Source organism: Amblyomma mixtum, chromosome 2 (assembly GCF_055824585.1).
Source record: "Amblyomma mixtum isolate Tamu chromosome 2, ASM5582458v1, whole genome shotgun sequence".
NCBI lineage: Eukaryota > Metazoa > Arthropoda > Arachnida > Ixodida > Ixodidae > Amblyomma > Amblyomma mixtum.
Window position 1 is genome coordinate 183,905,315 of NC_143013.1, and position 72,089 is coordinate 183,977,403.

Here is a 72,089-nt window from a genome sequence, read left to right on the forward strand (position 1 = left end):
CCAAAACATGGTTCCAGAACCACTAAGCTTCCTTTACCACCTGGTAGGCTTTTCGTCGAGAACTGCTAGCGACGTTTACCACCAGCAAAAGAAAAAAAAGGTGAAATCGTCCTGCAGTCGAGGTCAGAGCAGTCAAACGAGAGCGTCGCGATGTTCATCGACGGTATTACGCGACTGTTCAGTCGGGCCGACCCAGCTATGCCAGAGGCGAAGAGGGTGCGCCACTTAATGCGCGCCTAAAAGAACAGATATTTGCCGGACTGGTCCGTGAACCGCAAAGAGCAGTGGCCGACTTCACAAGGGAGGCAACGAGTATCGAGCGCTCTCTGCAGGAACGGGGCGCGCACTACGGACGTGAAGCTACTGTAGCAGCCGCTTCCCATTACACGCCTACGTCGCTGCCCGCCGAGGAGCTTCTGGAGCTTGTAAGAAGCGTTGTGCGCGAGGAATCGGCGAAACTTCGTTTTGAAGCTCCACAGGCCAGTGTCGCTGCCGTAACGGACGCGGTCCGTGACGAAATCCGACGAGCTGTACAGCCGCCCCCCGCTCCACACCCGGCGCCCTCTGTTATGACGTACAGCAGGGCACTACGAAGTCCTGGGCCAGCGATGCAAGCCTTTTCCCCCGTCGTTCCTATGCCAGTGCCATCTCTGCAGTACCCAAGCGCAGCAGTACCATCTGTGCCGCAGGAGTACAGGCCCCCCATGAGCAAAGCACACGTGTGGCGTACGCCAAACAATCGGCCACTCCGTTACCACTGCGAGGAGCCCGGCCACATCCTCCGTCACTGCCCCTACCGGAGAATGGGTTTAAGGGGCTTTTCACCTGACGCACCTCGAACGCGCTACGGGGAAAGACCACGGGATATCCAGCTGTACCTGGCTGATAACGTGCAGTTCTCGACTCCCCAGCGGCGCCAGTCCCGATCGCCATCCCGAAGGCGGTTCTCTTCTCCCGGCCGCCCGTCGTCCTCAGGCCAGTTCCGAGGTGCGTCCCCACATCAGGAAAACTGAAGACGGCGTCCACCGGGGGTAGGGCTGCCGCTACTGAACCTTGTCAAGAGAACCTCCATCCGAAGATTCGCCGCGACGCTCCGACCGACGATGACCTGACCCGACGACCTCAACGACGCGCTGCGACCGACTGGTTTCTGCCGAAATTATGGTATCCGCCGACAACCACGACGTTACCGCTCTAGTGGATACCAGCGCCGATTTTTCTGTAATGAGCAGTCGGTTAGCCACGGCCCTGAGGAAGGTTCTGACCCCTTGGTCTAGGCCGCACATCCGCACAGCTGGTGGCCACGTCGTAACTGCGATCGGTGTCTGCACTTCGCGAATCCAGATCCGCGGAGTTACTTTAACTGGTTGCTGTGCAGTGTTACCCGAGTGCTCCAAGGACCTCATACTCGGTTTAGATTTTCTTTAGGAGTACGATGCCGTTATCAATCTGCAGGAGCTAATCGGGTCGTTTTCCACCCAAGGCCCTGTCGACGACGATACCGAGCCCGCAGGGCTAAGCTATGCGTCTGTGACGACCAGGTACTAATCCCGTCAAGAGCCAGCATGTTTGTTACCGTAGAGTGCGATAACAGCCCCAACACTCGTGGCATCACTGAAACGAACATCTCCCTGCTCCTTGCTCAGCAAGTCTGTGTAGCTCGCGGAATTATTGAATTGAACAGTTGGCGAACCGAACTTCTGGTGACCAATTCTGGTGCTGAACCTCAGTGTTTGCCTGGCAAAACAGCTATTGCGTATTTCGAAGAACTTAGTGAATTATCAGGCCAGCACGCGTTGTCCGAAATTCCGGCATCAGTGGAGGCACCGACCACTCCCATAAAAACCGACGTGAACCCGAACCTCCCGTCTAATAAAAAACGCTGCCTGGAGAGCATTATCGAATCTTTCCGCGACTGCTTCGTCTCGACCTCCAAAGTTAGGCAGACTCCACTCACAAAGCATCGCATTATAGTTGGCGCAAACCAGCCGCCGTTATGCCAGCCGCCTTATCGCATCTCTTCGAGGGGCGTGATGTCCTTCGCCGACAAGTTCAAGAAATGCTCCAGGACGACGTGATACAGCCGTCGACGAGCCCATGGGCATCACCTGTTGTTCTAGTGGCGAAGAAGGATGGAACCCTAAGGTTTGTGTTGATTACAGGCGTCTAAACAAAGTCAGCAAAAAAGACGTTTATGCTCTGCCGCGCATTGATGACTCCCTGGACCGGCTACGCCACGCCACGTACTTCTCGTCACTAGATTTACGAAGTGGCGATTGGCAAATCGAGGTGGACGAACGCGACCGGGAAAAGACCGCCTTCATTACACCGGATGGTCTGTACGAATTCCGGGTGCTCCCTTTCGGCCTGTGCTCGGCTCCTGCCACCTTCCAGCGGATATTGGACACAGTGCTTGCCGATCGAAAATGGCAGTCCTGCCTCGTCTCTCTGGATGACGTTGTCATCTGCTCCGCCACATTCGTAGAGCACCTGAGGCGCCTGCGGGCTGTGTTCGCCGCAATTCGATCGGCCGGTCTTTCCCTCAAGCCCGAAAAGTGTCGCTTCGCCTTCCAGGAGCTGAGGTTTCTAGGTCACATCGTGAGCGCTAAGGGAGTTAGCCCTGACCCCGATAAGACAGCCGCTGTCGCTGCTTTTCCCGCGCCAACCGATAAGCGAAGTGTGCGGCGCTCTCTGGGTCCCTGCGCCTATTATCCGCGTTTTGTGCGGAACTTCTCCCAGATTGCTGAGCCCCTCATCCGCCTCACGAAAGATGCCGAACCGTTCTTCTGGGGCCAGGAGCAACAACAGGCCTTCGAAGACCTCCGAACTCGTCTCCAACGGTCGCCCATCCTTGGCCACTTCGACGAGTCAGCCGACACTGAACCGCACACAGACTCCAGCAACATCGGCCTCGGCGCGTTCCTTGTGCAGTGGCAGGATGGTATCGAACGCGTAATCGCATACCGAAGCCGCACCTTGTCATGTTCGGAGGCGAACTATTCCACCACGGAAAAAGAATGCCTGGCAATTGTGTGGGCAGTGACAAAATTTCGCCCATATTTATAGGGCCGCCCCTTTCCGGAGTCCTCGCTGGGTAACCGCTGCACTGTGGTCGCCACCGACTACCTCAGCCGGTACTGTGAAACTAAAGCTCTCCCTCGTAGCACCGCTGAAGAAATTGAGAACTTTTTCGTTCAAAACATTGTGCTTCGTCATGGTGCCCCCATCGTCGTTGTAACTGACAGGGGAACGACGTTCACCTCGTCCCTCATACAGGAGGTTATGCGCCTTAGCGGCACGAGTCACCGAAAAACAACCGCTTACCACCCTGAAACGAACGGACTCACTGAACGGCTCAACAAGACGATCACCGACATGATATTTATGTACGTTGACGCACACCACCGGAACTGGGATGCCATACTGCCTTACGTCAACTTCGCCTATAACACTGCACTACAAGAAAAGACACGTTTCACTCCATTTCGTTTAGTGCATGGTCGCGAAACCACCACCATGCTGGACGCATGGTGGTGGTATATATATATATATATATATATATATATATATATATATATATATATATATATATATATATATATATATATTCGAGTGTGTGTGTGGGTGTGAGTAGCAAAATGTACGCTTCCTGAAGGGGACATTTATTTCACTCGTCGTTTTGATCGGAGAATCCGATCCAAGCGACGAGTCAAATAAATATTTCCTTTAAGAGGATCCAATCGGAACGTCGAGTGAAATAAATGTGTTTTCTAGCGTATACATCGGTATATAATATTCCTTTCTTGGCCACCTTCTATCGGGGACGGCTGTGCTTCAAAAGTACGGCGTTGCCTTGAGCAAAATAGTCTCAAACAGGACGAAAAAGGGGGAGTCGGTGGTCACTTGTCTAGCACTCATGTGGAGAAACCTGTTCGATATGTATTTGGTGGATAGGTTAACAAAAGAGCTCTAGTACACTTCAATCTTGTTAAGGATGGCAGGAGCGGCCATCTTTCTGTACCCTGTCGGACTTGCAAATATAAACCAATGTTCAACAGGGCGCAGTTTCTGGCTTACGCAAAGAAAAATGTTCAGCGTGAAAATATCGAAGCATTCTTTTTTAAGAAATCTGGTGACCATTGCGCCGGCACGCCTATACTCTCATTGCTTGAGAATGTAATTGCTTTTTTGAGGAATTTAGGTGTTATGACACGAGAACTGAATGTATGTATTTAACGTAGCTACTAGTTCGCATACCGTGCCATAGTTCTTCCTTACGAATCAGGAGAAAATTTTTTTGGAAGGAATTCGGCGTGGAAATCAGCTGTAAGCTGTTGTTTAAAATTTTGTTAGCGTAATTGGGGGGGGGGGGGCACACAAAACTGGAAAATGAAATTTAGCGTGAACACGAAGACCCTTAGTATTTTTGATGAATATTAATTATTGACCATTTAAATAGACCGTTTAGAACTGATCTCAGAAAATAGAGTGCACAGGTATTTTAGAATTACACCCTGAAGTGCAGGCTGCCGGCTCATGTTCTAAGAAATTGTTAGTGATCAACACAAAGCATAATTGTGCTATAAGTGAATAATAACGTTTGATCAATTCGCTATCTCAGACAGAATATAGTGAGAGGTTATATGATTCATACTAAATCCGATAGAAGAGAAACGATACGCGTAAGTACCGCAGGTAAGGTTAAAAGGACAGATAATAGGTTGAGGTAAAGGAAAAACCTCAACTGTGGCACTAATACATCGCTCGTATAGAGTCAGATTTAAAATAAAATAAAAAGGTAGCACCATAAACACAAAAAGTGAACGTCATCACGGGATTGCTCACAAGATACCAGTCACGGGATAGACGCGACAGGTCAGCAGCCGCCACGTCCGGCGAGATAGTTTCTCACGGCGGTGACCGACCTAACAAGCAAAATATCATGCTTGAACATATGGCGTACTCTGTTTAACCCACCGATGAAGTTTTTAGGTGAAGTTCCACGTGGGCCATTTGAGTCTCAGTAAACGTAACGCGCGGCAAACACACGGACTTAAGCCAAAATTCCATCCTTCGACGAATTTTAATCCACGACTTCGCTCTATAGTTTGGTGTTGTCGCATCATTTTCTGCACTGGTTCCACAGGGAAAGTGGAGAGAAGAGCAGAGCCGCAGCGACGTTGATTCCTCCCAGCATACGGTAGTAGTTGTCATAGGAGCCTTGTCCATCACGAAAATGCCCTGAAAGCGGGTGAGAAAGCCAGGAAGAGACAGATGCTGAGTCGGAGCAGGTAAATATTGCGAATATCTCAATAAGCTACTGAAAGTGCAAATATTAAGCCGGATTGAAAGTGCGATAAATCAAAATGGATGTCCTCTGCGTAGCCATCCCCCAGCCACAGCGACCGTTACTAAATAATAATTTATTGCTGGACTGGGCTTACGGCCTCCTGCGAGTGGATGGGACACATAGCGGTTTTATGCTGTCATTCGAGAGACAACCCTGTTTTCACCTGCTGCGAAATAAACCGGTGCTCTAGAGCTCGCGATGTACAGGACAGACGCTAGAATGGGTAGGTCACCCTACTAACAGAGTTTCTACATTGGAGCGCATTCAACAAGCTTAATCCCTAAAATTTCCTGTATACGAAATGGCGATGTGACTTCACTATTACTGACAGAAGTTAGTAAACTATCGTGTTTCTCTTTTCTTGGTCATTTCCACACAATCAAGCAAGTCGCTTAATCTCATTTTTCTTCCTCTTTAAGCTATGCTGCTGCAAACGAACATATGCCGAAACTTGACAAATATTAAAACCTTAGGTGTATTACTTGCATAGAACGTTGCTTCTCTTATGAAATCTCAATCATTCTTTCATTGACCTAAATTTTTCTCAACAAAGCTGTTTGAGTCGTAGTGGAATTTAGAATACAGGACAAATGCGTTACTTGGTACGTGTGGTGAAAACTCAACCATGTGACATCGAACTTCAAATCCAATTTCTCACGACGTGTTGGTTTTGTTATGACACTCTGCAAATGATATTTGTTTTTCGTGCAGAATCGCAATGTCCGCGATGCAGTCGAATCTTCTGCCTTTTTTGGTGAACACTGGCGACCCTTCCTGAACGTGCACAACGCACAAAACTGAACACCAACAACGAAAGTTTGCGTAGAAGTGACTAAGATTTACAGTCACTTCAGCCTACGATAGTCGGCTCAAACTTTTACCCAAAATCATTTTTAATTGACAGCGCCACAAAATTGCTGTCCTAGATATTCGACCCCAGGCACAAATGCAAAGGTTCGAATTACTCATTTCTTTCAGCCATTTTTCTACTACTCTAGCCGTTGTGAATTAACCTTTGAAAGTACTTTCACTTAACAAAGGTGAACCAGGCCAGTTATTTTAGCCATCAATGAAGCTATCCACTGCCTAACTTTCCCAGTCTTGCAGACGACGACAATGGAGCTTTTGAAGTAAGCCATCATCATTTTTGCACGAAGAACCCGAATGTGCCTCCATTTGCAAACGTGACCGATTTACTAACTTTTTGAAATTCATGTGCACATTTTAGCGGCCCTTCTTTTCTGTTCATTTGAATGTTGTCTACCAAGAAACGGAATCCAGAAAGTTCAAAGAACTAATCTTTAACCATATTGCATTCTGTGTTTTTTTTTTTTCGTGGTATTCAACAGTGATATAATAGTGATAAGGTCTCTCGAAACGCTTATCATGAGTCAGAAAAGGAAAAGCGATGGCGTGGTATTTATGGTAGCATGTTATTCTGCCGATAGATTATCGCTTGTTTGCAGCTTTAATTTATTTTATATACTAACTTTCTCCCCTTTATTTGTTCTTTTACACAAAAAGATGTAGAGACAAAAGGCCGAAAAACCTAGCGGAGCCTCGGAACACAAGTATAGGTTGACAGTACTGTCAAATCAGGTATTTTAACTGAATATATGACGGTTAGCTATACAGGAGCAATTTTCTTCTTCTATCACGCAGAAAAGAAGAAACACGTCTCTTTTCTCAGTGTGTCGTGATAGTTACTTTTTCAAAATAAAGTGATCTGAAAGCGTTATCAGATAATGTTTTTGTGAAAGAACTATGCGCTTTAAATCTCTGTCATGAACACAGCAAGAAATGCTTTACCATGTGCCCTTTTTTTATTGCGCCTTTCATGCCACAGTTTGGAATAGGCTGCTAGATCTATGTTCTTTCCTCGCACTTCTCCATCAGTTCTCAAAATAAAATAGTTACTTTTCGGCTCGTAAGTTATAATACTTCGTTAAAAATGACCCCGTAGCTGAATCTATGTTGAGGACGCAAGGGCCTCAGAAGCGAGGCTAACTTATTCGTCAAGAGTATGTGAGGGGCACACTAGAGGTCTTCAGGTGCCGCTTCTTTTCTTCTGCAAAATTAACTCCATCTTCTGTTAACAGCTTTCACTTCACTCACTCCTGATCAGGGCAAGTTTGTTAAGAAAAGGGCGTTTCTTGACAACTTTTTAATATATACAATCATTAAGGAGACTTCGAGCACTGCTTATTTCTAGTTGTTCCCAATTATTTGAGAATATCAATGGTGATATTTCGCGAAACAGCGCTTTCTGAATTATTGATTGTTCGGTCCCTTCGCTATAGGGCAGGCACACTGGAGCCAGCAACAGACACTTTGGTCAATATATGGCCAGATACCTGTGACCAATACACGTATCTGCAAACAGAAAAATGGATGTACAACTTGAGCAATAATAAACAAAGCAAAGGCTCTTGGAATTTACACGACCTGTATACTTTTCGCTCACCAGTGATCAGGGGACTAACCAGGCTGACCGGAATCAGGATAGCGCCCTCTATGCCGGCGCAGAATGAGGTCCGTTCAACGCCAACAAATTCCGCAACGATCACATACTTGATGCACAGTATGTACCCTTGTGCGATCCCCACAAGGACAGCAAGGGCCACGACAAATGGGAAAGTGGAAGCGTGAGGGAGAGCTGTCAGGCAGGCGAACATTACTAGGAAACTTAGCGCATAGAAGGGTCCGCGGAGCGTTGGTATGACGTCCACCAAGAAAGGCACCACGACACGGCCTACAAGCTGTCCCACAAAGGAGTAGGTCATCAGCTGCGTGGCTTTGTCGAGTTCCAAACCCTTGTCGATTCCATAATCTACGATGGTCTTCGTAAATTCGACGTATGTGTAGTCTGCGGTACTGGTGGTCACCATAAGGATGTAGAAGGCTGGCAGGGTAAGAAGCGCCATTGCGTGTCTCATGAAACCGATCTCAGGAGGTGTGAGGCTTCTCTCTTCGGCACTTTCCGGGAGTCCATCTTTCCTTTGCAAAAAAAAAATAGACATTGAAAAAGTAAATTTTCTTTCCGGCAAAACATGTGATCCAAGTCATGAATTGTCGACAATACTACCAGCAGGAAATGAAACGAACGCGAAAAACTATATATGAATGCCAACGCAAAAGCACATGCCTACTAGGTCCTGAAGAAGTAATAATAGCGAGGATGATTAACCCCTCTCAGGCACACTCTTGTTGGCTTTGAAATACATTTAATATGCTCTATAATTGAGCATTGCCTGGGTAAGGTCTTCGCATTTTGGTGTTCGCGTTTAGATCGCGCAGTTCGGGTTTATTCCTTCTAATAGTAAATTGTATTATATTTTCCCACAGGTTCGCGTTGTTATTTCCTCAAATAGTTGTGGTATATTGTCATCATTGCTATTAATATTTCACGTTTAAGCTGCGTGCATGGTGGCGCGAAAAGTGGGGAGAGTTTTGGGATTAATTTTTTCTTCACTAGCTGTCGCTCTAAAGGGTGTCTGCAAGGTAAAATTCAAACCCAAAGACCAGGGTATTGCCCTGGTCGTTTGGTCGCATTTGGAAGTTTACCAAGACAGCAATGTGCAGTGCACAGGACGAGAGTGTGTTCTAGCTTAGCACGAGGCATGATCGGCTGCGGCGATAGCGTAGTGTCCTTGTGCAGAGGCCAGCGAAGTTTATCTATTTGTTCCACCGCTGGTTCGAACCCTCTCACTGGAACAATTAATTTATTTGTGCATAGCCTCTGGCTGAGCTAGGTTTTTCCAAGGGCACCTTCAGGTTCAGACTGCACACCAACTTGGTGAGCCGCTTAGACCTTGTGAGTTAGAGATTTCGCACCAAAAATTTCGGCTTGCTCTGAAATGCAATAGAGAAAATAGCTTCGTAAAGTTTTTTAAGCAACACGAGTGTGGTGAATAGCTCTCAGGACAAAGTACCAGCTATCTCAATTTCCGGCTTTTTCAAAGAAGAAGCGCTCATAAATGCAACCAGGACTGTTCCACAGAGTGAGAGGATTTACTGAGAATGCGATATTTTTCTGCTAAGTAAAAAAACTTCTGGCAATAAAATTATGAACTGCTGCAGTATTCATTCTGATATATGGGACTTATTCGCTGCATAAGGCGGCTGTGCTGATTACCAGTCAAAGAACTGACATATTGTATGGTCTTGACCTGAGGAGGGTTCACTGTCTTTGGTCAAGATATAAATACTTGCAGACTGACATCTTTTCACAGTGAATATACCGGCAACGCATCCGTTCAGAAGGTTATAAATAAATTCTACAGGAGGTTAGAGGGAAATGTTTTCAAAGTTCCTTACACCCGCACTGTGTTTGCGTATTTCTGGGGGCACCGAAATATTTTAATATTTCTCGTTCAACACAGCAGCATTTTGTGCTAATCGATCAGCTACGGCTATTTTTTTACAGCGCATAGTGCCTCATATTCCTTGTTTAGTACTTGTAGTATTTTAAATGGATTTGTGAACTCATGCGTCTTGAGAGCCGAATTCAGAGCATCGATGTAGCATGTCTTAGCGAATCAAGCTCAGCTAACTGGCGGGACGGTTGGTACACTATACAAGCGCGAGCTAATGAGTACCCAGCAGAGCAGTTCCCCTTTTTTTTCTAGCTGCTAGAAGGCGTAGAGGCTGCTCCCGAACAAAATGTGCCACATGCCTAACGGACAACGAGAAGCCAGTGGACGTGAAATACATTCAGACATTGACATTCCCTGAAAAACAGCGTTCACATATCTCTTACGATGATGGTAGAAACATGTCGAAGCAAAGAAACTATCTCTGGTTTTTTAGCACGAACAGGAAATATTTTCCGTATGGAATGCGCTCGGCTGACAACAACTGACCACCTCTTATTTGGAATTAGCACTTGCGCACTTCTTGTGGAGCAGACACTCAGCTCACTGAGCACTGGTTGTCATATGAATTCTGCTGTTTGCTTAACCAGCAGTGAGAACACGTCGCCTAAGTAGCCACCACCTTAGCTTTCGGTTACTTCTTTGTGTTAGAGGAGTTTTACACCAGTGAGATTACGTTCATTCGAGGGTTTCTTGATCCTCGTGGAGATTTGAGCACTCAAGAGTGCGCGGTGAAAAGGTGCGTGGTACCTTCCCTGGAACATTGATATTTTCATGCCCCGAATTTCACTGTCGACGGATCATAAGAGCACGCCGATCAGAACAGTGCGCTGTTCGGGAAGGCTTTTCGCGCACAAACGGAAAGTTCTCGACAACGGCGCAATGATAAATGTCCGAAACTGTGCTGCACTGAAGCAACAAGCCATTGAGCCTATATTATCTATTTAACTTGTGAAATCAGGCTCAGGGCTGGTTTTTTTAGTTTAAAATGTTTCTAGAGATGCATCGAGGAAGGTATCGCAACGCTGTGCCTTTCAATAAGTTGCTGCTCATTCAGTATACATTGCACAGATGCAGTGTACAGATGCATTGTGAGATCACTTGATCTAGGTTCTCATTAGACTAGGGGTATCAAATTTTTTGCGATCAGTTGTTCCTCCTTCTAACTGCAGACGAAGAAAGAGATAACAAAGCTATGTTTCTTATTTCAGCGATGGTGCTTGTCTCCTCTACCTGCTGTGTCCTTTTGCACAGCACGTATTCGAATACAGGACCTGTATTCTGTTACCTTATATAGCAAATGGCGAAGCTCCTCGGCAGTTCCTTGATCTACGTGGTTTACGCAGAGCTTCGTCATTATAGAAATACAATCTTGTTACCAGTCAAAGGTACAGTCACTTCGATATATATTGTGCTTCTAGCGTAGCATTTTCTGTGTATCCGAACTGTGTTCCGCCAATGTCAGCCGCTTCAAAACAAAACGAGCCCTCCTATTCTGACGCTGTGCCACCTAGTCAATAATTTCTGCAAAATTTTTAGAGAGCACATGCATAGTAAGTTACTGCTCGCTCAAGGGTATGAGAAACCACCCCCGTCGGTAGCTGCTTATATTTATCATCGTCATCAGCCCGACTCCGCTCACTACGACTACGACTACGTCTCCCATATCTTGCCAGCTAACCCGGTCCTCTGCAAACTTAACAAAATCATCACATCCGCCCCCTTAAATTTCTGCCGCCCTCAACTGCGCTTTTATTCTTTCTCTTGAATCCGGTCTGTCACCCTCAGCGACCATAGACCGCAGCTGCTGCCGCCATCACAATTGCTTTCAAGATTACAGTATTGGAGTAGGAATACTCTTTGCCTACCTTTCGTTTTCCAGTCATCTTTGTTATGCATTGAAAGCAGTTCATTACAGCCAGCACCTAGTAGTTCAAATGCGCGTATTCACGCGGTACCCCCCCCCCCCTCCCCATCGAATCAATGCCAAGTCGCAGTGATTTCATATCATCTAAGACCGACTTTTTAAAGAAACACTTCCCAGCTGTTGATGTCTGGCTAATATTGCAACTCTTCTTCATCCGAAATCGTTATTCATGCGATCTCAGCCCAACTTCTACCGCAGGTGAGTAGGTATTATCGTAATTTGCATAAATATTTCGGCGAGCCGCCTGCAATATTGACGGAATCATATATGTGCTACCGAAATTTTGAAGCATCAAGTTTGTTCAATTATCCAATATGGTAGTCTACGTGAAGCCTGTGCTAGCCAGTATGTTGCCGGTTGATTTTCAGTGTCTACATTAGTGATCTTCTCTAGTCAGGCCGTTTGTGCTGCTAGTTTATAAAGAGCGTAGCGTGGTATCCATGCAATAACAATGTGCGAAACCGAGCCCAACGGAAGCTATTATTTTGCTGACTCCTTGCAGGCATCTTGAATTTCTCATACGAAACAAGCAAGGCGCCAGTATTACAGAAATAACTTGCACGTCTGGTTGCAATTACTTAGAGTATGTGTGTTGAAACTATTTCCCTGATAAAAATTCTCAACGGACAGTCGCACTTGTTCTAAACAGCTATGAAAATTGACAACCGCGATAGTTTGTTTTCTCATTGTCCTTGAGAGCGAAGAGCTTAACGGGATGCCAAACTTGCCTATTGTTCGTTGTGTGCAGAAAGGATACGAAGAAATTCTCTAGGGACGTGACGAGACTAGCTGAGATAAGTCAATATTCAAGAACAATAGGAGCTTCACTCGCACTTTGCAGCTTAAGGAGCTGTTTAATCGCACAAAATTCAGTGGGGGCTCCGTCAAGGAGTCATCTATATGACTATAATCTTCGTACATTAGGAAAAACTGTCACCTGTGTGGAGCACCGTTCGAAGTAGTTTCAGGAGAATGGGAGGCCGTGGTCGAATTTGTTGAAGATGATTGTTCGCTCCTCCTTGAGCTGCTTGAAAGAAAATATGGATGCCTGGCTAGCATAACGATGGGTGTAGCGTGCATCAATATTCCTCCCAAAATGAGCAACGCTCCTTCCAAAGCGTGCGTGTCCGCCAGGCGAGTGAACACGAACTGTCCGACGATGCCCGAAATTGCCCAGGAAGCGTAGATAAATGAAGAAGCGATGGCCCGGTACTTTTGAAAATACAGCATGGTGTAGAGGATTGAAGACAATGTGAACACGCCAAATCCGCACCCTGGAAGAGGAGAGACGGATTGCTTGAAGTAATTCTCTTTACTTCCTTAACCAGCACTAGAGACAGTGCTAAAATGGTGGGCTCCCGATCAGTTTTGGCACTCTGTTGTTCCTTAACGTTCAGCATATTTCTACTACATATTTTTCCGTAATGGAAGCATTGATTCGTTACCTCATCAAGATTGCGTGATGAATCCGACGTCGCAAAAGCGCTCGCTCACAGATCACGCGGACGCTGTCTCGCCGAGCTGGAGACCAGTGGCTGCGCCGCTGCCGTACCGAACAGTTAAGCACGCGTTGTGTCAAATAGGAGGGGAGGGCGGGGGGGGGGGGGCACGCAAAGCGCTACCACCCACACAAGAGGAGCTCCTTGAAAGAAGTGCCGATCTGCAGCCGATCTGCACCATTGGGGTATGCCGACGCGAAGCAACACCGCCTACAACAGATTCGGCGAGCCATCTGACCACAGCGCGCCTGCGAAACCGTAGACGAATTTGAGGGGAGGCTTGAAAACATACGAAAATTAGACGTCGTCGTCTGCCTGAACAACTCCCTACTGCAGCGGCCAATAAGTACTTTAGTAAGCATATAATGTAAAAGGAGTTTCCAGTGTCTTGCAGCGGGCGCATTAGGCTATGGTATACACGTCTGACCTCACGCGCGTAGAACACCGACACCAGGAGCGTAGCCAGGGAGGGCTTTCAGGGCTTTAGCCCCCCCCCTTCCCCCCCCCCCCACCCAGAATTCTTCAGAACGGTCACCAACCGCAGTAGGGCCCTAGTACATAGCGCGACATCTGTTATCATGGTTTTCTTCTTGCCTGGATCGTGTGTCTTTCCGTGTGTAAAGTTTACTATCTGTGATTGCGCAAGATGTTTGTTTTCCTTGTTTGACGCCTTATATAGAGTGACTTTTGCTTACATACGCATATTTAATGGATACATACTTGCATTTAAATATCTTCATGCGAGGTTTTGTGTATAAACACAGTGACTTCGTTTGTAATAGTTGTATCTCAGCAGTTCTAATACTCGCTTTTATCTTCGCACTTCTAATATGTATTTTGCAGAACTCTTGCTTTATACATGTGCCGCTGTTGCGACTAAAATTTCGGTGCAATTACTCGGCAATACATGACCGGTGAAAGCTGCTGCTGCGCAGTACACTGGAATGAAGGACAGCGTCATTGAGATTTTTCCCTGCCCGTAACATATATACAAACGTGTAAAGGTTCTTGAACGACAAAGATTCATTAAAATATTTGTCCTCTACTTGCTTATTTCATGGCCTTTTTGCTTTTCCAAAACGAAAGACATTGGCCATGCCAAAACGAAAGACATCAAAGAGCGCATTGATTAGGCAATGTTCTACTGATTCACTATGCTACACTGCAGGTGGTGGAACTGTCTTCTGCCAACCATGAGGAAGGAAGGTGAGCACATGTAACATACGTGGTTTATGGATTCATTTATTGTAATCATCCGAAATTAGTGAAGCGTTCCCCTGCAGCCCTTCGACATGTTCACTTTTCTGCGTGCTGCGAACTATAGGAGACAGCCCGTTTTATTTTATGAAATTTGCGTATTGCCCGCGTATTATACCCGAAACGCATAGGTCGTCACGCCCTAGTTATCAATATGTTGTGTATCCTTTGTAGCAGATATCCATGTTTTTCCTCGCAGATTCCTTTCGTATAAAGGTATCATCTGAACCAGGATGCAAAACTTCAGCACAACAGGCCAGCGTCCAACGCCTGAAGCCCCCAACCTAAAGGCAATCATTCTTGACAGAAGCGTTTAAGGGCAACAAGAAGAATTCTTTCTAGACTGATTTATGCGATGCCTTAGTGGCTGCAAACACTCAATATAAAAAAGACGAAAATCCGGTATTCAAACAGTTAACACCTACAGAAGTACTGCAATCAACGTGTCATCTGAATCTACACTGCGAAAAAACTATCTTCGACCTCTGTATGAAGATAAACTTTGAAAGATTCGAAATGAGATTGGTGACTCCTGAATTTGGGTTTCCGTAGATGAAACACCAGATGTGAGGGGGCGGTTTTTTGGTCACTTCCAGCAGGGAAGCTTAAATGGGACGAGGTGTCAAGGTCATTCCTTGTGTGTTCTAAGCCTTTGGAGAGGACTAATGGGGCCTACTTTCTTAACCAATCCTTAACACTTCTCTACACAAATAGCGTGGGAGACTGCAAGGATTTGCATCTTTACGCGGATGCAGGAACCTATGGAAATGTGGCTGCAAGTCACTGAATGCTACAACTGCCACCTTTCTGACCTAAACACCGCCATAAACAGTCTCTCAGGCGACGAGAGGGCTTCAGACAGGAGGGCTCAAGCTGCTCTCTTTCGGGACAACCTCCAAAGGGACCTCGCGCATTTGTCCGCTAACTTCGCTTTTCTTGCGAGCACTAGAGAAAAAATGGAATATGCGGTTGCAATGCTCACTACCAGCATTGGTATGATATCGAATGAGCAGCAACGAATCGCTCCTCTTCCTCGCGGACAAGTTGCCGCGAAAATCCGCGCCAAGTTGCGGTCCGTCTTGCCAACTTGAGGAGTGCTTCCTGGTAAATATTATATAATACCGAAGAGTGTAAAGCCATCAAGTGTTTCTAAATACAAGGAGGCTCCTGTAACATCCGTTGACGTTGTGCGTTCCTTCTCAGCTGATAACTGCTAGCCCTCGGACCCAGAGATGGTATCTGTGTGCTACTGCTTTCCTAGCTTTAACAGTGATTTCTAAATCGACAGTGTTTATTTATCATGGATTCCCAGCGGATGTATGCCGGCCCGTGTATAATTTTATAAGTGTTTTAGGCATATTCAGCGTCAAGAGCACAAAGGGGCTACATTTTTAACATTTGGTATTTATGGGTTCCAGGCTTTTTCTGTGCTTGTAAATGCGGCCTCTAGTGAAGAGGACCACGAAAGGCATCATGAAATGGAAGGTTACGACACAAAAGAAGCATCTTCCTCGCCTCTAAGGTGCCGCGGCGCAGCTTCAGTCATCGCTAAAACTGCCCACTCGTGGACCTCATTCTTGCATGCTGCTCCGGTCGGGTTTCTCGCACCCACTGCACCCGCGGGGAGATGGACGATACAGGCGCTAGGCACGAGAAACGGGAAGCGCGGGAAGCACGCGAACAAGGTCAATAAAAGTGCCCAGGCGGCGTCCTGTTCGATAAACGATTGCGCCGCTACGGGATCTGCGGCATTTGGAAAGGTTGGTTATGGCAGAACCCGCCCCAGGGGCTCAACGGCTGGTCAACATGAGACGGCTGAAGAAATACCGGCCACTGCGGTCGTATTGAAATGTAGGAGGAACCCAAAAGATGCTCGTGTGTTGTGCAGTGTCGTCACGTTGAAGAATCTCAGGTGGTTGAAACTGATCCGGAGCACAGCACTGCAGTGCCTTTATATTTCTACATTCTTTCACTGCCTCCTTCTTTTCTTCCCTCTCAACGCAGCCGAAGCGCCGTCCAAATGTTACGAGTACAGCTAGTTACTTATTCCCTTTCCCCATAGCGATATTGCCAGAAATAAATCAAAGCATGCTCCGAGGTTAACATTCAACTGCAAAAAATGTGAAAAACCGCAAGATTTGACTTTTCCTCCTAGTATAAAGTAATAGTGTCACTTACTACTACAAAAACTAATTCATCACTCGAATGTTACAAAATACACGAACACCAAATATAAAAGCACTAAGCTGAAATGACATGAACAACTACTCAAAGACATCGGACTTTTGTCCGTACACACAAGCTTGATATTTCAATTTTATTACTCACCATGAATTACTCCGAGAGTTATCGTCATCCAGATAATATTTGGGCTGAACGCTGAGACCACCACTCCCAGAAATGCGACAATGGTGCTCAGTAGAATAATGTTAGAGGCTTTCACGTAGCCTTGCACAACATAGACCACAAATCCTGAAAATGATTTTAAAGCATGCATGAATGGTGTATAATAAGCGGTTAAAGACCCCTAAACAGCATTTTTCTTCACCTTTCAAAACACCGCCACTCAACAACCCGGTTTTAGTCTGGCGAAAATTTGTGTACATAATTTCGGGCAAGAAAACAGCGAAGAGTGAAGACACGGCATTTAACTGCATGAAAAAAACATGGGGGACCACTTAAAACTCTGCCTTCAAGGACATGACGCGACAGCGGTTCATCTTTCCCACGCAGACACGAACACTGTTTCCGCTTTCACAGAAAAAGTGATTACGTCAAAGGCCACACACCACAAATGTAAAGTTCTCATTTAACAAACCCGTATTACCATGCAACCGTGGCGTAGGGGTATCGTGTCGAACTCGCAAACCGAGCGTCTGGGGCTCCATTACTGTGTAGGCTACATAGGAGCAGTTACTAGGAACACACCGATTTGTCTACTGCGTAGCAGCTTTAGAGGCGACGCTTGTAACGTGAGTCGTCATCTGCTCCCGTTTAGGTTAGGGTGAGCAGTAAGACGACGGTCGACGGACCGTGTGCTTGGCGCGGTGCTCGTGGTTACTCCGATTGCTGAAGATCCGAGGCCTCGCTGGGGTGGCTGACCCCTTCTTTGGGAGCCGCTTGTAACAAATAATGCGCATTTTTATTTCCCGCCGATACCAGCTTTTACGCTACTCGTGGCCCTTATTCTGTGTCAATAGAGCTAGTTCTTGGGTCAGTTGCTGCATCTTGAAATTGTAACCTGCTGTCACGTAAAAAATTGTTGATATTATAAGAAACACTCCCCAGAATTGGGAACAAGCTTATCTGATCTTGTTACAGAGGTAGGTGACCCTTGGAGTAACAAAAAAACAAGTAAAATTCATCAATTTTGTCATCATGTTAAGGCATTCTCTTCAGTTACGCTACGTGGAAGAAAAAACAGTATCGAAACAATGCTTCTACGCCGAATGGTCTCATTGCTAATACCTCTGGCTCGTAGCGATACACAAAGGAAAATAAGATTAATAGTGTTTTGGTGTCGATTTACGAGTTAATACATTACTTGTAGCCATTGAGTCTGGATTAGGGTGCATTAATCGAGGCACTTTGACTAATGTTCAATGTTTTGTTGGCGACGAGCACAGGGTAATTATTTAAGGAAACACAGCCGCTGCATTCCTCGCGTTTTTTTTTATTTTAGTAAGAGTTTGATTAAGAGGGGCCCCAATTATTTCCGGATAACCCAGCTTCTGGCATGCAGTAGAGTTCTACGTTATAAAAAGAAACCAAATGCCCAGAGTGTTAATTATGAATTCCACCGCAAGAAAGACACACGCGACAAAACGAAAAGAGGCTTAATGCACCTCAGAGAGCAAATAAAATTGTAGTTTAGTCGGCGCTTATATACTGTCTGCTTTAAAAATATGTCATGTAGATATGTAGCAGATATTCAATGGTTCGCGAGAAATCGTGCAGAAGAACCCAAGCACCAATCCTGAACTTGCTTGGTCATTTTTCTGTTGATGACGATCGACAAGACAGCGCAATCAAGATGTCAGCAGCAAGCTCGTTCACGTGACAGTGGAAAGCACGGCCGAATATCAGCGTCACAGAAGAGATGGATGTCATGGATGATCAGATGGATAAAGCTAGAATCTCATGCAAAGCGCAATAAGACGTAGCATCAATGACACGGTGAAGTTCCGAAGTTCTACTGAGGTTGAACGCAAGCAAAATTAATGGCAGCGCGGAGCGCTTATGCCACCGTTCGAAACGACGGGTCCTCATATTTTGAGCTTTTGTGTGGTAAACCAGCGCCTCTGTATTTTTCTTTCAGCGGCCCGGACAAATACGGCTGGCCTGACGGCTCAAAGCACCTTCCTACCCCCTTCCCGGCTCTACCACGGCGCCTCGCCTTCGTGCCTGCTCCACGGCCTTTGAGGAGTGCCCTTTCGTGGTGACATCCTACGTTGTAACACGCAAGTACTCAAGAGGCCGCAAGCTGCTGCATGCTGCTGGAGAAGTAAGCTTCGAGCCGCCGATACAGAAATCACTCCATTCAATGCTAAAGCCCCCCAGACTCACTGCACGCACCTAGCGTCGCGTTGTGGCATTTAACTGATCCCAGGCGTCAACAGCCAAGCGATCACTCCGGCTGGCATTAAAAATTTTGAGGAGGAAACAAAGAGGGACTAAATGACCGGTGTGACCCATTTTTCAAAATCACGGTATCTTAATAAAAATTACCTTTCTGCGGTTTATAATACATTTTTCTTCCGAATGGCAGGACAGTCGGTCTTTCTGATTTGAACAGCGGAACTACTGATACGCAGGAACGACCGACGCGCAGATATTTTGAACCCATGAGAGAAGATAATGTGTGCAGGGCAACACGTGCTCATGTTGTCATGAAGAGGAGCATGTGTTGCTGTTATTCCCTCTTCCAGTGTTCGGCTGTCCTGTATAGACAGTTCGAGGAGCCTATACGCAAGATTTTAGAATCATCCGAGATCACATGTGCGGAATCATATGGTGGATACGTAAAATGACTGGCATAATTGGCGGAACGATTTTGAATCTTTAGCACGAACAGTTCTTGGTATTCTCACTTCATCGCGTATGAGTTCTAGTTTCTCTTGCTTGTGTTGCTCATGTGCACTAAATGAGCGTTTGCTAATGTTCAAAGCTCGTCCTGTACACACTGCGTGCATTGTGAACGCTTTTATAATATAATTACGGTCGGACGGTGGTGCAGTGAGAAGCGAAGAGATTCAGAAGCGTAAAGAGTTTCTTTGAAAACGGAGTTCCCGAAGTACTCGATACCGAAGGAGAGACTGCTATGTCCTCAGCCTCTCCACTGAGCAACTTCTCAATATGGGAGTGCTGCCTGCTATCCAGGCGCAAAACGCAAGAAACTCGCCGATGGTCAACAATATCTTTCTGGTGCGTTAGGACGTAACCAGCTCGTGTGAAATCACATGACAGGAAGGGAAACTGGAGTAATGAATTGTATGGCGTGCTTGGCTTACTGAATGAGACCGACCGTGCATGTGGCCAAAGCCACGCATATATTGGCCGCTAGCGAAAAATCAGATGCAGGCGGCGTCACTGAAGCAGTTGTCGGCATAGTTTCACACTGATGGCGGGCACAGCAGGACCGGTATTGGCAACGGGAAGTTTGTCTACGCCTGTTGAAAAAACGTTAACCACAAGTTTTTGAGAGAAAAATGTTTTGTACATTCAAAACTGCGCAGCCTTTGCCCTTGTCCTTAAAATCATTTACCCTTGCAAACTTAGACGATGCCACAAAGGTGAAACATAACGGTGACGCAAAAGATTTTGGTGGTTGGAGAAATATACCGTCCTATTAGGAGACATTCTTTTCAAGGGGCATTACCAGAGTAGCCACACGTTCGTACACCGTTAACTTTTCAACAGCTCGAAGCAGGTTGCAACAGGAAAGCACCAAATGGCTGGAAATCCCGCGCTTGAAACAAATGGCGAGGTTATTTAGGATACGCACTAGCAGACAGGTTCGTGTCCTGTCGGAACGAATTATTGGTTTCTTCGCTGCAGCTGCAAATGGGGCAAGCGCTTCTGACTACAAACATTACACGGCTTGTTATTCGGAAAATGGCGCAGTAACAGGCGTTGCAGACGAACAGATGGCAGCACATCCGGTTGCCGAACGAGAGCCGGATTAAATGCTGGATTCCGCCCCCTGGAAACAAGCCGCACCGGTCATGCAACATGCTCACAGACGAAACGTTCTCCTCAGTCGTAGCGACGCGTCGATGTCGATGGGCGATAGTAGTAGGGTAGAAAACCTTCAAAGGGGCGCGGAGAGAGGCTGAATAAACAACAGACATCTTTCGCGGATCATCGTAGCTATGTTGAAGGCACACAACCTGTGCGAGAATCCGGGTGTCCCTTAGAAGCATCATGTTTAAAACATCACAGCCGCTGGCAGAAAAGACAGGCTATATTTTATTCAGCTATGTCATAGATGTGTTGACACGCCCGCTGAATACCACATATTCTGAACTGAAGGGCTGGGATTTTATCCTGCTTCGCGCCTTTCATGTCGAGGCGCGTTTGGCCCAAAGATTAAGCACAGCAGTGCATATCTGAGCTAGTCCTGTTCATGCAGACCAGGAGGCAGACTGACGCTCACTCCTTGTACAAAGAGTTCGCTGTGTCCGCAGCGGTAAAGTGACTCGTTTATCAGCGTCGTGGCAGTATTCGTCTTTACAGATTTATTATATTTACGGGTAATGAAACCTTTCTTCCGTACACGAGAAAACAGGAAATTGATGCAGAAGAGCCCAAATGGTGAGAAAAAGAATGAAATCCATTTCATTCATAGATTCGTATTCATAGATTTCTGCACGATAACAAACGGAGACAGCACAGAGACTGCACAGAGCGCGGAATTAAACTGAGTTTATCGCGCGCTGTGCGTGTTTATAGCAAGTGTTTCAGGGAAGACTTTAATTATTATTAAAAAGAGGCTTTTTTAAGTAAAAATATGGCGTTAATGGCATATCACTGCAGTGTTGGGGGACGCAGGAAAGCCGGTGAATTGTCTTAAGAAGTTGGCTGGTTAAGTAAATGCTAATAACTTTTTAGCTACCGCAGCTAGGCAACTGGTTGTAATCGAAGATTTGTAGCGGTTTGTTAGTAATAGCCATATCAGTTTTTAGAATTTCGAAAACGCGATTATGCTCGGCGCTGTGCCTCGACAAAATTTGGCTACATCATGCCAAAATTCATGCGCTTTCGAAAAGCACGCAGGCGAAGCAAATTTTCTAGTGCGCTTAACTAATCAAAAAAAGCCAAATTTTGCCGAGCCACAGCGCCAAGAGTAAACGCCTTTTGGAAATTCTAAAAATTGATGTACGTATTACTAACGACTGGCTACAGATAATTAATTACTAGGCGCCCAACTCAAATAGTTAAAAAGTTATATTTTTAAAATTAGTTAGCCAGCTTACTACGTAAAACGATTCACCGGTTTTCTGGCATCCGCTAAGACTTGTGATTCTATCATGGCGAAGTCACATTTTTGCCTTTAAAAAATCTATTTCTGAGAATTACTTTCCTGAAACACCTGATATATATTTTAGCGCGCTCTCCATGCAAAGCAAAAAAATACAACGATATGTCACCTTATGACTTGCAACGGCATGTGCAGGTCGCTGCCGCAGCATGCGTCGGGGCTCTGTAGTGTCATCCTGTTTTTCGTGTTCATAGTGGCGCTGTGCGGATGCAAGCATGAAGTTTCAACTAGCCAAGCAATCTTTTTTTTGAACTATTAAACGATGCGCACGTTTTACACGCCACGACCGCAGGTAAGCAGTATTGAGCAAATGCGGAAGAGGTCGGCGCACTGTTAATCGGTTGAAGCCGGACATTTCCTTCAAAACGTTCTTTCGAGTATGACGTTCTTTTTTCTTTAGAGCGCAAACGCAACAAAAAAGCTGAAACACTTGAAACGCGTTGCACTGTGGCTCACGTTTAAAGGTTTTACTGAAAACTTTCCTATCCTATTTATACCTGGTGCTAGAATTTTTTTCTATGTGACTCGCTGCGGCTCGCGTGTTTTACATATGCATCGAGTATGAACGCTGGGTGCGAAAGTTGACACTTCCAAGTTTGTAGTTCCAAGTCAGGCACAAATCTTTTCACATAACTTTACAGAACATTCACGTTCGAGTCTTGCCAAGAGCACAACCTGAATACGAGCAACAAAAAATTCTGCGGTATGCAAGTATACCTTCATATTAAGCGAAAATAAATCCAAAAACCGCGAACGCATTATCGCACATCAAATAAAGAAAAACATGTCTGGCCTAGAAACGTCCCTATCGACACACATGTGCAGACTTGGCTACAATTTTAGATGCCGCAGCTACAAGGCTCTGCACTGCGCATAGAAGAACGATCCTAAGTTTCGAGTCAGGGGACCGTAAATAATTTCGCCGCACAGCATCAGTGTTTTCCAGCAAGAGCATTTGCCGTAAAAGCGAGGTTTCGCGTCTCAGCACCAAAACCATTAGCTTCGGAACTCGTGGCCAGCAGTGCATGTTACGAGTGGAGTCTTACCGGCAAAATGGCCGCACATGGAAAATGCGCTTTGTGGCCAGGACGCTTGTTCCCTGCTGATGTTAAATTTTTCCATGGCGAGGACGAAAACCAGCCCGAGGCAGGATACCGGCATACAGATGAGAAATGCAGCAGAAGCCATTGTCGTGGGAATGCCCCAGCATTCATCTTGGGGCGGCGTTTCTTTGTCTTCGCTGCGGGATCTTCTGTGAGATTGCTGAGTATCCGGGACCATGATGCCCTATTTCCAACGAATGTCCGGCGCTGAGGTATTTCTGTAAGAATGAAATCCATGCGACTATAGATATTAGCTCACAATGGCTCATCAGAACGAAAGCTTTAGATGGAATGAGGAGTGGTCTGTTATATTTGCAGTCACTGGGTTTCGCAACATCACTTTCTTATGATCTAAGGTTTTATGACTTGACGCGTTTTTTTAAAGGGATGCTGGAGCTCTTCAAAAAATCATTTAAATTGGTCGTAAGCTGTATTTTTTCTTGAGGATATGAATAACATGCATAATCAAGCCGCAACTAATCCTAAGCACCTTTATTTGCTCAAGAAATGCGCGCCGGCGGCCCCACCCACGCAGCGCCATGGCTGCCATCTCGAGTTCAGCGGTATTCACACTTGGGAGAGCTCCACCCTACTCGAGCTAGGTGAGGTGCTGTGTACACTTCACCACAACGTGACGCCTTAGGGCGCCGGAGCGGGGACTACAAGTCTCCTTGAGAATGAGCGGCGTTTCCATGGTGTTTACAAAACCTAAGGCTGGAGGGGGGTAAGCAGTTTTTTCTTTAGTGTCTTGGCAAGCTGGCGGGTCGCGCTTTTTGGGACGTCCATGGCGGCATTGTATTCGCTCGTTTCTGATTTTTCATGGAGTCTGGTGACGTTTATGTGCTCCGTTGCTATTGCAAAGCTAATTATGAACACTGACGCAACATTTATGTTTCTTTCACGCTTAGAAAAGACCTGTGCACAACCGCTCGGGTCACAAACAGCGCTGACTGCGACGTTTCATCTGCGGGAATGCCCGGAGCAACCGCACACTCACGTCACGACCCTCCCTACGCTTTGCATTTCGACTGTGGCAACCAGATGCGCAGGTATGCCGCTCTACGAAGCGTGTGCCTCCCAGAACCAGCTTTATTTTCGGCCATAAATTCCCTACTGAAAGAAGAAGCTGTAGGATGTAATAACCTCATGGAGGCTTCTTCATACGATTGTCATACGATTTACATGGTGCTTTATGGCATGTGTATGATATTGTAGAAATCTATGAGATTTGCATGACAAAACGTGTTAGGTTATTGCACCACAAAGTTTGTTTTCCCTAGGGAAGCCCCTCGCGAAAAGGCCTCATCTACAAGGAGAATGGGAGCGTAGCGCAAACGACTAGAACCGAATAGACAGACTACACAGACTGACTGAACCCGGCAGGGCGGCGGAGGGGCGGCGCAAACGCGCTCTCGGCGACGCGCACCGAACATCTGTCGTCTCATATGAGTGATATTATTCTCGGAAGCCGCCACCCAACCGTCTCTCGTGAGAATGCGGGAGCTCGGGAGAGGTTTGAATTGGCCGGTGACATCACCATATCGCCTCCCCGAAAGAGCCCCTCGCGTTAATCCCTCTTTAGCTTCGATAGCGCTGACGTCACAAGTCGTGTCTGCTCTAGCGCTCCCGCGGCAACGGTCGCATGAAAGTGGTCTGCTGTAACCTCCATTCACACATGATGCTACATAGAATTCTTCCGCTACAAAAAATAGTCGATTCTCACTAAAGAAATAATTGTAAACATTGTAATTTATCACCTGTCACTTGCTTTACACAATCAATTATTAGAAAGTTGATTTCGTGTACTGCTATGGTTGGTCAGCAGAGTAGTACAGGATGCGGCTAGTCATGGCCCATTGTTACCAACTGCTGGTTAGCTTGTATCCTAGAATAGCACACGGCACGCGCTTTCTTACGTTACGGTCGTGGGCATGCTGACAACAAACTATAAATTACCCAAAGGTGTTTGAGACTTTCGTGCATCCTACTGAGCCCATATCAATTCTAGACGTCGTTATAAAAGCTGCCGGAGGCACTGGCGAAACGGCGAAACTAAAAGGATGTTAAGTACCCTTTCATGTCAATAGGAAGCTATCATGTGTGCTTCATTTCGTAGCATTTGTGCAGGATTATTGGTTGGAAAAAGTGGGCGTTAGAAAGTAAGCATATAATGTATCTGCAACAGCAACGATTATTCTTAGGCCACAACACATTTCGACCAATGCGAGATGCAAAATCTCTCGTAAGTTTGGAGTTTCTGATCCCTTCGTCACAGTCTACTTCTCTTCGCAAATTCGCCTACCAGAGGCAATTACGCGCTCGTTCTTTGAGCGAAGACTGATGATCATGTAACCCTTGTTACACAGACATGTTCAACGTCACTTCCAAAGAGAGGCACTCACCTTTGGTGTCATGCGCGCATCGTCACACGATGAGCTTTAGTGAGATGGACTTCAGAAACGATTCAGCGCGATGAGAGTTCCATGAACTCATTGCACTCGGGTTAGGCGAACTTAACTCTGTGCGCTTGTACATGTCTAGTGCTATAAAAATTCCAGTACAATGCAGGCTTGACTATAGCTCGCGAAAATAGTTTAGAACAGCGCAGGCATCGTCTAGCGGAAGCAGGTGCGGGCCCTTTGTCTCTTGGGACACCCGCTACGCGCTACTCTCTGTACTCTGTGAGGTACTCTGTGAGGTACACTGCGAGGGTACCTCTTGTTCAGCCTGTTTCAGACTATAGGATACCGGCGGCGTACTCGGCCGCAGGATGTGAGATTTATGAGGTGAGTGTAGGAGTGATGACGGTCCCCAAGCGAGAGGTTTAGATACAACAACCTCGTTGAAACCATTTTCCAAAAAAAAAAATAAACAGCCCAAGAAGTACATGACTCAAATATAGGACCACCATCCCCCCTCCACCCTCCTCGGCAAAGAGTAGACAGTCTTAGCTGACCGGCTTTACGATCGGCTTTGCCGCTGTGCGGAGCGGAGGCTGAAGTGAGAATGCGCAGTACGCGCATCCGCTAGCGGGTCATCGCTGCGGCGCCCAGCTTCGTTCCGCTGGCGCCTCTACTTGCGTCGCTTCGTATCGCACGGAAACGGCTTGAGCTTCCCGTCTGACTCAAAATGAGCGCTTCCGGCTAGGCGGCAGCGTATGAGTGTGCGTTAAAAATGCGCGTCTTCTACGGCTCTTTTCTCCTGACTAGAGTCCCTGAAAGCGCTCCAAAATGGGCAAGAATTCCTTTTTACAGCGTGGCGTCGTGAAGCTGTATCCTGTCGAGCGTATGTCCGCACATGTGGGCTCGAGTTCCAGAAAAACTCTTGGTTGTAGTCAAGCGCAATTTGACTCTGCACGACATGAACAGCGTAGACTTCCTCACCGACTTCTTTCGGACAGTAGGAAAGCAAATCTTAGGAAGTAGCGGCTTTTACAGCTGTCTCAATTTCTTTTGCTAATGAGTGGATTCTCGTACAGTTATACGTAAAAGCATTCACCTCGACACATTGCAAGTGTTTCTAGTCAGAGATTGTCAATTTATCTCTACTTTAGTTGCGACAAAACGAATGAATACGGTCGGAGTCTGAATTGATACTGTGCGAAGCGTAGAAAGGCAGTTTGCTATGTTTAATCCAGCATGTGCATGTGCCACGGAACTGTATTTGTGTACCTTCTGTCGGTGTAAAATTTCAGTCGATGTTAAGGCCTCATCGTGTCTTTTTTTATTTATGTTTCTTAGGCTAATACGCAGTCCTTCCACTTAATTAGATGTAATCATTTGCAGCTGCATTTCAAGCAGCTCGATACGTATCGTAAACTATTGGTCCTTTCCGAGAATGGTGTGCATTACATTAGTTTACCGGGTTGTAATTTTACATGGCTGCTGGAATCGGCTACTGGAATCAAATCGGTAAACTAATAAACATCCACGCGGCAGATTTCTATAGCGCAAGAGCATCTGTTGTTAAATACACATTTCCCAAGCAGTTTGCCCCATTGAATAAATGCTGTCAATGCCGAAAGCTGAGCTCGTTGGCGGTTCATGAATAAGACTGGTTCAGGGAGGAGGTGCTAATTAATGACGTCACAACCAAAAGTGAAGATGAAGAAATATGCATGGAGAAGTGATGTAACGCGAAGGCAAGATAATCAATAGCTCTCAAAGACGACGCACATGATTCGAAGATAAGGCAAGCATGGGGCGGAAGAAATTTATGTGGGCGGATGAGATTAAAATTTTGCGGAGATAAAACTACTCAGCTTGCACAAGACCTGGTCTACAGGAGAAGTATGGGAGAAGTCTTCGTCCTGCATTGAGCTCAGCCAAGCTGATGATGATGGAATCAGATTAATGGCTAAACAAGCGACTGGAAGCGATTACTCTGCTTACAAAATGCCAAAAATTACTCAGTGCAAGCCTTACACTTTCAGCTCGGAAAGTGATGACCGCGCACAAAAGCGCACATAATTTCTTGGGCTTCACAAACGCAACGTTGGCTTTTGAAATTATTGGAACAGTGGCCACAGAACGAAGCAGTTTTCAATTGATATGTGGTATGCAAAACCGTCCTATCCTGCTTAACCTGGGAGCAATATTAAGCGGAAAGCCTTTAATGGCTCATGCTCGCCGTGCCCGTCCACGCTCGCGATGTCCATCCTTGCGCTGGAATCGTGCCAACTGTGGCCTCACCTCTGCGCAGCGGCGCAACCTCTTCCGTTGATGATGTCCTTGCCCAAAATTCATTTTCTTCATTACGGCCCCTCCTTGTGTTTCTTCTTTCACTCCCACTTCCTCCCTTCCTCTAAAAATGGATGACGGGTGTCCATCTAGATATGCGAGAAAGTTACTGCGTAATTTCCTTTCCTCAAATGCACTTTTCATTTATTTGACTACGGCCTCTCTTTGTCTTTCTTCTTTAACTGGCACTTTCTCCCTTCCTGTGTACGGTGCGGTTAGAGTGTCCAGCGCGACGGTTGCTAGGCAACGCCTCATACGGCCGCATCAACAACACTACAGCCCGATTCAGGCGTCCACTGACCCAGGGAGGCAGTTTTCGCACTTCCTTGCCTTAAAATGATTGGGGTGTAAAACGTCAACGCCAATGCCAATGAACACAATGAACGCCGAGCGTGCAACGGCGACGGCGACGCCGCGGAACGGGCACCAAAGAGCTGCACTCTAAAACACTACAATAAAAAAAGCGACCGCAGACGCCAAAGAAAATAAAAACCGCACATGCGGGAAGCCCGCCACGCGCCATGCTTTCGCCAAGGGCACTTTAGAATTTCCAAAGTGTATTCGGTAATTTTTTTAGGACCACTAGCAGAAGCTAACGAACCGGTTTAATTTAAATACCTGCATCTCACAACATACGCTTTGCCGCATTTCTTTATACCAGGTTAGGCCATATATTAATAGGATATTCATATTTTAATATCACACATGCTTTGAGGTATAAAGAAAATGGAGTGCAGTTGTTCTTCTGGCTGGAGTGGCTGCTTCGAGTCAAAACTGCAGGTTAAACTCCATACACTGCCGAAAACAGAATACAAGGGATGAAAATGCAGGCACACTAGCGGTTGCTAGAATGACGCACCACGCCGGAAGCCCATTGTCGTACACCTACCGTTTGGCAGCTGTGCATATAACTGCTGTCGGCATTTCTTTCCCGGGCGGCATGACATGGCGGGCTGTCCATGTAAATTTATAATCATAAATATTGTTTCGGTGCACGTAGAGCTTCAGCGTCGGTTCGTTTTTGCAGGTCAGCTGAACATGCACACGGAGAGAGTGCTTCGGATATTGAAAATAAATTGGAGCAACAGAAATATATAGCGTTATCGGATATTCTTTTGCTATCGTCAATGCTCTGGCCCCTTTGCTCATCTCTCTTAATTGCGACCCCGGAAAACTCGCGTACACTAATGCTTCTAGTTTGGAGTGTACCCTTTCCCAGTAGGTGTCGTTTGATCTAGAGTTCAACTCCAGCGTAAGATTTTTGCGTTATTAGTTAATAAAACTTTCACCTTTGACGCTAACACGAAAGTAAATAGGTCTCTTGTGGCAACCGTCGTCCTTAGAGATGGCTTCGTATTTTGGGCGCGGCCTCCAAGTAGGCGTACAGCTTACGCGAGCTCATTATTGTGCGAGCCATTGTAAATATCAAAGCAAGGAACAATATAAAGGTGTGTAAAGGCAGTTACTACATCTTAAGCGAAAAGATGGAGCATCACTTGACGAGCTGTAATCGCAGTCACAGCTCTCATCTCTCCATTAAGCTGGAAGATAGTTTGCTGAGCAAGGAATATTTCCTGTTAAAGAGACATTCACATTGTCTCGAAGTTCGTTCCTGTTCGTAATCATTATACCTGCGCTGATATAAAAAGCATGACGGACACTTTCTTTAGGTATGATTACTCTGCTTTAAATACTAAGGAATGATTTTTGAACACTAAGAATGCGGAGAAATTGAAACTCACCACCTAAACCTGAAGCCTGTCATGGAATGGGAAACGCCTCCCTTCGAAAGCGGCAACCAGGATGCCTGTAGAATCACGACTGACGAGAACATAGTGAAAGCATGTAAAGGGCGCCGGAAGTATGTATTGCTTTGACATCAACTGTTTCCGGCCATATTTTACGTTAATTATATCCTTTTTCTGGGTACAGCACTTGCCATTATGGTGAATTTTAGGTCACGCGTGCTTGTGCATTCGGCACTTTTCTTTGGAAATTCTAAAGCAGCATTTATTTGTGGAATTACTGAAGAATAAGTATTCGTCGAATATTTCGGATTTTATTTTACGTAAAACTTAAAATTTCATGCCTCTCATCAGAAGTAGATATGTTGGCTATCTAAGCTCAAGTTGACTTCCACCATAACCTGCTCGGTGTCGTAAAAAGAAGGTTCTTTTAGCCCTCAAACCTGAACTACAAAGTACTGAAGCGAAGCTTTTCTAATGTTCTTGCTCGAAGCCTCCGACACGCAGCCTTATCCCTGTAGCGTGACGCGAGACGTAGTCTGCTTATTCTGGCAAGATTGCAGCCGCAAGAAAATTATTCTAAGGAGTTCGAGATTACCCTACTTGCTTTTCACGCCTTATCCCGAAAGCATTTCGCCGCCTTTAAAGTGAGTGCGGTGGAGAGGGGCAGGGATTTTGATTTCCGACGAACACCACGCCAACTTGCTGCCATCGCCACTGAAGAGTTGTTTCTATTTGTGGGCACTGGTTAGCCTAATGCACAGGATAAAGCTCACCCTAGACTTCAGTTGTCTTTGCTCGCCTCTTTTAGAGGAGTACATAGTCTTTTGTTGGCAGTGACCGGTCTCGCCTTTGCTGTGACACAGCCATGTGAGAATATCAATAGCGCCAACGATGATTACCCGTGCGCTACAAAATTTCAGCATGGCAGAGTGATGAGGCAGACTGAGGCGCTAACACGTTCCTAAAGCCTTAAGCCGAAGTTCGGGTTTGGTTGGCACTCTAACGCTAGTCTGGAAATCAGTAAACCGTAAGAGTTGCTTATAAAAGCAAGAACAACAAAAATCGCTAAAAATACAAGCTGAAAACAAAAAGAAATTGAGCTGATGGAAAACTATATAACATCTTACTAAAAGGCGATTCCTAACCTGAAGACTAAACTAATGGCCTAATGCAGGTTAAAAAAACATCTGCACTTGAAGAGTGGCTCTATTTAGCAAGCTAGGCCTTCCCTCGTTAATCTTCACGGTTGGACATCCGCACGCGTACACTGTGAAGTTAGTTAATAAAATTTACTTAATTCAAGAAATAAAGGACAAAAACGCTAAAACAGAACTCGATGCAGAGACTCGTGTACTGGGCAGTCACCTGGATGACAAGGACCACCACTTGCGAGCGCACTTACCTTAATCTTCAAGAGTAGGTTAGCAGGGAGCGCGCCTTCAGACTCCGGAAAAACCGTGAACATCCAGAGAAGCTATTGCACTTGGTGAGCACCATTCAAATGTAATGTGTGGACATATTTTTAAAGTTCTTTTCGTTTTATTTTCTTCCGAAGTCTTTCGCTGAGAATTCCTAGTCGCGTAGTCAGGTAGCGCGAAACGGAATCTAGCAAAATACCGCCGCTGATAGGTTATTCTCTTGCAAACAGATAAGGCCGTGTCCTGGGAACGATAAAAAATGAGTTTTAAGAACTCACGCAAACCGTAGGTTCAAAATTGAATATGAAAACTTCATCGTTACATGTAACACGGAGCCGTGTGTTCCGCATACTTGTGTCAGGTTACGCAAGGAAGCCTTTCTACTGTGCATTAAGAAAATAACGAAGGGGCCGTACTCTTAGTGTTGACAGTGGGGAAATGGTGGTGAGCATTGGGTACGTACCGGACAGAAAGAATAGATTCATTAATCCGAATGAGTTGAGTACAGTGTGCATAAAATTTTAAAATGAGAATACAAGGTTTCGTGTAACTGACATGAAGAATAAAAGGTTGCATAAAGACTCTTGCATTGTCGGCAGTCATCTTTACTTATTCGTGAGGTGTTATTGAGCTTTAATTTCTGCATAGTTTATTTTTGATATTGCCGAAACGCATTCCTGGCGCCGCCTAGTAGTCGCGCTCAGGAGGCTGGCGCGCGCTCTTCTTCGCCCGTGAGCTCGCTCGCTAGTCGGTTAGCCGGCCGGGCCGTTTCCGCTGGCGCTTGGACGTTGTGGCAAATACAAACCTGCCTACCTGCTTCTGTGACATTTTGGTGGAGGTTCTGGGTACATCCTATGTCCGAAGAGCTTTTGGGTGCCTCCGAAGCCCCGCTACACACCGTGGACACACCTGTGCACAAGGCCAGCCGCCGCTTGAGAGGCTTAGCTCCCGAGTGTGGTCCCCTTCTTTCCTTACCGCGAACCATGACGACTACAGAGGCAAGCCAGCCCGTTCACCTTCCAGTAAGTGCCCAGCCGCTGTTCTTCCATGCTCCGCGTATGCCCACGCCGTTCCATGGCGACAAATTTGAGGATGTTGAGGACTGGTTGACCAACTACGACCGGGTCGCTGCGTTTAATGCGTGGGACGAGGAGCGAAAGTTGCGGAACATTTATTTTTCACTTGAAGACGCCGCCAAGATGTGGTTCAAAAACCACGAGGCTACCATCACCACCTGGCAAGATTGCCGGCAAAAGCTGCTCAGCACATTCGGCAATGACGCAAGAAAAGAGATGGCTGAAATGGCTCTACAGTCCCGAGCGCAGCGGCCCAATGAGAGCGTCGCCATGTTTGTGGAAGAAATGACTCGGCTTTTCAACCGCGCGGATCCGTCCATGTCGGAGGCAAAGAAGGTGCGCCATCTTATGCGTGGCGTTAAAGAACAGATCTTTGTCGGCCTTGTACGTGACCCTCCATGTACTGTGGCTGATTTTAAGAAGGAGGCGACAAGTATGGAGCGTGCCCTACAACAGCGATTCGTGCAATTTGATCGTTCTGCGAACATCAATGCTGTGGACTTCCGCTTGCCGATGAACGGCAACGAGAGTAGCGCCCTTCGCGAGCTTGTCCGAAGCATCGTACGTGAAGATCTGCAAAAGCTGCCCTTTCTCGAGCAACACCCGCGTGTTGGAGGCATCTCGGATGTTATACGTGAAGAGCTCCGGCAAGCAGTGCCATCAATGCCATCCCCCCAGTCGCCTGCGCCGTACGTCATGTCCTACAGCGACGCGTTGCGTACCCCTGCGCCAGCACCGCCGGCACCCCACAGGCCCGCTCCTCTCGTCCGTCCTGCACCCCGACATCCAGCTCCGCCTGATGCGCCCGACACTCGACCGCCCGTTCGCAAAGCACACGTGTGGCGTACGCCGAACAATCTACCGCTGTGTGTCCACTGCGGCGAAGCCGGACACGTACTGCGCCACTGTCCATACCGTCAGATGGGCTTGCGCGGATTTTCACCGGATGCCCCTCGGCCGCGCTATGGTGAACGACCTCGGGACATCGACCAGTACCTCAGCGCCAACGTCCCACCTGCGTCCCCACCGCGACGCCAGTCCAGGTCGCCATCGCCGCGACAGTTTTCTCCCAACCGGCGTATTTCCTTCCGGCAGTCCCCAAGTCCGCGCCGGGAAAACTGAGGACGGCGACTCTCGGAGGTAGAGCCGCCGTCGATGAGCCCTACGACCAAGATCCTCCATTCGCCGATTCGATCAAACATTCCGACCTCCGACCCGCCGCACCGACCAGCAGTCCGACCACTTTCCGACGATCGCCGCAGTTTTCCTCCGACGCCCCCAATCGACGCACCGAACGACCAACGAGTCCGACGACCTCCCGACGATCACAGAAGCTTACCCTTGACGCCGCACTTCGACGCACTGAACGACCCGTCAGTCCGACGATCCGTGATACGGCGCACTTCGTCGACGGTGAGCATCTTTCCGCTGAGATACCGATCGCCGTTATTGTGAAACCAAAGCTCTTCCCAGCGGCACTTCTACTGATATTGCGAACTTTTTCATATTGCGAACGCCCATACTTGGCCACTTCGACGAGCAGGCGGATACAGCATTGCATACCGACGCCAGTAACGTTGGCCTCTGAGCAGTTCTCGTTCAGTGGCAAGATGGTGCTGAGCGGGTCATTGCTTACGCCAGTCGCACCCTCTCTCGTGCCGAAGCGAATTATTCTACTACCGAAAAGGAGTGCCTTGCAATTGTCTGGGCGGTGACAAAATCTCGGCCGTATTTGTATGGTCGGCCGTTTAGAGTGGTCAGTGATCATCACTCTCTCTGCTGGCTAGCCAACCTTAAAGATCCTTCTGGCCGCTTAGCCCGCTGGAGTCTCCGCTTGCAGGAGTTCGACGTCACTATTGTGTACAAGTCCGGCAAGAAACACAGTGACGCTGACTGTCTATCCCGAGCCCCTATCCCGTGTTCTTCACCTGAAACAGATGACTCCGTTTTTCTCGGCGCTCTCACGACGCCTGCTCTCGCTCAACAACAGCGAGATGACACCGAACTGCGGCCCCTCATCGATTACCTTGAGGGAGCCGTCTCATCGCCACCTCGCCTTTTTACGCGTGGCCTGTCGTCGTTCTGCTTGCGGGACGGCGTCCTTTACAAGAAAAACTACGCTTCCACAGACATTCAGTACCTGCTGGTGGTCCCAACGCCGCTCCGTCCCGACGTTTTGCAGGCATGCCCCGACGAGCTTTCTGCCGGCCATCTCGGTTTCTCACGGACCTTGGCTCGCGTACGACAAAAATACTACTGGCCCAAGCTTGCTGCTATTGTCCAGCGCTATGTTAAGACGGGCCGTGATTGCCAACGTCGGAAGACGCCGCCTGTCAAGCCGGCCGGTCTGCTGCAGCCTATTGGTCCTCCTCGAGTACCCTTTCACCAATTCGGTATGGACTTGCTCGGGCCGTTTCCTACGTCATCTTTGGGCAACCGCTACATTATAGTCGCCACTGATTACCTCACCCGTTATTGTGAAACCAAAGCTCTTCCCAGCGGCACTTCTACTGATATTGCGAACTTTTTCATCTTTCACTTAGTCCACCGTCATGGTGCCCCTGCGGTCGTTTTAACTGACAGAGGCACTGCATTTACTTCAGCTCTCACCCAGGAAGTTATGCGGCTCAGTGGTACTTGTCATCGCAGAACTACAGCTTACCATCCTCAGACGAATGGCCTTACCGAGCGACTCAATAAGACCATCGCCGATATGCTTTCAATGTACGTCGACGAAGACCATAAGAACTGGGACCAGGTACTACCGTATGCAACTTTTGCGTATAATACCGCAGTCCAGGAAACGACCCGCTTCACCCCGTTTCGTTTGGTGTACGGTCGCGAAGCCGTTACCATGCTGGATGCAATGTTACTGCCCGATGTCGCCCTTCCATCAGTTGCCTGCGCTGACCAATTCGTCCAGCACGCTGAGGCCGCCCGTCAGCTTGCTCGAATGAGACACCGGACGCAGCAGGTTAAAGACGCTCAACGCTATAACCTTCGTCACAGGGAGGTAATTTACAACCCTGGCGATAAAGTCTGGGTGTGGGTTCCTGTTCGCCAGCGGGGTCGCTCCGAGAAGCTTCTGCGCCGCTACTTCGGCCCGTACGAAGTGGTGCGCAAACTCAGCGACGTCACCTACGAAGTCATTCCGCAAGGAACGGTTCGTACGTCCCGACGGCAAACACAGTCGGAAGTCGTACACGTTGCCCGGATGAAGCCCTTTCACGCCCGCTAGGTCAAGCCTACGGTTCTGCTTGACCTCGCCACGCAGCATCGGGACGATGCTTTTTCCACCGGGAGGGGCAATGCCGCAACGCATTCCTGGCGCCGCCTAGTAGTCGCGCTCAGGAGGCTGGCGCGCGCACTTCTTCGCCCGTGAGCTCGCTCGCTAGTCGGTTAGCCGGCCGGGCCGTTTCCGCTGGCGCTTGGACGTTGTGGCAAATACAAACCTGCCTACCTGCTTCTGTGATAATATTGATACAATTAATCATGAACACCTAAAAGAACTGAAGCCGCCTTAACTGCGCAGGAAGAGTGTATTTGTTCATATTCTGAATTTCTGTGTGATTGATTGAAAGCAATGCCACCAAAAAAAAACTAACGTAGAAACTCTTTGAGGAAAACTTTAGAACTAACATTTTGCAACAAGCCGCGTGTGCAAGACACTGTCAGAAATATGCGTCGTTTCTTAAGATATCTGAAGCATATTTCGTATGGCATATAGGTATATTTCGTATGGCTTATATAAACAAGAACAGATCACATTAGCTGGCCATTTAAGCATGACATTGATAACACATAAAGAGTGAAACAATTTTAATATACTACTTGTCTCAACTGAAAGAAAATCACAGATTTTAAGAATGACACAATGATTACCTACTTCCCGTGTGTCGCAAAGAGTTGGCTAGGTATGTTCTCATAGGGCCCAGCGAATGAACCAAGAAAATAGCATGACCGTCGCACAAGACACTTGAGAATACACCACATTCATATTGTCACGTTGTAGTGACGGCAGTCCAGCGGTCAGGAAGACACCAGAAATACTTGCAAACGAAGCTCTTTATTTGGGCTGACTTGCGCCCTCAAAAGAACTGAATCACTCGGCGGCGGCGTAAGCAACAGGCGTGCTCAGCGGTCGTCGAACTACGAATGTCCGCCGCTCGCGGCATCGCTCAATTTAAAGGCGGCAAGGAAACTTCCAGATAACAGGACAAGATCATCTACAGTAATCTAGAAAAACCTAGATGCAGCCCTTCATGGCTGCGATCAATCGAGATTAGTCTGGTCGCTTCTCGCGCCACGAACAAAAGTGATAACAACCCTTTCCTGCAGCCTTGAGCGTGAACGAACAAACACTACAATGATACGTGGCATTACCCCCCTTCCAAAGAAGCATCGTCTCGATGCTTTAAAATGAAAATAAACACGGAGAATGAAACTTCGAGTCCTTCAGCGTTCATAATATGGCTTCAAGCGTACGACATGTACGACTTCCGGGCGTGGGCGGCGTCGCTGAGATGCTGTCGTGCCGTCGGGGATGACTTCATAGTCGAGGTCACCGATGCGACGGAGAACCCTGTACGGGCCAAAGTAGCGTCGCAGCAATTTTTCACTCAATCCACGGCGGCGAACTGGCGTCCATATCCAAACACGATCACCTGGCTTGTAATGCGTGTCTCGTCGGCGCAGATTGTAGCGTCGGGCGTCGGTGTGCTGCTGGTCTTGAATGCGAAGCCGCGCAAGTCTTCGGGCTTCCTCGGCGCGATGAAGGTAGGCGGCGACGTCGAGGTTGTCTTCGTCAGAAACGTGCGGGAGCATTGCGTCGAGTGTTGTCGTGGGCTTCCTGCCGTATACCAGCTGGAATGGGGTAAACCTGGTTGTCTCCTGGACGGCAGTATTATAAGCGAAGATCACGTAGGGCAGAATGGAGTCCCACGTCTTGTGTTCGGTGTCGACTCATCACGTTGCCTTAAACGTCCTCGACGAAGCATTGAGCGTGCCGCCCCGATCAAGTGTCCTCGCCTGCATAGGTACTGGAGACATCGAAAATGCCGAAGGCGTCATCGAGGGGAACACCCAGTTACTCCTGGATCGAGGATTGGGCGTCGCAAGGGGAGTCGCCGAAATCCGACATGGCCAAGCCCAGGTGTTGGTAACCAACTTCACCGAAGAATACCCAGCACCTCCACCAGATGTCACGTTGTAGTGACGGCAGTCCAGCGGTCAGGAAGACACCAGAAATACTTGCAAACGAAGCTCTTTATTTGGGCTGACTTGCGCCCTCAAAAGAACTGAATCACTCGGCGGCGGCGTAAGCAACAGGCGTGCTCGGCGGTCGTCGAACTACGAATGTCCGCCGCTCGCGGCATCGCTCAATTTAAAGGCGGCAAGGAAACTTCCAGATAACAGGACAAGATCATCTACAGTAATCTAGAAAAACCTAGATGCAGCCCTTCATGGCTGCGATCAATCGAGATTAGTCTGGTCGCTTCTCGCGCCACGAACAAAAGTGATAACAACCCTTTCCTGCAGCCTTGAGCGTGAACGAACAAACACTACAATGATACGTGGCATTATCATGAGTCTGGAATAGCAAAAATTCGCAGAAGACAACCACCTCCTCTACATAACCTCCATTGTTTGCCGCAAATCGTTTCTTTTAGACGATACGTCAATAGCCATGCAGAAGTTCCGTAACTAGGACGAATAAGAAACAATACGCACTCAAGAAAATGAAAACGAACACTTTAAAGTAACCACAGTTCTCAACGCAAGGGATATAGCACTAACGAGGAAGACGTCCGGTAAGAGGAAAAAATGTCTTTACGCTATGTTTGTTCACATTTAATCAAGGCATTCACATCGAATCATGACGTAGGGGAATCTCCGGAGGCCAGTTCAAAAAGTGTGGCGGAAGATAGCAGTATGAGCATCGCCTACCTCATGCAAGATACATTGTGTCACCTCCACGCTATGGAACCGTACACGAGCGAATTAACTTTTTGATTCGATTAAAAGAGCACGAATGCTATCTGCATCATCCACCTTCTCCCATATCACCATAAAAGCACTCCCGACTTTCATCAACAAAGCTTATCTATGGAGAAGAGGTACAAGAGACGATGGTGAAGAGAGAAGGAAATGAATGCGGAGAAGTAAGTGCGGAAAGGGGCTGAAGTAGTAGACGATGGCGCAGTCCGTACAAAACACCACCCTCGACGGGTCCAGCGGAGTGGCAGCGTTCTCGAACGGCGCTCGAAATACACCGCTTTAGCCTCTACCCTGCAGGTGGATTGGACACGGCGTTGAGAGAAGGCACCCAAGGCCGGGAGGGACACCATGGGGTTGCGGACGTGTCCTGCGGTCCTCATCTGCTTCTACGGCCCCTCACCGCAGGCAGCAGCAGTGGCACCAACCTACGCCCGGGTCGAGCCTGCTTCTGACATGCCAAAAGCTGCGACGGTGGCCATGAAAGTCAACAAGGTCGATATTTACCGTCAGATGTGGCTTTCGAACATCTTTCATTGTAGTGACTCAAACATTCAGTACTGCATCTCGTTACTAGTTTTACTGTGTCTAATATGCGCGTTTCTGGAGTGCGCCAGGTCATCATTTTACTCTTTTTTTTATCTGCAGTGTTTCAGCCCTCGCTTCTGGCGTCTTTCACGTGCCCATGTGGCCGTGTTCACTCGACTGCTGTGTTGGTATTTTATCGCAATCTTAGTGCGGTTTCCTGTATTACATTTTCGCGTCGCATGGATCTAATGCGTTCACTTTAGCTGCCGCTCACGTCCTTTTTACATCTCTTCTCCCTGGCCGGGCTCAGCTGAAACTACTTACTTAAATGAATCCAGGCAGTATCGCCAGTTTCAGCTTAGTCCGGTGAGGTAAAGGAAATGGACAAGGAGGCCAGCGTGAGGTGAAGTACAGGTATTTATTCCACTTGATCAGGAAATCAAGCAAACATAAACACACTGAAAAAATGACCTTAATCGTGAACGCGTTTTTATTTGCTTCTTTCTGATAAATTTTCATTCACATATTAAATATTCCAGAAGGCTGAGATGAAAGCTGCTAAAACGCGGTGCCTCAGTAGTTACGGCGCTCGGCTGCTGACCAGAAACACGCGGGTTCGATCCACTTGATCAGGAAATCAAGCAAACATAAACACACTGAAAAAATGACCTTAATCGTGAACGCATTTTTAATTGCTTCTTTCTGATAAAGTTTCATTCACATACATATTGCAGAAGGCTGAGATGAAAGCTGCTAAAACGCGGTGGCTCAGTGGTTACGGCGCTCGGCTGCTGACCCGAAAGACGCGGGTTCGATCCCGGCCGAGGCGGCCGAATTTCGATGAAGGCGAAATTATAGAGGCCCGTGTGCTGTGCGATGTCACTGCACGTTAAAAAAACCCAGGTGGTCGAAATTTCCGGAGCCCTTCACCACGGCGTCTATCATAGCCTTAGTTGCTCCACAAACCTATACTCCATAAAGCTATAAACCAATAAACCAAAGCTAATAAAATTCAGCTGGAGAAGCCCTCGGCCCGCATTACAAGCAGTAGCACTGGGAAGCATTGCTAATAAAAAAAAAAAACTGGTATAGTTTCCAAAGCAAACTATACACTAAAAAGAGTGAGCAGGCGATATGAACGTTTTTCTTTTCCTATACAAGCAACATAAAACAGATACAGTAAGAAGTCAGTCGAGACAAACTTATCGAATGGTGTGGCGTCAAATATTCTTAAAGTATAAAATCGTAAGAAACACTGAACTGCTGAAATGTTCATATTGAGGAAACTAATATCTATTCTGATGTGACTAATTTTATATTTCTTTCAGATTGTTTTCAAGCATTTGAATACTATAACCAGTCGCTTGCGATATAACTAACCTACTGCGTTTCTGCCTGACAGAACGTGTGCATATCGTTATTGACAACCACAAAATGAACTACGGGGGGGGGGGGGGGGGGGGGGGGCAAAGCCTCTGGGTGCTTCTCAAAGTTTGCAGAATCGATCTTCTCTTCCTGTGGGCAAATCTTTCATCGCTGCCAGGGTTTAAATAGGGTCTTCACTCCGAGGAGAAAGGCCCTATGAGAGGGAAGAGGGTGTTAGAATGGGTAGGGTGAATGCTGTCCACGCACGATGGTTGCTAAAGAGGATAAACCCGTCGACCTTCAAAACTGTGAATAGAAGCACCCCAGCTCGGCGGAAAGAAATCCACTGATGTGAAGTGTGGAGAGGTAGCGAGCGTGTGCTTCGGAGGTTGTGTGTCCATCTGCGACATGTGACATGGTATTGCTGGTTGTGTTCACCTGAAATACTCGGATAAAGGATAAAGCATGGCGGAACGAAATACGTGTGGGCAAAAAGAAAGTGAAAGAAAAAGAGAAAATTGGCGTGGGTTCAGAGAAAGCGCGGAAAGAACGAGGGGAGGGGATTAATGCAGAAACCAAGGGTTCTTGAGGAATGATAGCAACAGGTGAAGAGAATAAGCTAAGGATAGATTGACAGAGAGATACAAAAAATGAAATAAAAGCGATTGAGGGGAAACTACGGATCAGTCCGGAGGGTTAGGGGTGAATGAAACGGCACTGCATGAGAGGCGTTGTTAAGTATGTTAAAAATGCTCTGCCCACGCGCAAGACCTTTTGAAAAGAAATACGCCAGCCACGGAGACGATACGGGGACAAGGTTCGTTGACGCCGCGGAATACGCAGAACGCTCGCGATTCGCGGTTGCGGTCGTCGATTCGTGTGGCAAAACGCGCATAACGTCAAGTGTAGCGTGCGAACGCGCAGAAGAGGCGGAGGAAGCGGCGGTGACACTCGCCCTCACGGATCCGACGTACACCATGGTTCTCTGCGACTCGCGTCAGACGGTTAGAAACTTCGCCAAAGGATGGATCTCACAATGAGCGGCCCGAGTCCTGAGGAACCGACAAGTCCAGCAGGAGGTAGAATTCCAAACCAGAATTCAATGGTTCCCGGCGCACATGGGAGAAGTATCGAGGACGTATCGCAACCGCAACGAGACGGCACACGGCAAGGCGCGCGAGCTCGCGAACCGCACCGGCGACCGTCGTCCGTGGAATAGCACCAAAGACTGCTTGACCAGCTACAACGAAATTACCAAGGCCCTCTGCCTGTCCCGCCGAACCTTCCCTCCGCCCAGCGACAAGCTGGACAGGGAGCACGCGGTGGCCCTCAGACAACTGCAGACGCTCACGTACCCCAACCCGGAACTATACCACAGGCTTTACCCCGGTACATACCCGACAAATATATGCAAGGTCTGGCACGCCAATGTAGCCACTTTAACTCACATGCTCTGGGACTGTAACAAAAACCTTCACGGTGCTAATTCCGGAACCCTCCCGCCGCGGTTGGCCGCTGCCTTGCGCAGCCTCAGCCTCGGGGACCAACTCTGGGCCGTCCAGCAGGCCCGCGAGGCGATGGCGAGGCAGCGCCTCGACGTCCCCACGTGGCAGACCTAAGGCCCCGTCGGCGAAAGCTCTGCAGGACTATGAATAAAGTTGTTACCAACAAACCAACCAAACTGCCAGATTATACCTGAGAAATTGTGAGTTTTCTCTGGGTACGTTGATCCCTGCTGGTTTTAAGATTTTAAATTTGTGGATACGGTGTGCTTCTCTGCATTTTCTCTCCCTTGTAGATTTCCAGCCTGACTGATGAATGAACAGTTTATGTCGGGGAAGTTGTGACCACGTTGATTTAAATGTTCCGGCACTACCTTCTGACGTTCCCTGCTTCGTTAGCTCGATGACCGTTTATTCCGGTGCTCATTGATTGCCCGGTTTCTCCGACACTTCTTTTTTATGACAAGATCAGCATTTCAGCATATAAAGAAAAATAGACAGCGTCAGTTAAAGCTAGTCTTGATACTGAACCTGATGTAGCTTGCGGTCCTTCAAGCAGTAGCGTCGCTTTGGAAATGCTTGCATGATGTGAGGATGTGTGAGATTCCAGGTTGTATTTAACACAAACACTAAAGGTATAAGCAACAAACGAGGCGGCTTTTATAGGAAAGGAAACCAATTTCAGTATGGGCATGAAAAGAGGAAAGAGACAAGAGAGCAACGCAACAACACACGGAAAAAACACAGATGAGAACCGAACAAAATCCTTGCGAAAAATACAGGAAAAAGAAAGTCAAAAAGGAAAGGCACACTACTTGTCTCTCATACGAGCATCGAGCGGGGAGGACTGGCTGGGCGTCGGGCAGTCAGGCAGTCTCTGGGCGTTCCAGTGTCGATGCACTGTTGCCGGCGTTTCCCCTTTGGCCTTCAGCGCTACCGCAGCGTCAGCGTCTGTGGGCTCTCAGCACGGTTCCCAGGTCTGGTATCCCTGAAAGGCTGTGTAGGCGCCAGAGGCGGCCTGTGTGGAGCAGCTGACGGCTGGACGGAGAAGAGTGGCGCCTGGGCCTGGTGGTTGAGGCTCTCGACGACGGATGTCCAGGTCTGGTGGCCCGGACGTCTGCGGCTGAGGCCCAAGCCCGGAACTCGGGGAGCCAGCAGAACTCGTCCACGTCCGTCGCCCACCGCGCTCTTCTCTTCTCTGCCACGTAATCCTCTTCAACCTATCCCGGCGCACCCCTCCGCACGCGCTCCTCGTGCTTTTCCGTCTTCTGCCTCACAATCGACGCTGGGTGGCCCTATCTCCTTACAGAAGGCCCCCTCTTCGGAAGTTTTTTTCCAAGGGAAAGAACTCAACTTCAGGAGAGCGACCCCAGACGCGTTCGACGATCGCACCACAGAACACCACACCACAGCACGCACACTACACGCCACACACAATACGACGGTCGTCAATGTTCGATACACAAACATTCGCACACACAACAAAGAGCGTATATGAAAGGGAAATGTGCAGCGTCCATAGAGGGGCGAAGAAACACGGAAGGCATAAAAAGTAGGTAGCCGACACTCAAAAACAAACATGAACAAGCACAGACAATGCCAACAAGAACAGGTGTGGGCTACATTCTTCCGCATTCCATTCTTCACATCAAACCACTTCACCGTCTCGAGAACTCTTTCAGCTAGTACTTCCGTTTTCCTTTGTGAAACCGGTTTCTCCAAACCGACCTCGGTCTCCACCATGATTTTACATGTTCCCGTCCTACGATGTTATTTACTCTGTTCTCCCTTGCCTTCGACACAGTCCGTTGGCACGTATCACACGATCTGTCATAACTCTTAATGTCAGCCTGTACACCGGGCCGATAAAACGCACTGAGCATATAGCTATTGTTCTCCGTATTCCTTGATGGCCGGATAATGCACTCTAATGCGCCAACGTAAGGACTTGCGTACGTAAGCACTTCGGAACCACCGCTTGCTCAACGACTCGGCCGGGACATACATGGTATGTTCGGAAAAGAACATCGTCATCTGTATCAAAAGAGTAGGCGGTCAGTCCCTTGCCACGAAATATTTGCCCCAACTTCCTGCGACACACCTCTAAGGTCGGGTCTTCTTCCTCTTTGAGGCGAAACTCCGGCCGCGACAAGTGGAGTGTGTTCAGAGTGGGGCTTTTACTACTCTCTGAAACCTATGCTGTCACCGTAAGGGAAGGAACATCGACCGAACTCGTCATGGCAAGGGAAACTGCCTGATCAGTGAGAACTGGCGGGTCGACCGAGAATGGAGCTTTAGCGCCAGGGACATTGCCTGTTATGATGTCGTACAGGGGTGTAGACAAGCACCGCGCGATGGCCTTACCCGAAAAGTATGGTGAAGAAATCACCACCTCCGCTTCCGGAACTTCTACACGGGTCCCATTGGCCAAGAATAATGTGGCCTTTTTCCCTGTAAGTGCCGCGGGCGGTACAAGGGACTCACGCACAACAATACCGGTGCTGCCAGTATACCGTAATACCGAACCAGGCTGGCCGAACACCTCACCGTGCCCCACGGGCATAGCAGCTTCCACAGGGTTGGAAGGGCAGACCATCATCTGTACATGCGGACGCCTGACAGTCTTCTGGTCTCTTAGCTCTGCATGACTGGGCTTCATGTCCTACCTCGCGGCACCAGGTGCAATACAATTGCTTCGGCTTCGTCCGACAATCCGACGCCTTGTGCCCAGTCTCCTCGCAAAGAAAACACCGAAGGCGGGACTGTGAACCGGAAACCTCGTCCTTGGCCTTATTTAACGTATGCTCCCCCTGCTCTTTAAAGAACAAGTTATTTTTCCGCTGTGCTTCAAGAAAATGATCAGCAGCCTCCGCCACCTTGCAAACTGTCTTGCCCTCCCGCTCACGTAACAAAAGGGCTAAACGGGAATGACAGTTGTTCAGAAATTGCTCGCTCACGATCATCTCGCGAAATACCTCAAAAGTGCGTCCTTCTCCCCGCATCTCGACCCAACGGTCAAAGAAACTAAACAACCTGGCAGCATATTGCGAGGCCGTTTCGCCATCTTGGGGATTGCGCTGACGAAACGTGTCTCGTTACCCTTCCGCGGTGAACCTAAACCTCTGAAGCAAGGCAAGCTTCGCTTTTCAGCCGGAGCAGCGGAAGTTTCCGCCTGACCCTAGCAAGATCATCCCCAACGTGCACCGAAAGCTGTCGGGAACATCTGGAAACCAGTTTTTTCCAAGGTGGGCCCGGTTAAACCCCTTTTTTGGGCAACACATGACCCGATCGGGCCGGTGGCGCGGCTAGGCCTAACGGCCGAACCGGTGCCCGGCACATCGGGGCTTCTGGCCACTGACGCCAGTATGGCTGCTACGCAAATCTCCTGCCGAGGCTACGACCCCGAAAACATGCACTGGACAACGGTTAACCCAGCGGCAACCGAAGGCTCAGTTTCGGCGACGGTTACCCCAGCGGCAACCGGAGGCCCAGATCAGGCAAGATTTCGCAGCGCCGCGTTGAACGCCGCAGTGCTGCGCCGAGCGCAAGACCAAGCCTTAAAGCCGGCGTCCGTAGACGCGGCCGGCGTTCACGCCGGGAACCAGCAGTCACCCGCCCCGCGCGCGGCGGGCCGCAGTCGGCGACTGCTCACGAAGTGGAAACCGCCTGTTATCCCCAAGCCTGCTCCAGACTACTACGTCGTCGTCATCAAGCCCCGGCCCCGCGTCTCGTTGTACGATACTTTCCAGGAGACCGGCTACGGCCGGGCGTTCACGGCTCTCCTGGGCACGCAACCCCCAGCAGACCTTACCATAATACCGGTAAGAGACCAAAACCTCATTATTGTTCAGACTGCGAAACCTGAGCTAGCCAACCGTATCATCGGCGAATTCGAACTTAATGCACCCGACGGGAGGGTCCCCCTTGTGGGGCACCTGCGCCAAGACGGCAAGGACGTCTGCTACGGCGTCATTACCGTCCGTAACTCTGAAACTATGGCCTCGCTCCGTACTAGGCTTCAATGGCGCTACGGCACCATCGTGGAAGTGCGTAAATTTGGGACATCCAACAAAGCGAGACTGACTTTAGCCGGAACAGAAAAGCCACGTTTCGTGCACTACGACTCGGAGCTTGTACAAGTTAGGCCTTACCAGCGAACCATTCCAGCCTGCCGACATTGCGGTGTGGTCGGCCACCGCGTGGACGCCTGCCCCGGCCAGAGGCTGGACCGGTGTGGCCTGTGCGGACAGCAGGCTCTACTCGTTGAGGGGGTGCGGGCCCCTCACCAGTGCAACCCAAAGTGTTCAGTGTGCGGCGGGGCCCATGCCACGGGGGGCCCTGCGTGTACGGCTAAATATCGCGCTATCCAGCCCCCGCATGCCGAGCGCGGGCGTAAACCGAAGCGGAACCGACGCAGGCATGGCAAGCGTCGCCCGGACAAGCTGAAGGACAAGGCTGCCGACGAAGCCACGGACCAGCCTGTGAATTCCTCTACCGGGAGCCAGGGAAAACCTCCAGCTGCGCCACCGCCGCCTCAAGCCGGTGCAGCGAAGCCCCTCGGACCTCCCCAGATATGCGGCTCCAAGACGTGAGCAAACGTTGTCAAGCAACACTCCCAGGTGAGCGGCGCGGGCAGGGCAGCTTCTCCCTTCCCTCCCCCTTCCCAATCCCAACAACGGGCAATCTCTGCCGAACAAAAAGAAATATCTGCTCTCCGCGAGCAGGTTGCAAATTTTCAAAAGCGCCTCGCAATAGCGGAGGCCCGCCAAAATTCCCCCAACCACACCTCTGCCTCACCCGCAGCAGAGGCAATGGAAAGCGACGCAACCCCTTCAGGACAGGCTGCGCATGCCCTCACGGCACTCGAGGCGAGAGTGAGCGCGCTCGAAACTCAAGTTAACAACAGAATATCAGAATTGGAGACGCAAATCAATGCCACACTTACGGCGGCACTCAACAAAATTAGCCACCTTGCGGCATCTATCCCAAACCTCATAACCGCTCAGTTCGCTCAACTCACCCGCGCTCCCAAGCGCGCTGGCCCGCTCAAAACCTTCGCAGGCCGGCAGCTCAAAGCGTCTAGGCGTCGGATCGCCGGAGAAGAAGAAGAGGTCCCCTGTGCCATCCCCAGCATAGAGAACGCCCCTCTCTTTGGAGCCGCTGGCTCTCAAGCCTCCTCTCTCCAAACTGACAACTCTACCCTTGATCATGGCGGGCGCCCCTAGAAATAGGAAGCATCCGTGAAGCAATTCGGTCCCTATTCAAATTGTACAGTGGAACTGTCGCGGATTCAAGGCACGCACAAAGCGAGCCGATCTACGCCTTTTCCGTACAACTTTCCTAGAATTACCTGCTGTGGTGGCCCTTCAGGAGCCAGGATATGGCGCCAGCCTTGCCAGTTATACAGTGTACCAGCAGGATGCGCAGAGCTGCCTCAGCGTACATAAAAATTACACGGCCTCCCAGGTTGACCTGGATCTTAGCGCTAATTTCTCCTATGTAATGGTGACGATCCTTCCGCTACGCAAACAGGACCCCCCATTGCACATACTCAACATTTACTGTCCCCCAAAGCTACCAAATGTTACATTCGCAGATGTCTTCAGCCGGGCTTTGAAGGTCGCGAATCGGTATCGCCTCATAATCGTTGGGGACTTTAATGCTCCCAGCCCCTTATGGGGGTACACACGTGAAGAGAAACGCGGACGCAAGTTGGCGGAGCTTGTTTCCACACTGGGCCTTACTCTTCACACGGATCCCGCGCAACCCACTCGTATAGGTAACTCCGTTACACGCGATACGCGTCCGGACCTCACCTTTACGAAAAATACTCGCTATGCAGATTGGAAGAACACCGAGGAATCCCTCGGTAGCGACCACTGCATAATTACTACTACAATCCACACGAAGCCACTCACAAGACCACAGGCCAATGCAAAACTACCCGACTGGACCAAATTTAGGAGCAGCTACAACAATCCTCAATCGATAATGGACCAAGGATACTCAACGTGGTCCCAACACCTAATATCCTACTTGAAATCAGTCGAGCAAAATGTTCAACTCTCAGAGGCGAGCCCGGCGCTGGATAGCCACCTCCTCGACCTCTGGGAGGCACGACAAAGCCTAGTCCGCCGCTGGCGTCGTCAAAAACACAATCGGAAACTCAAAATTCGCATCGCGGATATCACCCAACAGGCGGCACAATACGCGGCCCAACTCGCGGACTCCAATTGGGTGCACCGATGCAACACTGCAGCTCGGCAAATGTCGAGTCGGAGTACGTGGCGCCTCTTCCGCGCCTTATTGATCCGGCACAAGCCCGTACTGAGACACAAAAAAAAGCTTCAAAGGACTATACATAACTTCACTGGAGACACGGCCAAACTGGCCGATGCGCTCCGCGACAAATATTTGAGTATACACCAGGATCCCCGTGGTCAGGCGTACTCGTATGCAGGTTCCGAGAACGCGGATTTGGATCAACCGTTCCAGTTCCATGACCTAAAAGCGGCCCTGGCTAAAATGAAGCGAGGTACAGCACCAGGCCGGGACAAGGTGACGGTAAAGCTTATTGCCAACCTCCCAGATCCCGCCTACGAAACTCTCCTCGATTACTTCAACACTATCTGGATTGGAGGCACACCACTCCCCATAGATTGGAAAACGGCACTAGTAACTTTCATTCCCAAGCCAGGTAAAGCCATTAACACCGACAACCTCCGGCCCATCTCCCTCACTTCGTGTGTGGGGAAGCTGATGGAGACTATGGTCCGCGACAGATTGTCGGCTTTCCTGGAACAGCAAAACATTTTCGCAGATACCATGTACGGTTTCCGCCCACTCCGGTCCGCACAAGATGTCCTGTTGCAACTTCACAAGGAGATTCTCGACCCCGTCTAGCACCCCAGCAATGATAAAGTAGTCGTCGCACTTGACCTGCGGGGAGCTTTCGACAATGTGACCCACGAGATCATCCTATCCCACTTGTCGCAAACAGACTGTAGGCGCAATACTTTCAATTATATCAAACAACTCCTTACAGATCGCCAGTCCTATATCCGGCTGCAAGACACAGAATATGGCCCATATCAACTTGGCACACAAGGGACCCCACAGGGAGCTGTCCTCTCGCCATTACTATTTAATCTGGCCATGATGAAGCTGCCTACCCAGCTGGCAGAGGTCGCCGGTGTGCAGCACGCTCTGTATGCGGACGACATCACCCTCTAGGCAACACAACAATCGGTTGGAGACATCGAGACCAACCTGCAACAAGCAGCAGCTATTGTGGACGAATACACTCGTCGCTGTGGTCTTGAATGCTCCCCGAGAAAATCTGAATTTGTGCACATACGCCCCAACTCAAAGTGCACAACCAAAATTGCCCTTTCCCTACTTAGTGGACCGATACCTGAACACGAGGAGATCCTGGTACTGGAGCTTTTCATTCATCATAGGCGCAAGATAGACACTACCCTAAACAAGCTACGGAAGGTGGGGGACCAGGTGGGTCGGATGCTCCGCCGGGTGTCCAATAAAAGTAGGGGGCTACGATGCAAAGATGCCCTGCGGCTGGCCAATGCATTCGTGACCAGCCAGATTTTATATTCGGCTCCCTACCTCCACCTACGCAAATGCGATGAGAATGCCTTAGAAGTAGTTCTCCGCAAGATTTATAAGAGAGCGCTCCACCTCCCCATAACGACGTCCAACAAGCGTCTCCTCGGTCTGGGGATGACCAACACGTTTGGGGAGTTACGAGAAGCTCATCTTAACAATCAATACTTGCGCCTAAGCAAAACACCTGCGGGGAGCCGCCTTCTGCCCCGCTTACACATATCCTACGCAACACATACAGAAGAACGGGTCCGCATCCCTGAAGCCTGGCGCTTTGCACTCCAGGTGCGACCCCTTCCGAAGAACATGACTGCAGACACCCATGATGGTCGCCGTCTTGCGCGGGCGGAGGCTATTTCTCAACAATATGGCCATAAGCCAGGTGTCTTCTATGTGGATGCGGCCGGCCCACACCTTGGGGGTTGGTACACGGCGGCTGTCATCCACCAAAACACTACAGTTCTGGGCCTTGCTTTCCGTGCCCCAAACATTACATTTGCGGAAGAGATCGCCATTGCACTGGCCGCTGCAGATCCAGAGTCCCGAGTCATTATCACGGACTCCAGGGGCGCCTGCCGCAATATTGAGCAAGGGTATATTCCAGACCGTGCTTTCAAAATTCTCCACGCATGCGAATACACAGGGTTTCCGACCCATCGTACCATCGTGTGGGCTTCGGCTCATGCGGGTCTTGAGGGGAACGAGGCAGCCGACGCTGCCGCCCGCGCGCTTACTCACCGGGCATCGCCTCATCCGCAGCCTTATCCGGAATTCAATTTCAATCCGGCCATCACCTTTAAAGAGATCACCTCTCTTTATCAAAACTTTCATGGTCTCTATCCCCCTCCCTGTAAAGGCCTCACCAGTGTGGAGGAGCGCTGGCTACTCCGCCTCTATACCAATACTGTACTGTGCCCGGCAGTACTTAAGCACTTCAATTCTTCTTTCTCGGGCGCGTGCCCTCACTGTGAGGAGGAGTTTTCGGACACCTACCACATGGTGTGGGCATGCCCTTCCAATCCTGCCTACCCACCCCACCTCCACCCCACTCGAGAGGACTGGGAAGCTGCCCTGCGCGGCTGCTCCGAACTCCATGCCCAACAGACATTGGTAGCTAGAGCCCGGGCCGCTGCAGAAGCTACAGGGATCCCGGACTAGGGATCCCTCCTAGTGTTTGTATGGGGCGGGCCCTTCCGTCTCGCCCCATCGACCTCTCACTGTAAATAGGAATAAAAGTTTTCCTCCTCCTCCTCCTTGTCATAGTCAACGGAATCCTCAGGCGAGAGCCGACCGAAGACCCTAAGTGCTTCGCTGCCAAGGCACAAGCTCAACGCCGTTGCCCACTTTTCTTTTGGCCAACCGTGGCCCGTGGCCACATGCTCAAACCTCTTTAAGTAGGCATCGAGGTCATCCCGCTCTTCATTATACTGTGGTATGAGTGCGTGCGGGTTAATGGAGCTGGCCGGTGCGATGCTACGCTCTCCACGGTCACTTGGAGAATTTGCGCCACCCTCCATGAGCGTTATTTTTAGCCGTAAGTTCCGCGCCTCTAACTCCAATCTCTGCTTCTCCGCCTCTAAATTCCGTGCCTCTAACTCCAATTTCTGCTTCGTAGCTTCACGCTCTGTCTCTAAATTCCGTGCCTCTAACTCCAGTCTTTGCTTCGTAGCTCCACGCTCAGCGTTTCTCTCTTCCTGTGCCTTACGAAGCTCGTCCTCCACCCACGCTCGCAACTCCACGCCGCACAAGCCCATGCGCTCGCCTAAAGCAACCAACTCTGAAGCGTTCATACTGTGCCTAAAATAACACAACAGGCAAAGAAAAAAAACGAACTCGTCCTGTCGTGGACGCCAAATTTGTGAGGATGTGTGAGATTGCAGGTTGTATTTAACACAAACACTAAAGGTATAAGCAATAAACGAGGCGGTTTTTATAGGAAAGGAAACCAATTTCAGTATGGGTGTGAAAAGAGGAAAGAGACAAGAGAGCAACGCAACAACACACGGAAAAAACACACAGGAGAACAGAAGAAATCCTCGCGAAAAATACAAGAAAAAGAAAGTAAAAAAGGAAAGGCACACTACTTGTCTCTCATACGAGCATCGAGCGGGAAGGACTGGCTGGGTGTCGCGCAGTCAGGCAGTCTCTGGGCGTTCCAGTGTCGATGCACTGTTGCCGGCGTTTCCCCGTTGGCCTTCAGCGCAACCGCAGCGTCAGCGTCTGTGGGCTCTCAGCACGGTTCCCAGGTCTGGTATCCCGGAAAGGCCACGTAGGCGCCAGAGGCGGCCTGTGTGGAGCAGCTGACGGCTGGACTGAGAAGAGTGGCTCCTGGGCCTGGTGGTTCTGGCTCTCGACGACGGATGTCCAGGTCTGGTGGCCCGTACGTCTGCGGCTGAGGCCCAAGCCCGAACTCGGGGAGCCAGCAGAACTCGTCCACGTCCGTCGCCCACCGCGCTCTTCTCTGCCACGTAATCCTCTTCCACCTGTCCCGGCGTACCCCTCCGCACGCGCTCCTCGTGCTTTTCCGTCTTCTGCCTCACAATCGACGCTGGGTGGCGCTATCTCCTTACACATGACTTGCATCTAGCTCGACAGCATGCGTTCACTGTCGGCGGGGGCTTCTAATCGAGTATAGGGTGTACTAAAATAGCTTCCAATTTTAGTTTGCGTCTGTATCTAACCCTTTGTGCGTCGGCAAACAATTTCTTGAGGCGATCATGGCCATCTAAAACACTGTTGTGTTACTCCACGAGATTGTTTATGTTCGGAAGGCCGTTCTTGTATTTCGTTATAAGTCGAGAAGGCCGCTCAGTGTTAGCTTTGGTTCGTATTATAAGAACCTCGCCTTGTTTTAGACTGGTTTCCCGTTGGAAAACATTATTAAGAGAGTTCTGCGGATGGTTCTCATCAATTAGGGTGGTTTTTAGCGAATAGAGGTGTTTCAAATACTCGTCCTCCTCTGTACATATTCTTCTCAGGCGCGTTGCATGTTGTACAAATATGCCTTGCTTACAGCGTGTTGGATGGTGGCTAATGAATTCTAAGTATTGCTCGCGGTCTGTGCGCTTCCTCTAGAGTGTGAGTTTAAGCTTTTTTCTAAGCATACGATGGTGTCAAGAAAATTAATTCCGTTTTATAGCAACGGAAGGTAAATTGAAGCTAGAGTGGAATGAATTAAGGGGCGAAACGAAAGCTTTTAATGACTGAGACCCATGCTCCCACCTCATGAAAATATCGTATATGTAACGCAGCTATATGATAGGTTTTTCTAAAAATTTATTTAGAAGTGTAGACTCCAGTAGCCCCATACAAAATTCTGCTTAAGTGTGCAAATGGAGTGCCTATAGTTGTTTCCAATACTTGAAGGTGACCAGAAGAATCGAACTCAGTGTAGTCGAGCGTAAGTACTAGTCCAATAACGAGGTATACCTATACTTCAGTATATCCCAGAAATCGGGCAATCATTGACCGCCAGACTGAATGGTCATCGAGCTGATACAGCAAGGAACGTACAGATGGCAGTGTTGGAACATTTTAATCAAAGTGGTCACAACTTAAACGAACTTAAACTTCGCATTCTTTAGCCAGGCTTCAAATCTGCAAGGAGCAGAACATACCCTACACGTATAGACAAAATCATTTTTGAGCGTGAAACCGTTCATAAGCACTTTTTTCATATACTGTAGGATTTCACTATAACGATAAATATACCCACAGATCACCCGATGGCAGTCTTAGATTTTTTTTTTCGATTATCGTTTTGCTATAATCAAAACCGTGCCCGATTGATTTTCTATGGCAGTCTTAACTGTACGATGCGATCGAAGGAAACACTTTTAAAAAAAGAATTTGCCACATATCAGAAGGAAGGACCATTGCGTTCAGTATTTCGGTAATAGTATATTAAAATTTTTCAATTTTCAAAATTTTTTTCCGAGAATGTTTCACACGAATACAGAGAGCCATACGTAATCTGCAGATTTAAATCCTTACAACCAGCAGGGATCAACATATCCAGAGGAATCTTGGAATCTCCCAGGCGCATTCAGACACTTGTGTAATTATTTTAAAAATGTCTTGCACGTGGTCAGGGCACTTCCGAGTACTTAATAACGCTGTTTTATCGTTTCTTTCACCGTAACCCTCCGGCCCAACTAGTCCGTCTCTCCTCAATCGCTTTTTCCACTTTTTTTCCTAATATTTGTTCAGTTTATCCTTAGCTTATGCCCTGCATCTCTTGCTATCATTTCGCAGCAACCCTTGGCTTCAGATTTCCTTCCTTTTTGTAAAGCTCGTGAAATCTTCTTATGCCGTATTTTTCAAATAAAGGGTCTGTGTATTCAGTTGAAGATACAATGGCTATAATAAGAAACACTTTGTTCTTCATGAATAATGGATTTTTATGATTGACTACGTTGTCATACCCTAAACAAAATCAGCATATGTAAGGTACGGAGCAAATAATGCATTAAACAGCAATTCTTAGCCTAAGTTGGAGAGGTGTGTCTGTTGCACCAGAGTATGCTAACTGTACTACTAAACCGCCGCGAACTCTGAAGGATAACAAACTCTGACGAACGGCCCCTTAGTACGTTAGTAGAAAATGCGATGCCACGATTTTTTAGTGTGCTCTGAATTTCAGTATGCACAGACTCGAAAATTATTTTATGCTATGATGAGATTTCTTTATCTTTGGAAGGAAAACTAAGAGGTTTAGTTTTAATAAAATGGCTGTGTAGACAATTTTACCCTAACGAAATGGATCGACTGTCCATATTTTCATTCCCATTCTCAACGAGAGCTCGTACCTGGAGGATAAAAAAAAATACTTGTGTCCTCTGCACACCTTGGATATGCCGCTGGTTTATAGAGAGTCCCCACATCATTAAGATACAATTTAAAAAGCCGTTGCTCGAGAATATTTTCCTACAATACGCATAGACAATTTCTTTGGAATATAATTTTATTGGAAGCACTGTGATACATCGGGCTTTATTTTAGAGATCAGAGGTTGTTAATGCGAGTGGAGTGCCCCTTGTGCTACACTATGCTAGTCTACTGAGCGAAATATCATGATTGATATGGTCACAACGTACAGTGCAGTCGACAGTTTTGACGACAGTTAAAACTTATTTTACGCGATAGTGCAAGGTGCGCGTTCTGAAAATCCAGCGTCGGCTGTCGTCCTGTATTAGGCGAAAAAAATCCCACAATTTGCAAAAATCAGATTACACAACTAAATGACTAAAATTATATAGCCGCCATCGAGGTTCGATCCAAGGCGCTCTGCATTCCAGGCGAGAACGCAACAAATAGGCCAACGAGGGTCTTTTTTTATTGCAAGCAAGTGCACACACCATGACAGGCTACCCGTCATACAGCCACACCAGCATCTTGCTATCACATTTCCTGCACATCAAAATTCTGGGACACACACACACACACAAGCCTCCAGCAAAGGCATCCGGGCAGGAGGTCAATCCTGCGCAGCTTTTACCACTTACACGAATGCACACTGCTCTCTAAACACAGACTTGGATGAACGTGGCGGCTCTGCGCGGCGATGTCATGCGGCTCTTCCACAGACTAAACAGTTCCATAAGCACTGAAAGGTAACACTAAACCTAGGAACCTCAGATTTGCATATTAAAGCGCGTGCAATGAATGTGCGTTCAATCGGCCGCAAAGACATTCTTTTTCAAACTTCACACGTCAACCTCACCTTTCAAAACTTGGCATAGTATGTATGGCACTTTTTTGTCATGGTGAGTGAACTGTCACTTGTGTGAGCAGCTTTAAACTCTTGGTAATTGCTTTGTGTTTTCTTATGACGCCTTGGTTTTTTGGGACATTCTTCAACGGACTCTCAAGAAGGACGCTGATATTACGCCCCATACTATAAGATTTTGTTCCTACAATGCATGCAAAGGCCAAGAAGGCACTTTGACACAGGCGTGTTAGAGGCGGACCTAGCGAATGCGTTGTGGCGTCTATGACCCAGTAACGTGTGTTTAAAGTTGCATTAATATAATAGTATTTGAAGAATAAAACCACATAAAATATGCTATTTAGACGTTAGAAATTGCGCGGTATGAAAAGGCGGTGTTGTGGTGCTTGATGGTACTAAAATATACGGCGGGTATGTGCATGAACAAGTACTTGCGTAAATGTTGTGCAATGTAGCCTAGATGCGATTGATGATTGTAATCGTTAATGGTGACTGCTAATCGGTAATGCAATTGTGATTTGGTAATCTATGAGAAATAAGGAAGAAAGGTTATACAAAGAGCAAAAAGGATGAGAAGGCGCTATCAAGTCTACTCTTAAAGCGAGGCTTAAGCGTTCTCCTAATTTTCAAAGTTCCTTGATATATAATGCTTTTGATCTAAACGTGCTAGTTCTGTGGACTGATATTACTGAAATTAAGATTGAACTAGGGATAGATGTGCTGCAAAAGAAGTCTAGCTGATTTACAATTTTGTCCAGACCCTTTAAAAAATTGACAAGGTTTGAAACCTGACACTACTACGTAATATTACAGTCATCCTTTCTCTTAAAAATGGCTGATACTCTTGAAGTTTTCACGCTGTTGGGAGAAACACCGCCTCAAAATACGTCACTTTTAAATTTCAACCAAGACTCGTAGCAATTTCATCTGACACTTATTTCATGGGTCTCATCTGTAAGCCGCCTACGTCGCAGCTAGAGGAACTGTGAGGACTCAACAATACTGAGAATTTTTCGGCAGGTTGAGATCAAAACAAAATTCAGTTTTGGTTTAAAGGTAATAGAATACGATGATGACAGGAAAATTCGAAGCACAATTTTTGACCTTAAGAAGTCGTTGAAGGCATCAGAGAGTTCTTATTTTTGTACTTGACGACCATTGTAATTTCCAATGACTCTGCCTTCAGTTTCAGGCTCGTAAGAATCTTCATCTTGTACTATAGTTTATCGGTGTGCTCACCACCGCATCAGGACTCACGAATAAATTACACATCTTTTCTCTTTGATTGTGAATTTTTAAGGCGCAGCGGCTGTACTGGCCGTGGATGACCATAGCACAATGATCTTGCTTTACTCAAGGTGGGGTGTACACCAATTTTCCAAGCTTTTAACCCCAGATAAGCCGAGCTCCAGGCGCGACGAAAACTTGCACCTGTTGTATAATCGGTCACTGCCCGATGGCTCTGGATATGGAACCTCGCATCTTTCGCATGCTGTGTGGATGCTGGAGCCAGTAGGACAACTCTGGGGCGCCTCTTGGTTTTCGGAAATATTTAGTTCAATTCATCATGGAAGACTTACACGATTAAAGATATACAGGTTTTCGAGGATTTAAAAAAATAGAGCATAGAAAATGTTCCGCTTTGTACTTTTTTTCTTAAAAACTGGTTAGTTAACGAAGGCTTCAAATTTTTACGGCAATAACATTAGAAGCCCCAAAGAAACGAAAAGCATCCTCGGCCATGTAATATCCTCAATGGCTTTAGAGAAGTGATGTCGCTTCTGGTAAGAGCATCAAAATCTGCTTATGCTATGGCATAGCCACAATATTAATATGTGTCACCAGAATTATTTTATTCACCCTATGCTCCATATAGCCAGAGAGGTTTGAAAATGTTACTACAAAGTTTATAACTTAGGCATCTTAAGGTGTCCCTGCAGTTCCCTTTTTTTTGAAAAAATTCATCCCAAGTTATTTTTATCTCAAGCAGAAATACTTCTGCAGAATTTTTTGTAATTCTTTGCGAGGGTATGTGCTCTTTCTCGTGGACCTTCCGTATGGCTTTCGTTTTTCTAGCAAAAGTAGATACTGGCATGCGATCGCTTATAGAGCAGCTTACTAATTCTCTTGTTACATATGAGAAATCGCAGTTTTTTGAAAAAGGTCGTGTACTCTCCATCATTTATTGGTTAGCGTTGTATCTGATTTTACCCCATTTCTGTACTTATAGGCAGTAAGTAATCTTTCAGAGCCTAACTTTTGCTAGTGCTACAACTCTTACCACTGTAATGTCACTGTCAGTTATAATTGTTGCCGTTTAATCATTAAAAACACAAGGAACGCGGACACGGGCAAATCAAAATAACGCCGCAGGAATGTGCTTAAACGCTACATGTGAAAGAGTGCGAGAGCGATTCCACTCGTTCTAAAAGCGTACAGTTGAAAGCATCCTGAAGCCTGAAAATGACGTGCGTTACTGAATCTTAGAAGCAATTCTAATGAAAGCCAATTGAGGGTACACTTTCCAAGCAAACGTTCACTTTGCCAGCAGGTGTCGCGAACCGTCGTAGCGTCGCGGTGGGGCTGGTGGTCTCAACACTGTTGGATCGTAAGACACAGACTCGGCCCGGGCTAAGGTAGAACCCATAGCCGCGGCCTACGGAGTGGCCGCAGAACCAGAGGAGAACTACACAACCGGTGCACAAGCCGGAAGTGTCCCCTCGAAGTCATGGGGTTTTCTTTCAACGCAATGCCAGAACCACCTCCAGGACACATGCTGAAGCATCGACTGTCACGAAACGCTTGAGTTCGCTGCCTCCCCTTGGAAATGGGGGCGGTCGCCCTTTCATGTGGTCTGCGTCATGGTCATCATCTTCGGCCCGCTCCTCACTTGATGATGATGATGATGATAATGTCCTGGGGCTTAATGGCACATATACACGGCGCGGGATTGGCCAGGGTCTCTGTCGCTTCTCTCTTCTTCGTTGTCTTTTGTACGCGCTCACCATGCGTTATAAAAACTTTTTTTATAACTTCATATAAAAGACCATATATAAAGTATTTTATAACTCATTTTTATAAAAGTTATAGAAATATATATAAAGTAGCGAAGCAGATTTCAGCTACACCTCAGAATTATTGAGCCTGGAAATCAGTGACAAATTTTGATACCGCACTTCCTGCAATGAAGAGTGCCTGCTGCAGAAAATTAAAAAGTGCTGTTCATTTCTAAAAAAATCAGGCGCATAAATGAAAACAAGGATGATATAACACGGTGCATCTGTAAGCTCTTACTGCTATTTACAGCTCAGTCCATTCAATCAACAGCTCTGCTTTTCTTCCACAACAACTTTCAGCTTAGCACCAGATTTGTCGTCCACCTTTCCACAAATTTTACAACCTTCTGAATTGCTAACTTACTCACTGAAAAAAACTCTTCAAGCTTCTCAAGCAGGCTTTATTACAGAGTGACAGAAAAGCTTCAAAAGCGTCAGAAATGGCAGTTTACTATAGGCCGCGAAATATTGCATGCAGTACGGCCATTAATCTATGTCAGGAAAATGGCGGCCGCATATCCACGGACCACGGGAGTGAAATAGCAAGAAAGATAAGAAGGCCGTGACTGCTCTTGGCGAGACCTCGAGATTCCTAAGAAGCAACCTGCCGAAATCTCTGAAGAGAAATGTATAGAACAACTGTAACCTTGCGGTATTTGCCTATGGTTGGTTTAGTGTATTGGTGTTTAACGTCCCAAAGCAACTCAGGCTATGAGAGACGCCGTAGTGAAGGGCTCTGGAAATTTTTACCACCTGGGCTTCTTTGACGGGCACTGACATCGCACAGCACACGAGCCTCTAGAATTTCGCCTCCATCGAAATTCAGCCGCCGCGACCGGGATCGAACCCGCGTCTTTCGGGCCAGCAGCCCAGCGCCGTAATCACTGAGCCACCGCGGCGGGCTGTATTTGCCTATAGGTTACATACATGGATGAGAACGAATATGTTTGAAAAATAAATACAAAGGCGCAGGGAAATACGCTAATGAAAATGCTAACGTTAACGCTAAACAAATGACGAAGAGCAGAATGGGTTCGGCAAAAAAATTCTATTTAATAATGTAAGGGATCGGTAGTGTACGCGGGGTCATCGGGACCGGTTATTCTTCCTCACGACCCCGCCAGCTCCCGTCTTCAGTGGACGCCACCGGCGTGAGGGAGGTAGTCGGGGGGCTCACAGCGTAGCGTCTCCTTTCTCGGAACGCGGCCGCTCGCGAATGCGCCGGGAAGAACGGGTGTCCCTCGCCCCGCGTGTATTTTTGTGCGAGGGAAAGGATGTTTTACCTCGGACGTGCGGGCACGACTGTGTGTTTGCACTTGCTTTTCTTTTATTTTTTTTTTGCGAGGAAGAGAATGTTTCACCTCGCACGTGCTGGCACGTCTGTGCGTGTGTGTTGTTGTTACTTGTATTTTTTGGTGGAGAAAGTGGTTTACTCTACGGAAGTTGGAGGGCTGGCGATGCTCTCGATGAACCAATCATGTTAGGAGTATAACATGATTGGGTGCTGCTAAAGGTGGGCCGGGCCTCTAGGTCTTTAAAACCGGTCCCCGGAGCCGGAACAGGAGTTTTGAGCTAAGGTTAGGTGCTATGCATCTTCGGCTATGCCGAGTAGGGGCCTGCCCTAGTGTTAGCCACATCCACTTTTTGGTTGTTTTGTATCTTTGTTGCTTAATTTCTCTTTTTGCCGCTAAATTTGTCTCCAGTGCCTGAATTTGTATGTGAGGTAAATATCTGCATATAAATCTTCAAGTATTCCCTTTTTTTATCTCTGCGTCCCAACTCATCGTAAGACCGTCTCTGACGGGGCACCCCTGGTGCGAAGATAACGATTCAGTCTTCTAGTCTACAAACAGTCTCTGGCGGGGCACCTCTGGTGCAAGGAAGAAGAAGAACCTGAACATTACGAATAATAACCTAATTGAAATTAAGAGGAAATGGGAATGGTAGGATATGTAACGCTAGAAATATGCTGACGATATTCCCAATGGGTGACGAAGCGGGTTACAATGTACGGCTAACGCGGCAGAAACGCGCCAGATAATGAAGTCGAAACACTAGTTTAGAAGGATCTTTGCAAGGCAGTCGAGCACGGCGCAGGGTAGGATTACGGAAATGTCAGCTGGAAAATATTTTAGTCCTGCATTGGAGACAAGTTGGCTACTGATTATGCATCATGTACTTACGGCGTTTAGTTCGCACTGGAACACTGGAGAAAATGGCGATAAGCGTAAGTACGTTCTAAGGTGTACATGGCAGCATTTTGTAATGCTGTTTTACTGTTAAATGGGTTCTTGAGCCGCGCCCTCTATATACGAGCAATGTGGCACAAGTAAAGGTTAAAAAAATTGATTTACTCTAAGTCAAGAGAAACCTCTCAAAGGTGCAGAATGCCCTTGTTCGATTACAGTGATTCCTCACACAAATAATGCCTAAGGGTTTAAAATACCCCGGTGGTTCGGACACAACAACAGGATGCTAATCGCATCTCAACGGAATAAAACATCGTTGCTGCTGGCCACACAATCACTCATACCGGGCAATGCTAGAGTCTTCGCCTCGATGCTGGGCCCCGGGGTACCATCGTTGCAGGTCATGTATGTAGGGCCTTTCCCAGAACCGCTTTAGAGAATCCTTGGCGGATGGCTGCAACCGCCGGCAGCGTGCTGCATACGGGTAGGATGACAGGGCTGTCTCTGTCTCAACCCGGCGTGCTTCCCCTGCGTATGGACCCACTAGAACTTTATTGGACACTTTTTGTTTTTGGACACTTCCGTTCCCTTTGAGTGCGTGTGCATAGGGCGAAATCAGCTGCCGCATTGTATCTTTGTTTTTGTAGAGGGACGGATGTCCGTTTTTGATCGTGAGTCCAAATGAACTTCTCTTAAGAGCCTCTGTGCTCGCAACCTTCTCTGCCCAGGGCTTCTTGCGCCGTGTTTCATCTAACCTCACCTCCCCGACTAAGTCCGCTCTAATAGCACTAAACTAATAACCTTCAGGACGCGCGGTGTGATGCTGTATCTGGTTGTACATGCTCCCACCCAGACAACGAAAAGCACGCCCGCAGCTTGGTAAGCTCACCCATAAGTGACCGTCAGTACAAAACCTTTCTCAGGGACACATCAAGCAGAACTATTTTTTGCTGGATACAAGACATGCTTACATGCATAGCATGGGCAGCCGTAGAGGCTCAGTGACTTTTTTGTTAAGCCTCTTAGTCCACGTTTATGATATCAAAACCCGGCCATGGCGTCAGCATGTAGATAGAAACGAAACAGAAAAAATACGGCCGTGTGCTGTGGGATGTCAGTGCACGTTAAATGACCTAAATAACCCCGGCCATTAAACCGGACCCTATAACTGGACCTTCAAGTATATTCCCTGAGCGGAATTGGAAATTTTAAAGCGCGTATGCTCTTTCTTTTAGCACTTCTTGCAACTCAATTACCGCGGATCTCTTTATCGTTATATGAAGGAAAAACAAGCAGTACCATTTATGCCCCCTCCCCCCCTCTTTATTGCTGTGTATAATGCCAAGGACTGACATAAAGTGAATGCTTTTTTTCGTTTTTGACATCTGTTTGGCGCAGTCACAAAAAAGATTTTTTTTGGATGACACTCCCGTCGGGGTTACATATGTTTGACAGCCGCAAACTACGCCGCTTCGCTGATGCCACAGGTACAAGCTGGTCAGTGTGTGCGCCATAGATGTCAGGTGTCACCAACCGAGTACAAAATAGAAAACTGAAAACCTCTCTCAGCGCTAGCAGGGTGGCAATGAACGGAAAACTCCTGAGGCGTTTTATGAAAGGCATTCATGCAGGTGAGTCAGTGCAGCGAGCCTGAGCAGCCCATGTGTACGCCAGCAACTCGAATGGGCCGTGGCTCTAGCTGCACGTGGCACTTCCGAGCGTGTCCTCGACCGGAGTGGCTGCGTACTTTTCGCAAGCAGCTGGCGGTTACACGGACCGCTAATTTCGTTACATCCGTTCAAGCCGATCGTTGCCGCCGCTCTCTTAAATATTGCATCGAATTTTTTTGGGAGACTGATCGGGAATCGGATTTCACTCTCATTCGGAAGCGCTTTGTTTGAACATGCTGACCTTGAATAAATTCTTTAATAGGTTCTCAATACTGTTGCGATATGCTTAGGATAATAAAGGACACCGCTTCACAAATATCCCCCGGCAAGAATTTTTTTCTGCGTTTTGTGGAAGCTGTGTTATCTGTAGTCGTAATCTGAATTTTAGCTTCTTCCTACAATTACCTTCCATCTCGGCACTTTTTGCGCGCAGAAAGGTGGCGCGCCACCGCCGGCCCTTTCCACTCGGCACCTCTGCAGTCTGCCGACGAAGGCTGGGGGGGGGGGGGGGGGGGGGCGTTGTAGTGTCTGCAGCCATGGTAGCTGTAAGTCTGAAATACTTGGCGCGGCGAATTAATGACAGCCTTCTACTACTGACGTGACTTGTACAACATGAAGTGCTGTGCCAGGTTTCGCACTGAAGCCCGGCACCATTTGGCTCCACGAGGTGCGAAAGAAGGAACGGTTAAAATGTAACGCTAATTATCCACCAACTTTTGGGGTTGCCCACGAGGCACGAATGGTTATCGTAGCTTGTCCCCTCATTCAGTCCCCGTGGCATATCAGCAGGCCACGCCAACTTGCATCCTATCAAGATTGGCAGAGGCCTTCCTCAGACCTGTATATTCGCTAAAATCATCATACCAATAATATTATAGACCTTTTCGTTGTGTTCGCGCTGAATTTAAATTGAATTCTGCGCAGAATCTCCAGCAAACGGTGTCGATGTTTGCAGGTAACTGAGCAATGTATATTCTATATATTGGTGATTATTCAATTCCTGCAATGGGTCTTTGTTGTTATTTGATGTAATTTCTAATGGTCTGCGTTTTCTGAGGACGGGGCAGGTATTTCTGTGTAGATTGTGTCTGATAGACGTGGGTGGTAGAGTTCGACAAAGATACCATACCAATATCTTGCGTTTTTTGCAGCTGTAGCGATAGGCAGCACGTAAGGTGGTGCAGCAGATTTTGGTGCAGCTTCTGGGTACGATCCATGTACGAAGAGGTCCCAGGAACCTCCAGTGCTCCTTCACACCCCCTGGACACGACACCTGTCCACAAGTCAAGCCGCCGCTTCAAAGTCTTAGCCCCCGAGTACAATCCCCTCACCATGCCATCTCGCACGATGCCCTCTACGGTGGCCAGCCAAACCTTCCAGCAATCTATGAGTTCGCCCCCGCTGCTTCTTCATACGCCTCGTACGCCCGCGTCGTCTCATGGTGAAAAGTTTGAGGATGTGGAGGATTGGTTGGACGGTTTTGACAGGGTCGCTGAATTTAATCTGTGGGACGAGGACCGCAAGCTTCGGAACGTCTACTTTGCCCTCCAGGACGCCGCCAAGACGTGGTTCGAAAACCACGAGTCCGCCATGCACACCTGGCAAGACTTCCGGCGGCAGTTGCTGGATACGTTCAGCAGCAACGATCGGAGGGAGCGTGCTGAATTGGCCCTGAAATCGAGAGCGCAGCAGCCAAACGAGAGCGTGGCGATGTTTGTGGAGGACATGACCCGGCTTTTCAACCGCGCTGATCCTACTATGTCGGAAGCAAAGAAGGTGCGCCATTTTATGCGGGAAGTGAAGGAGCAATTGTTCGCTGGGCTCGTGCGCGATCCTCCGGCTACAGTCGCCGATTTTGCAAAGGAAGCGGCAGGCATGGAGCGCGCCCTGCAACAGCGGTTTGCGCACTACGGCCGTCCATCAAACATCACTGCTGTGGAGTGCCACATGGCGAGGCCCGGGGATGAGAACACTTCCCTCCGAGAGCTCATCAGGAGCATCGTTCGCGAAGAGCTGCAGAAGCTTCACTCTGTGGAGCAGCCTCCTAGTGTCACCGCCATCTCGGATGCTGTCCGTGACGAGATACGCCGCACGGTGCAGCCCATTCCACCTCCCCAACCGCCAGCGCCCTATGTGATGACATACAGCGAGGCATTGTGAAGTCCTGCGCCACCACCGCCGGCGTTCTACTCTCCTGCCCCTACCGCGCCGTCCCACCGATTCCCGTATACGACAGCGCTGCCAGACGACCGCCCACCCGTCACGAAGGCAAACATGTGGCGCACGCCGTAGAACAGGCCCCTGTGCTTCCACTGCGGCGAAGCAGGCCACATCCGTCGTCACTGCCCGTATCGCCGGATTGGCCTGCGCGGCTTTTCGCCAGACGCACCCCTGCCACGCTATGGTGAACGACCCTGCGAGATCGATCAGTACCTAGCGGCCAACGTCCCACCTGCACCCACTGGCCAACGTCAGTCCAGGTCACCGTCGCCTCGACAGTTTTCTTCACCAGCCCGCCAGTCCTACGTCCGGCAGTCCTCCAGCCCGCGCCGGGAAAACTGAGGACGGCGACCCCCGGAGATAGGGCCGCCGTCACCGGACATAATGACGAACATCCTCGGCTCACCGACGTTAGCATGCGACCCGACCTCCGACACCAGGCCCTGACGACTTTTCGACGCCCAGAGACGCCTTTGCTTGACGCTGCAATTGGACAATCTGAACGACCCTTAGGTCCGACGACTTTTCGACGAACACAGACGCCTCCGCTTGACGCCCCAACTCGACCGCGAGAACGATCCCCTAGTTCGACCTCCCCCACACAGCGTTTTTCTGAAGGTGACCAAGCTTCGGCTGAAATCCCGATCATCGTTGATGGCCGCCGCGTGACTGCTCTCGTCGATACCGGCGCCGATTTTTCCGTCATGAGTCGTGGCCTGGCGCTTGTCCTGAGGAAAGTACTGACACGTTGGCCTGGAACGCACAACCTGACAGCTGGAGGCCATCTGGTGACACCGCTTGGCGTCTGCACCGCTCGAATGGAGATTCGCGGTGTAACAATCACTGCCTGCTTCGCTGTGTTGGCTCATTGCTCGAAGGACCTCATCCTCGGGTTTGATTTTCTTCGGGAACACGGTGCGATAATCAACCTCCGCGAACTTGTCGTGACGTTCTCACCTCAGTGTGCCATAGCCGACAGCAGCGAGCCCGACAGGCCTGTTTTTCGCGCGTGTGATGACAATGTCACGCTACCGCCACGCTTCAGTTTATTTATTACGGTGGAATGCTCCAACCCACGCACGCCTCACGGGGTTGCGGAAGGTAACCTGTCGTTACTGCTGAGTCAACAAGTCTGCGTTGCGCGGGGTGTTACTTCCCTCCGCGGTATGCGAACGTAGCTTTTTGTTACCAACTTTAGCGCCGAATACCGCCACTTGCCGCAAGCAACAGCCATAGCCTATTTCGATGAAATTAGTGACTCAGTCTCTCACTGCGCCTTGTCCCTCAACGATACTCATGCATCGATGTCTGACGCCCCCGTTGTGACTGACGTGAACCCCGACCTAACCGTCGATCAGAAACACCGCCTCCACATGATCCTCGACTCTTTTCGTGACTGCTTTGCGACCACTTCTAAAGTTCGGCAAACATCGGTCGCTAAACACCGCACTGTAGTGGATGAAGGCGAGAGGCCTATACAACACGACCCCTATCGAGTGTCTGCGTAAGAACGGGAGGTGATTCGGAGGCAGGTTGAAGAAATGCTCCTCGACGAGGTTATCCAGCCGTGAACAAGCCCGTGGGCTTCACCCGTTGTGCTGGTCGCCAAGAAGGATGGCACTCTCTGATATTGCGTCGACTATCGTCGCCTCAACAAGATTACTAAAAAGGACGTTTATGCGTTGCCCCGAACTGATGACTCGTTCGATCGCCTGCGTCATGCCCGACACTTTAACTCTCTTGATCTACGCAGTGGGTACTGGCAGATCGAAGTCGATGAATGTGACCGTGAAAAGACCGCGTTCATAACCCCCGACGGTTTGTACGAGTTCAAGGTGCTCCCCTTTGGCCTGTGTACCGCTCCTGCCACCTTTCAAAGAATGATGGACACTGTCCTGGTTGGCCTCAAATGGCAGTAGTCGTGTCTCGTCTATCTAGATGATGTGGCAAATATCGCTGCGACCTACGAAGAACATCTCAAACGCTTGAGTGCAGTATTGACGGCAATCCGATCAGCCCGTCTGTCTCTAAAACCCGAAAAATGCCACTTCGCGTACCCACATGCTGAAGTTTTTGGGCCATGTTGTGACACCTGAGGGCGTCCGCCCCGACCCCGACAAGACGGCCGCTGTAGCTGCGTTCCCGACTCCCACTGATAAGCGAGCTGTGCGCCGGTTTCTTGGCCTCTGCGCATATTACAGACGCTTCGTGAAAGACTTCTCCAGGCTGCCTGAGCCTCTCACACGGCTGACAAAAGGCGATCAGACTTTCGTCTGGGCACAGGAACAGCAGGACGCCTTCGAAAAGCTCCCCAAACGCCTACAAACAATGCCCATTCTTTTCCATTTTGACGAGGAGGCGGACACAGAACTTCACACCGATGCCAGCAACATTGGCCTCGATGCAGTCCTCGTCCAGTGGCAAGATGGTGTTGAGCGCGTGATTGCTTACGGCAGCCGCACGCTGTCTCTGTCCGAGGCGAATTACTCAACCACTACAAAGGAGTGCCTAGCTGTTGTGTGGGCGATAACGAAGTTCCGGCCCTACTTGTATGGTCGCCCGTTTCGGGTCGTGATTGACCACCACTCACTGTGTTGGCTAGCGAATCTTAAAGACCCCTCGGGCCGGCTAGCTCGTTGGAGCCTTCACATGCAAGAATTTGATGGAACAGTTGTCTACAAGTCGGGCAACAAACACAGCGATGCAGACTGCTTGTCCCGTGCTCATATCCCGTCCAGCTCTGATGACCTCGAAGATGAACCTCTATTTATTGGTGCTCAGACCACATCCACCCTCATTCAATAACAGAAGGACGACACGGAATTGCGGACACTCATCGATTATCTCGAGGGTACCGCCTCGTTACCCCCTCGTCTATTCGCGCGTGTCTTGTCGTCGTTTTGCTTGCGGAATGGCGTCGTTTACAAACGAAATTACGGCCCCACGGACTCTGGATACCTGCATGTGGTTCCAACGGCGCTCCGCACTCACGTTTTGCAGGCATGCCACGATGAGCTTCCTTCCGGCCACCTCGGATTTTCTCGAACGATGGCACGAGTTCGTCATTGTTATTACTGGCCCAGGCTTTCTGCGGCTGTCAAGCGTTATGTGCGCACTTGCCGCGAGTGTCAACGTCGGAAGAAACCACCTTTCAAGCCGGCTGGCTTGCTCCAACCCATTGCTCCGCCGAGAATCCCTTTCCACCAAGTCGGCATGGACTTACTGGGCCCATTTTCCACGTCATCATTGGGTAACCGGTATATTGTGGTTGCCAACGACTACCTCACCCGGTATTGCGAGACGAAAGCCCTTCCCCGCGACACTGCTGCTGAAATTGCTGACTTTTTCATCATCAGCATAGTCCTCCGCCATGGCGCCCCTTATGTGGTTTTAACTGACCGAGGCACAGCGTTCATGACAACGCTTACTCAGGAAGTTATGCGGCTCAGTGGCACAAGTCATCGTAAGACCACAGCTTACCATCCTCAAACCAACGGCCTAACCGAGCGCCTCAGTAAGACTATCGCTGATATGAATTCTATGTACGGGCGCGGCCATAAGTAAACGCAGCACGCTATTGCGTTCAAAGTGCAATAACGCCTTCTCCATTGGTAATGAAGAAGCGTTGTTTGTCTACAAGAAAGCCCACCAACCTCCTCTACCAGCATGCGCGTACCGCTGCTGGAAATTTCAATTAGGTGGCGCGTGAAAAATATTCGAAGACAGATGCGTGCTCCGTTTACTTTTGTCCGCGCCTGTACGTCGAAGATGACCATAAGAACTGGGACGAAATACTTCCGTACGTCACGTTTGCTTACAATACTGCCCTTCAAGAGACGACGGTGTTCACGCCATGAATTCGTGACTATGTTGGACACGATGTTGTTGCCCGATATTGCACACCCATCCACTGCCGACGCTGATGCATTCGTTCGCCATGCAGAGGCTGCCCGCAGGCTGGCTCGGCAACGGACCTGCGTGCGGCAAGAAGTCGATGCTCACCGCTACAACCTTCGTCATCGCGAAGTCATTTTCCAGCCTGGCGATCAAGTGTGGGTTTGGAGCCCCATCAGTCTGCGCGGTCGCTCCGAGAAGCTTTTGCACCGTTACTTCGGCCCCTACGAGGTACTCCCCAAACTCAGCGATGTTACGTACGAAGTGCGCCCGCAAGGGAGTGTTCGCTCTTCAAGATTCCCGCCGAGATCCGAAATTGTGCACGTCGCAAGACTCAACCCATGCCATGCCCGCTAGGACAACTCTGGCCACGTTCAGTGCCTGGGACTCTGCTCACGCCCACACGTGGCTCCCCCCTAATTCTCAGGTATCGACTCGATGCCTTTCCAGAGGGGAGGGGCAATGCCACACTTATTTTAGACACCACTCTACCGGCGCCCCCGTGCGGTCTTTCTTCGTCCTTTGTCGTGCGTCGGACGTCGTCCTCTTCTCCTCGGTTCTACGGTCAGTCGGCTGCGCTCTGGCCAGTGTGCTTGCCAAGTACTGTTCTGCCAGGGAGAACGTTCTACCGGTGTCCAGTGACAATATAACAAAAAGTAACGAAGCAGCTTTCAGTGAGATGTGAGAAAAATATGCCCTAAGAACAGCGAAAATGTTTAAAAGCGCACATCACCAATAGATAGTCTGCTACAGAAAAGAAATTGCTCTTCGTTTTGAAACAACACTCTACGCAAATGGCAGCAAAGATAAAGTAGCATGGTGCTGGGGTCAGTTCTTTCTGCTATTTATTGCTCAGTTCATTCTCACAAAAGCTCTGCTTTTCTTCCAAAAATCAAATGTCAATGATTCGCAGGATTTTGCGTCTGTCTGCCCATAACCGTTACGACTTCAGGATATTTATTTAATTTATTAATTACTCACTGAAAATACAACTCGGGTCTGTGTGGCAGGCTGTATTAAACAGAGAGAGAAAAGATTCAAAAGCATGCGAAATTGTAAAAATTGTAAACAGTTTCGTAAAGGCCAGGAGGTATTACATCCAGTACGGGCATAAATGTATGTATCTATGTATCTATATAAGGTAAATAGCGACCGCACATCCGGACCGCGCGAGTGAAATAGCTGGGGGACAAGAACTAGATGAAGTGCATTTGGCAAGTACTCCTGATTCCAGAGCGGCAAGCAGCATTCTGTCCGAAAAGGAAAGTATAGAAGGATTGAGCAGTACTTACCCATGGGTCATATACTCGGACGACAAAGAATACGTTTGAAAACAAGTATCGGACAGCGCAGCGAATTTCAGGAAAGAAAATAATAAGGGTAACGTTAAACGAATAGAGGAAAGCAGAATGAGCTAGGAAAAATTCTATTTGATATCCTAACTGAAATAAAGAAGTGGAAATGTGCACGGTAAGACATGTATCACTGGAAAGATGTTGGGGAGGAGGGATAACCGCAAACTTGACAGGACTGAAGCTCGAGAAGAGGACAGGACAAGCGGTAACTAGCAACTGAAGTTTATTGAAAAAAGACATGTTGCAGCAAAGACATGTCTAAACGATAGGCTGCGACAGCACTTCCGCTCCTTGAAACCTGATAATGGCGCAAATCTGCCGAGACACTGCAGGGAATGCGATGGCTGCTACCCACAGTTCAACAAAGCCACCATCATCGGAAGGGGCCGGTCGAGGCTCGAAAGGGAGATTTTAGAAGCGGCACACATGCGCAAACTTGGGCTTGATATGTGTGTGAGTGAGCCTTCCGTGGCGCTTTTAGATAAAGAGACCCGGTTTCTGTAAAACCTGTGACGGGCATTTCTTTGTTTTTTGTTCGTTTCTTGTTCGTTTCGATGTATATCATTAATTATCTTGTGTGTTCCACGTGTCACTATCTTAGTTCCCGTACGCTATGCGCAGATGCAACCTTTGCTGCAACATGTCTTTTTTTCAATAAACTTCAGTTGCTAGTTACCGCTCGTCCTGTCCTCTTCTCGATCTTCAGTCCTGTCAAGTTTGCGGTTATCCCTCCTCCCCAACATGTCTGACCAACTGGCGCAAAGCTTCCCCTTGCTGCACTGGAAAGATGCGGACAATAGCCCGCACGGCAGATGGAGCGGGTAACAAGGCAAAGCAAACGCAGCAGGGCGAATCAGATACTTATGTGAATCGGAGAGGTTAGAAACATTTGGGCATATAGTTGGCACATCAGGTAGGATAGGGTTACGCAAGGTCCATTGGAAAACACATTTGTCCTCCATTGGACGCCATTTGGCTAATGATGATGCATCAAGCATTTGTATCGTCAATTTTCAACTGAAGAATATGACCATAAGAGTAAAAATGTTTTGGAATGCTCATGGCACCATTTTGTATCGGTATCCCATATACTTAAACGCGTCCGTGAGTCATGACCTGTCCGCAAGTTACGTCCCGCAAGTGAAGGTTAAGAACTCGTTTAACCCAGGCCCATAGAAACCTCTGACAGCTGCTGAATGGAAATCTTCCTTACGGCGCTGAAAATAAAGCGGCGGTTCAGACAAAGCAACTCGACGCTAATCGAACCTCAACGAAGTAAAACAACTGGGATGCTGGACACACAGCCACTCACACCGGGTAACGCCAGAGTCTTCGCCTCGATGTTGGCCGCAGCTGGAAAATCGCTGCAGATCAGGCATGTATTCCTTTGACCAGGAACGGTGCAGGAGAGTCTCGGCGGATGGCTTGAACAGCCGGGAGCGCGATTCATAGCGAAGTGTGAGAAGGCCGCCTCTGCGCTCGCAACCTCCTCTCCCCAGGGCTGCTTGCGCTGCGGTTAATTCAACCTCGCCGCCCCAATTACGTACGCGCTAACACAACTCGACTAATGACCTGTCGGACATGCGACGTGATCCTGCTTGCGGATGCACTGGCTCGCACCCGTCAAAGAAAAACGCGCGCAGCTGGGTACGCTGAGCCTCGAGTGGCTGTATGTGAAATCCCTTACCTAGTTATTCATTTAGCAAATATTTTCTTCCTAGACACCAGACCATGTTTACGGGCTTAGCATGGGCGGCCGCGGTGGCTAAGTGTTTTTCTTTTTTTTGGTCTGATTAGTACATGTTCATGATACCTAACCCCGGCCATGTCGTCATCATGACGGTAGAAAACAAAAAGAAACAGAACGCCGGCGTTCCGTGCGATGTCAATGCACTTTAAATATGACCAGCCAGTTAAACTTCGTTCCATCACTGAGCTGTACAGTATCTTCTATATGCAGCGTATGAATATTCAAGCGGGTATACTTTCTGTTTAATACGTTTTACAACTCCATCTCCCAGACCTCTTCATTATTTTGGAGAGGAGATGCAAGCAGCATCATTTGCGACTCCCTTCCCCCTTTTTTTATTGCTGTATAAATTTCAAAGACTTATTATGAAGTGTATTTTGTCTACTAGGATATCTGCTTGAATAACGTAGTTACAAAAGGATTCTTTCACGATCGCATTCCGGTCAGGGTTACACATGTCTGAGAGCAGTTAGCTACACGGCGTCCCTCATGCTTCAGGCACGCACGGGTCTGCGTCCGCACCATACATGTCAGCCGTCATCAGCCGAGTAATGAAGCAAAGCTGAAGTCTTCTCTCATCGTTAGCAGGGTTGCAACGGACGGAGAAATTATGGGACAATGTGTGATGGATAGCATTCAGGCAGGTTTTTTCAGTTAAACAAAACATAACGGCTCGTGGAAAAGACATCAACCTGACTGTGCCGTGCCTGCAGCCGCACGTGGCACTTCAGAGCATGTACTCGAGCGGAATGATTGTATATTTGCACTGAGTGCCCGTCACAAGACGGACTGTTAAATCCGTGAAATCTGTTCACGCCGGACAGTGGCGCTATACTATTTTAAACATTGCATCAATTTTACGTTTTAGACTAATCGGAATGGGCTTCTAGATTTAATTCGAGAGCACATTCTTTGAACAGCCTTTCAACGAAAAAAGAACTGCTGACGACACGAAGAACAAAGATCAAAAGCACTTATTCTAACGTGCGACAGCCTCATTTGCTTGTGGGGTATTATAACTTGTATCATAGTTGAGTCCCTGTTTTCTGAATAGCGCTTCAGCAGGCCACACCAACTTGATATATAACAAGCTTGAAAGAGGCTGTGCTCAAGCTAGGATGGTCGCTTAAATCATTCCGCCAGTAATAGTATAAAATTTCCATCTCCGGTGCAGCTGAATTTAAATTA

The 72,089-nt window shown here is 48.4% G+C and overlaps 1 protein-coding gene across 1 annotated transcript; it reads right to left on the minus strand.

Moving 5' to 3' along the window:
• Positions 1–7,644: 7,644 nt before the first annotated feature.
• On the minus strand, positions 7,645–29,601 carry LOC149361786 (monocarboxylate transporter 12-like). The gene is made up of 5 exons (XM_089568153.1): positions 29,531–29,601; positions 22,993–23,267; positions 16,735–16,878; positions 12,588–12,924; positions 7,645–8,347 (listed from the first exon to the last, which is right to left on the minus strand). The coding sequence occupies exons 2-5, from the start codon at positions 23,225–23,227 to the stop codon at positions 7,645–7,647; spliced, it is 1,419 nt and encodes a 472-aa protein (XP_089424279.1). The 5' UTR covers positions 23,228–23,267; positions 29,531–29,601.
• Between the last annotated feature and the right edge of the window lie 42,488 nt (positions 29,602–72,089).

Excerpts from the sequence above, each read along its gene's own strand:
- LOC149361786 (XM_089568153.1), bottom strand. The coding sequence starts at position 23,227 with ATGGTCCCGGATACTCAGCAATCTCACAGAAGATCCCGCAGCGAAGAC. Across the intron at positions 12,925-16,734 it reads AACTCTCGGAGTAATTCATG|GGTGCGGATTTGGCGTGTTC; the intron begins GTGAGTAATAAA and ends CTCCTCTTCCAG. Across the intron at positions 8,348-12,587 it reads TCGAACGGTGCTCCACACAG|GAAAGATGGACTCCCGGAAA; the intron begins GTGACAGTTTTT and ends TTTTTTGCAAAG.